Source organism: Balaenoptera borealis (assembly GCF_965194805.1).
Source record: "Balaenoptera borealis genome assembly, chromosome: 1".
Taxonomy (NCBI): Eukaryota; Metazoa; Chordata; class Mammalia; order Artiodactyla; family Balaenopteridae; genus Balaenoptera; species Balaenoptera borealis.
In genome coordinates, this window is record NC_138860.1 from 52059260 (window position 1) to 52126322 (window position 67063).

Genomic DNA, 67063 nt, shown 5'->3' on the forward strand with positions numbered 1-67063 from the left:
ACAGATCTGCACTTGCCAATTCTGTGACCTCATCAAGTTATTTAACTTCTCTGAATCTGTATGGCAAAACAGTTAAAAGTACAGGCTTTAGGAAGATGTGGTACATATATACAATAGAATATTACTCAGCCATTAAAAAGAATGAAATAATGCCATTTGCAGCAACACTGATGGACATAGAGATTGTCATACTGAGTGAAGTAAGTCAGACAGAGAAAGACAAATATCGTATGATATTGCTTATATGTGGAATCTTAAAAAAATTATAGAAATGAACTTATTTACAATACAGAAACAGACTCACAGACTTAGAGAACGAACTTATGGTTTCCGGGGGAAGGGTTGGGGGAAGGGATAGTTAGGAAGTTTGGGATTGACATGTACACACTGCTATATTTAAAATGGATAACCAACAAGCACCTATCGTATAGCACAGGGAACTCTGCTCAATATTATGTAACTACCTAAATGGGAAGAGAATTTGAAAAAGAATAGATACATGTATATGAATAACTGAATCACTTTGCTGTACACCGGAAACTAACACAACATTGTTAATCAACTATGATCCAATATAAAATAAAAAGTTAAAAAAAATTTTTTTTAAAGGGGGCTTCCCTGGTGACACAGTGGTTAAGAATCCGCCTGCCGGGGCTTCCCTGATGGCGCAGTGGTTGGAAATCTACCTGCCAATGCAGGGGACACGGGTTCGAGCCCTGGTCTGGGAAGATCCCACATGCCGCGGAGCAACTGGGCCCGTGAGCCACAATTGCTGAGCCTGCGCGTCTGGAGCCTGTGCTCCGCAACAAGAGAGGCCGCGATAGTGAGAGGCCCGCGCACCGCGATGAAGAGTGGCCCCCACTTGCCGCAACTAGAGAAAACCCTCACACAGAAACGAAGACCCAACACAGTCATAAAATAAAAATAAATAAATAAATAAATAAAGTAATATTTAAAAAAAAAAATCCCCTGCCAATTCAGGGGACACGGGTTCGAGCCCTGGTCCAGGAAGATCCCACGTGCCTCGTGGGATTGAGCCCACATGCCACAATTACTGAAGCCCGTGTGCCTAGAGCCCATGCTCTGCAACAGGAGGAGCCACTGCAGTGGGAAGTCTGTGCACCGCAGGGAAGAGTAGCCCCTGCTCGCCTCAACTAGGGAAAGCCCGCGGGCAGCAATGAGGACCCAACACAGCCAAAAATAAACAAATTAATTTATTAAAAAAAAAAAAAATTTTAAAAACCAAAAAAAAAAAAATGTATGATATGCACCAAGGGGAGAGAAATTTTGTGAACTTTGTATATTTCACCCAGAAAAGAACAGCAATGCATTGTTATTATATCAATGGGATTCAATTATATAAAATAAAATGTGCTCTATAAACATAAAAAAGAAGTACAGGCTTTAGGATCAGACCACCTGATTTGAATCCTAGCACCACTACATACTGCCTGGGTGTCCTTGAATAAATTGCTGAACTTCTTTAAACCTTAGTTTCTTTACCTGTCAAATACACGTCACAGCTAGTTTCTCTCCTTCCTTGGTAATAAACTCTTGGTTTTTAGCTGCACACATGGCCTTCTAAATAGAGACCATATTTTTCAACCTCCCATGTAGCTAGGTGTGGCTATGTGACTACCTTCTAAAATATCATGTGCAATTTCTGGGAAGCATACTTAAAGGAAGGGTGTGTGCTCTTCTTCACCTCTTCCTTCTTCTTATCTCCTGGAATGCAGATATGATTGCTGGAGCTAAGCAGTTTTCTTAGACCATGAAAATGAGGGCCAATGGAGGGTTGTCCGGAACCAGGGGCCAGAGGTCCATGGGGCCCAATCCTGGGCTATGAAAAGGGCTCAGCACTGCCAGCTCTGACCTGGAGCACCATGCCAAGCTTCCCCCCTAGTCAGCTGGAGGACCCGGAGCCCACCAAGGCAGAACACAAATGTGGAGAAAGTCCTCGCCATAATAACGGCATGGAAAGAAGAAAGAAGAGTATCAGATGGCAGAGGAAAGACTCCAGTTGACCCGATTCTCTGCACAGACAATGTGAAGGCAACCCCCCAGAACAGAACAAACCCGACCCGACCAGAACAAAACAAAACAAAACAAAACAAAACTCAGGAAACTCAGTTCAATTGCAGGGTACAAACTTCATCGATGCTACAGAAATCGGTTGCCATTCTGTACACTCACAACAAACTATCCGAATGAGAAAGGAAGAAGACAACCCCGTGGACAATGATGGTAACAACACAAAGAAAATACCTAGGAGTCCATCTAACCCACGACCTATAAGACCCAAAACTCAGAAAATGGGATGAGAGACATATCGATGAAAGAAAATGAAGACGACACACACCCAACATGGAAAGATAGGCGGTGCTCATGTGTCAGAAGAGTCCGTCTTGTGCAAATGATTCCATGCCCCTGAGGCAATCCACAGAGTGGATGCCATTCCTCTCAAAATACCCACAGACTTTCTCAGACAAGTATAACCAAGAATTCCGAAATGTGTCTGGAAACACAAAAGAACCTAGAGAGTGTCCATATGCTCTTCAGAAAGAAATGCAGACTTCAGACGTCCCACGCTGCCTGATTTCCAACTAGACTGCAAACCTACCATCATCAAGACAGCATGGTATTGGCACACAAGACATCCCATAGATCCAAGGAAGAGAACAGAGAGCCCAGAAAGAAAGCCATGCTTGTGTGGTCAATTTGTCTCTGACAAAGGAGGTGAGAAGGTCCCATGGGGACAAGATAGCTTGTGCAATGAATGGTGCTGGGGAAACTGGACCGCTCCATGCACAAGCATCACACTGGATTCCTTTCTCATACCACCTATAACAAGAACCTAACACTAAATCGACTACTGCAATGTAAAACCTAAAGCCAGGCCAGGCCTAGAAGAAACCCACAGGCAGTACGTTCTTGGACCTCAGTCTTAGAAACATGTCTGTGGATCGGTCTCCTTGGGCAAGGGAAACAGAAGCACAATAAAGCCAGCTGGGGCTCCAGGTGACTGAAAAGGTTTTTCGATGGCACAGGCAAAGTATCCGCAAGATGAAAAGGCAGTGGAGCGAATGTGAGAGAACACTGATTTGCAAACGATGTAACTGAGATGGGGGGTCATCTGGAAAACAGGCCGAGAAGTCACACAATGCAAGTCTTCGAGACACAAAAACCCTAACCCAAAGCTTAACCTTAACGATGTATGTGTGTTTACGTATGTGCACCTGTAGGTATTCTATACATAATATACCTAGATTATATATAGAAAAAAAAAAAAAGAAAGAAAAGAAAAGAAAATGAGGGCCATATTCTAGGGCTGGCAGAGTTGAAAGCTGAAAGAAGCTGCTGTCCCTGAACAGTTTGAACTTATTTTTAAATTTTAATGTGAGAGAATACAACCTGTGTATTTAAGCCACTGTTAACTCAGGTTTTTTTTTTTTTTAATAAACTTATTTATTTATTTATTTGGCTGTGTTGGGTCTTCGTTTCTGTGCGAGGGTTTTCTCTAGTTGTGGCAAGTGGGGGCCACTCTTCGTCGCGGTGCGCGGGCCTCTCACCATCGTGGCCTCTCTTGTTGTGGAGCACAGGCTCCAGACACGCAGGCTCAGTAGTTGTGGCTCACGGGCCCAGTTGCTCCGCGGCATGTGGGATCTTCCCAGACCAGGGCTCGAACCCGTGTCCCCTGCACTGGCAGGAGGATTCTTAACCACTGTGCCACCAGGGAAGCCCCAACTCAGGTTTTTTGTCACATGTATATGAACCTAATCCTAACTGCTGTAATAAGGATCAAAATAGCTACCAAGGAACATGAATGAAAAAGGAACTTCAAAAACTCTTTCCTCCATTAAAAACAATGAGAAAACTTGCCAAAATGGTCAGAATCAACTTTTTCCAAAACTCTGAAAATTAACAAAATGCATTTTGGTTAGCCTATTTATTCAATCCATAGGTATTTATTCAAGAAAAACCACTGGATCTCAGTAAGAACAGGAAACTTTGTGACATTTTAACATGACCCCTCTCCAGCTCCATGGTGACCTTGAAAACCAAAAGCTTCCAATCCTGGTGAAAACTAGAAACCTGCCAGCCACTGGAGTGGGCAAAACAGGATGGAATCACCTTTAAAACCTCATTCCCAGAGAATGGTCATTAGTTGAGTTGTCTGGTGATTTTCTGAAAAACCCCAGTGGCAAGGCTATCTCTATGTGACCTACCTTGGAGCTCACTCAGTATGAAAAGTCTTTTACTCTGATATGTTTGTTGACAACAATTAGAGGCAATTATTTAACTTTACGGCTGCCTAAAGCAATGGGTAACAGTTGGGGCAAACAATAAGCTAAGCAAAAAGTTTAAAAGGAAAAACTGTGGAATGAAATGTTTATAGGAGCTTTGAAAAACCCTGACACATTCTCGGGAATCTACAAGGTCATATGCATATGTTGGGCTGTGCACATGTTCAGAAAATACCTGAGAAGGCCCTAAAGTCTCAACTCTGGCTGACCTTGAAGCTCTGAAAAAGGAGGAAGTAAAGGCTAAGACAGAGTTGTCAACTGCCTGGCTTAGTATTGAAGGTGTGCTTCAACATTCACACAGAGTCCTCAGCAAAGACTGGGAGACTTATTAGTTCTAGGCATTTAAAGAAATCTCTGTGCAATCATTAGCTGACCACTAAGCTAATTAAGCAGAGACTTCAGTGGCCAACCTAACAAAGAAAACAGACTTGGTTCAGAAAAGCCACTAAACAAACAAACAACACCAAATAGCAGCAGCAAAACAAACCTGGGAAGGGTGGAAAATCTGATTTCCAGAGTTGTCACATTATATTATTTAAAATATCTAGTGTTCAACAAAATATTACCAGACAAGTAAATAAGCAAGAAAGTACAGTCCACACACAGGAAAAAGCAATCAATAGAAACTGTCCCTGAAGAAGTCCAGACATCGGATTTACTAGATGAAGACCTTAAATCAGTTATTTTAAATATATTCAAAGAACTAAAAGAAGTCATGTCTAAAGAACTAAAGTATAAGAATTATATATCACCAAAAGAACTAAAGTATAAGAATTATATATCACCAGACACAGAATATCAATAAAGAGATAGAAATTTCATATACATACATACATACATACATACATACATACATACATACAAAGAACCAAATAGAAATTCTGATGTTGAAATGGAAAATTCACTAGGGGAGCTCAAAAGACGATGTGAGCAGGCAGAAGAAAGAATTAGCAATCTTGAAGATAGGTCAATTGCAATTATCCAGTCTCAGGAACAGAAAGAAAAAGAATGAAGAAAAATGGATAGAACCTCAAAGATATGTGTGGGACACCATTAAGTGTACCAACATATGCATAATTGGAGTTTCAGAAGGAAAAGAGAAAGGGCAAAAGAACCTTTGAAGAAATAATGGCTGAAAACGTCCCAAATTTGATGAAAAACATCAATCTACCCATTCAAGATGCTCAGCAAACTCCAAGTAATATAAACTCAAAATACCCACACCTGGACACATCAAAATCAAACTGTCAAAAGCCAAGGCAAAAAGAGAATCTTGAAAACAGCAAGAGAGAATCGACTTATCATATACAAAAGATCTTCAATGAAATTAGCACTCCAATTAAAAGGCAGATATTGGCAGAATGGATAAAAATAAACCAACATGATACAAGTATATGCTTTCTATAAGAGACACATTTTAGACACAAATAAGTTGAAAGTAAAACAATGGAAAGTATATACCATGTAAACAGTAATGAAAAGAGAGCTGGAGTAACTATACTGATATCAGATAAAACATTACACAAATTAATTACACTATGTTATACTAATATGTGACAAAATTGTTGCTAGAGAAAAAGAAGAAAATTTTATAATAATAAAAGCGTTACTCTATCAAAAAGATAAAACAATTACAAACATATATGTACTTATCAACAGAGTCCCAAAGTACATGAAGCAAAAATGACAGAATTGAAAGGAGAAATAGATAATTCAACAATAATAGTTGGAAACTTCAAAACCTCACTTTCAATAATAAATATAAAAATGAGACAGAAGATCAACGAAATAGCAGAAAACTTGAACAGCAGTATAAACCAACTAGACTTAACAGATATCTATAGAATGCTCCACACAACAACAGCAAAATACACATTCTTCTAAAGTGCACATGGATCTTTTTCTAGGATAGCCCATATGTTTGGCTATAAATAACTCTCAATAATATTAAAAGGATTAAAATCATACAGAGTATATTCTTCAACCACAACGGAATGAAATTATAAACCAGTAACAGAAGGGAATTTGGGAAATTCACAAATATGTAGAAATTACACAACATATTCCTAAATAACCAATGGATCAAAAGAAAAAATAAAAAGAGAGAGAGAGAGAGAAGGAAAGAAAGAAAGAAAAGAAAAAACAAGGGAACTTAGAATAAAGATTCTGATATGAATGTAAATGAAAACACAACATACTATATCTTATGGGCTACAACAAAGAACATGCATAGAAGGACATTTGTAACTAAATATTTTAAAAGAAGAAAGATCCCAAATCAATACATAATCTTCCACCTTAAGAAACTTGAAAAACAGCAAATGAAACCCAAAACAAGCAGAAGGAAGAAAGCAATAAAGATGAAAGTGAAAATAAATAAAATATAGAGAAGAAAAAAATAGAAAAAAATTAACAAAACAAAAAGTTGGTTTTTTGAAAAGATTAAAAAATCGACAAACCTTTAGCTACACTGATCAGGAAATAAGAGAGAAAGCTCAAATTATTAAAATCAAGGATGACAGGTATTACATTGACCTTACAGAAATTAAATAAAAATAAGGGAATACTATGAACACTTGTATTCTAACAAATTAGATAACCTAGATGAATGGACAAATTCCTAGAAAGATACTATCAAAACTGACTCAAGAAGAAACAGAAGAAAAAAAAAAAAAAGAAGAAACAGAAAATCTGACCAGACCTATGACAGGAGATTGAATTGGTAATTAAATATCCCCCCCCCCCAACACACACACACACACACAAAAGCCCTGAACCACATGGCTTCACTGGTGAATTTTACCAAAAGTTTATAGAAAAGTCAACACCAATCCTTCACAAACTCTTCCAAAATATAGAAGAGAAAGGAACACTTCCTAACTCTTTCTATGAGGACAGTAGTACCTTGATACCAAAACCAGACAAAGACATCACAAGAAAAAAAAAAAAAAAACCAGGAAACTGAATCCAGCAATATATTAAAAGATTATATTAAATTATGTTTTATAATATATATTAAATGACATAGTAAATGTAAAAGGCAAGCACATAGTAACTACTCCAGCAATGTTCATTTCTTTCCTGTTTTCCCATGAATGAGTGTAAAAGAATCACCACTGTTCATCAACCTGGTTTCCCTCTTCTATGTATAATAATCCTCATTATTTGTGAGTTCCATATTTGCAAACTCACCTACTTACTAAAATTTATTTGTAATCCCCAAATCAATACTCATGTTGCTTTCATGCTCATTCATGGACATGAGCAGAGTGGTAAAACATTTGAGTTGTCTGACACACATGTTCCCAGCTGAGGTAAAACAAGCTTTCTTGTTTCAGCTCTTATACTATAAACATGTATCCTTTGCCGGGGGGGGGGTGTTATTTAGTGATTTTTTTCCCCACATTTTTGTGCTTTTTGTTGGTGATTTCACTGTTTAAACGATTCCCAAGTATAATGCTGAAGTGCTGTCTAGTGTTCTAAGGACATGAAGGCTGTGATATGCCTTATGGAGAAAACATTGTATTAGATAAGCTTCATTCAGGAATGAGTTATAGCGCTGCTGGACATGAGTTAATGTTAATGAATCAACAATATATATTAAGTAAGGTGTCTTTAAATAGGTACTCTCATAAAACAATGTTATTATTGACCAGTTGATTAAAATGTTGTATCCAGAGGCTCATAGGAACTTAACCTTGTATTTCCCCTAGGAGCAATGGTTCAATACTTTCTATTTGCAATGACTTTATAGAACATTACTACCATAAATAACAAGAATCAAATGTTCATGTATCCTGCTGTAATAGATTCAAACACATGGCTACAATATTTGCAACTCCTTCCACCAAGTGACTATTTCCCCATACCTTGAATCTGGGCTGGCCTTGTTACTGGCCTTGCTTGACCAATAGAATGTGGCAGAAGTGTTGTGCAAGTTCTGGAGCCTGGGTTTAAGAGACCTGGCAGCTTTTGCCTTTGTCCTCATGGACCACTGTCCTGAGACTATCATGTAAGGAAGTCAGCTGAGTCTACTGGAGGATGAGAAGCCACATGAAGACCTGAGGCACCCCAGCCAACAGCCAGAACGAAATGCCAGACACGTGAATGAGGACATCTAGGACTTTTCAGCCCAGCCAATCCAACCAAGTACAGCTGTACAAGTAAGCTCAGGCAAAACCAGCAAATAAGTTGCCCATTCAACTCACAGAATCCCAAGAAATTATAAACAGTGTTATTGAAAGCATAAGTTTGCAGTGGGGTTTTTTTGTTTGTTTGTTTTGTTTTGTTTTTTACATGAGCCAATATCTGATACATCTGCCTGCTCAGAGTTCAGTGTGGCTATGGGACTTGCTTTTGCAAATTAAATATGACACGTCACCTCCATTTATTTGCTCTTCCTTGCTTTTTCTCTGCTGTGGCAATCAGGGAAACATGCATTGATAAGGAAGAGCCTTAAGATCGAATGGAACACTGAGTCAACATGTGAGGATAGTTGCTCTGGATAACTGTTCAGACCTCAGATATGGTGTGAGCCATAAATAAACTTTTGTTGCACAAATCCTAAGATGTGAGGGCTGTTTGTTACTATAGCATATCTAGCCTATCCTGATCAACACAGTTGACATAGCCAGACTGGAGATTTAAACAGACATTTTCTATACAAGGTATTTTTCCCACCCGCCCAAGAATTTCTAGACCCATTTAGAAAAAGGAATTTAGGCTGATAGTTCAATGCAAAGTTGGCTCTCCAGGATTAATTACAAATATTAATCAGTCTCTTTGAATCCATTCATTCCACATACATCTGTTGGCATCCTTACTGGTTAATTGTACAAAAGACATTCCTGAGCCACTCTGGTGCTAATGTAATAGCTCTTTGGAGAACAAAAAGGTGATCCTGAACCAGGTCAGTAGATACAGCATGCAGAGGAGAACAGAACACCGGTCAGCTGACCTTGCTGTCTTTGCTGAGCTGTGTCCCATTATCATAGTCAAGTTCACCTTACAGCTCAACTAGCTTGCAACAATTTTCTCATGTGTCAAATGAAATGAGAAGTAAAATGTGCCCTGAAATCTAAATGGCTGATAAAAATGATGGTCCTTAAAAATAGATACAGTCATTTAAGACCTGGTTACCTTCCCTGTCTTTGATATGTTAATATACTACATAGGCATATATGTGAATATGGATAAATATTTGCATCTTTATTTAAAAAAAAATACACAGCAAAATCTCTAGTTATCTCTGTAGGTGGGGCCCTGCGTAGGGGCAGACACCAGTTAGGTTTGCAAGTTGTAGCACTGCCATGGTCTGAATGTTTGTACCCCCCGAAATTCATATATTAAATCCTAAAGCCCAGTGTGATGGTATTAGAAGGTGCGGCCTTTGGGAGGTGATTAGGTTGGAAGGTCAAAGCCATCATAATGGGATTAGTGCCCTTTTAATAAAAGAGGCCCCAGAGAGATAACTTAGCCCCTTCTGCCATGTGAGGATACAAAGAGAAATCTGACCTGGAGGAGGGTCCTCACCCGACCATGCTGGCACCCTGATGTCAGGCTTCCAGCCTGCAGAACTGTGAGAAATAAATTTCTATTGTTTATATGCCACCCAGTCTGTGGTATTTTGTCATAGCAGCTGAGTGGACTGAGACAAGCAGTTGGTGGGTTTCTACACCAAACACCCTTAGCTTAACCAGGTGGGGCTGTGCTAACAAGAAAGGAAGAGCCTCACTGCTGAGAAAGTTAGACATGGGCTTATCTCTGGCCATCACACGTAAAGACAGAAGATGGATTTACATGTGAGATAGGAGAGGGTTGAGGACATTAAATAGTGCCTGACAAATTTTGGATACACATGGACTAACAGTGAATGCCAGTATTGCACACGGTGATTAATGTCTTAAGCTGCTTCAGATTGGTGCCCATTAACACTGGAATTTATACCCCTGGAAGGGCCAGGTGTTTCTGAATTTCCTTATAATTTGTTTCACCAAGTGGAAATTATTCACTATCTTTTCTGCAGAACAATAGCAGCCCCTTCCCATGGCTACAGTCCTGTAGCCTCTGTACTAGTGCAATTCATTTTCCCAAACTGCTTGGCCCACGGTTTCCAGTGATGCTGGCCAGAGCCTTCTTCCTTTGCCAGCTACCGCTTTCCCTACAGTTCTGGATGTTGTCAGCCAAAGTTTAGGACACTGGCAAGGATTCAGCTTGAGCCAAACCAGAAGAAATGGATTTGAATTTGAGCTAAAAGAGGAATGATTGGGAGTAGGCATAAAGGAAGAATTCTTGATAAACACTTATCTTCAGATTTGGAAACCGATGCCCTGATGAGTTAGGCCAGCCACAGACCCCCTCTTCTGTGATGAAATCCTCCATGTGTGACCTGCTTGTGACTAAGTACAGTTGGGCTGCCCCTGCTTCCCTTCATGCCCAACCAGTCCCATCCCACTTCTGCCACCCCTCCCCCCATTAACTCCAAAAGCACCAGCTAGTAACAAAAATCTGACTGAAGCTTTCATGGAGAAACAAAGAAGGGTACATGCACACCACTCAGCCACAGTCCATCCCCTTTAGCATCTCTGCCCCCTCTCTGAAGTTCCTCTCCCAACCTCTTTTTCTACCTCTCCAGCCCATGCTCACTCCACTTCCATCCCCCAGATTCCCTCTCAGAATGCCATCACCTTGCACAGTCCCCCGAGAAAAACAGAAACCAGCGGGACAACATTCAGCATAATAAAAGATGTGGAGGTCCCCCATCTGGCCATCAAGCCTCTGGGGATGGAGGTGGAGGGTAAGGCTCAGACTCCCACGAGGGGAGCCCCAAAACATGAGGTTCAGTTCGGGGTGACCCTGGGCCTTTCTTCAGCTCTGAACTCTGGGGCAGGTCATGGCACCCCAAGGCTCCCTCAACCAGCTAGGAAACACTGGTTCAGGCCTCCCCTGAGCTCAAGGGAAGAAGTTGGCCGTGTGGTCTTGGGCTGGTCTCTAGTGGCCACATGGTTCTGCAACTGACTTTCTTGGTGAATCAAAGAAATCGTGTTACCAAGAACACAAGCACCTGCTAGAAGCCAGGACGCTTTCCCTGGAGACAGAAGTTCTTGTGAAAATCAAGAATAAAGGGAATAGGGACACGTGAAAATGATGGTAGCAATGTTCAACAGAAAATACTAGGAACTAAAAGACACAGTTTCTCATTTGATCTGACCTCAGACTGGCTGTTTGGGACCTTGGGAAAAATCACTCGGGTTTTTATTTTATCCTCCACTTCCTCCACTGTAAAAATGGAGGTGCCCTTCCTACCTCATAGGGGTCATTGGGAGGCTAAAATGAGACAATGCGAAGGAAAGGGTGTTGAGCGAAAAAAGGCTTAGCAGTGAAACAAACAAGCTAACCTGCATTTCTTTTGAGCCTGAATATAAAGACGCCGGGATACAGTCAGACCAGCTTTTCCCATGCAAGTTGTTATGGTTCCCGACTTGTTAGTACTTGTGCAGAGCTTACTCATTGTTTGAAAAGAAAGCTCCTTTTATTGTGAAATTGTGAAATCGTTGCCCTAGCAAACCATTATAGCTAAAAGAGTAGGATCCCTCATATGAATGTCAGAATTCTCCCTCATAAAGGGCCAAGGCGAGGTTGTTTCAAGGGATAGATGAGCTTGAAGGAGCAAATGGGGTTGGGGCCAGAACTGAAGAGATTCTTGCTAGAAACGCAGCTGGAACCAAGCCCAGGAAGGCCCGAGAAAGAAGCCAGAGTGTCTCAAGAGGGATGGTAGGTGGGGCTGCAGGAAGAGAGGGGAGCGCTACCAAGAGCCCATTGCCTTCGAGAGCACACCAGAGTTTTCAAAGTGCTTATGCATCTGTTATTTCACAGACTTCTCTAAAGGACCTTGTGTTGTATGCATTATGCTGACCCTCATGAAATTGCCATACCAGCTCAGAGAGGTTAAGTGGCTTCCACAAGGTCACACAGTAAGTAGTAGAGCATGGCAAAGAAATGAGGTGGGGTAGTCTGGGACATGAGGACATTTGAATCTTTTCCCCCCACAACTTCTCCAGGACTCTCCTTTCCACTGTCATATGTTGCTAAAGGCAGATGCCAGTCTCAAGAGAGGAGTAAGTTGTAAATGGCACTTGGAGGTCTAGTAGGGCCAAAGTTTCAGTGGAAAGACAAACAAACAAACAAGAAGCCAACCTTTTTTTTTTTTTAATCCCTAACTCCTTGTTTATCACCAAAGCAAACTCGGTTTATGTGTCTCGCAAGTCTGCTCGCCCACCTGTCCTCTGGCTTCAGCAGCTACTGCTAATAACCCTGGGTGAACACTGGGCTTCTGCATGTTTTTTACTTGTCTGACACCAGGCCCAATCCGAATGAATGAAGCGTGGGGTCCGGGGTCCAGCTTCCCCAGTGACTGCTTACGGGAGACAGGTAACACAGTCAGAACTGCGGAGGAATTAACAAACCATGGAGAGAACTTTGACCAGAGAAAGACAGGAGACAGGAAGGAGCCCACAGGTGATAAAGTCCTTTTTCTTCCTCTTCCTACTCTGATCTATGGACGGATCCCCTTGGCCTGTCTGGAAGACATCCTCCATGACCAAGCTCAAGGCTGCCTCATTTTGTGCAGCCTTACATTTCCTTCCCTTCCCCTCACTCTGGATGCCTTGATATTGCGTCTCCCAATTAAGCCTCAACACAAGCTTTGCCACGATACTTTTCTCTAGGGAGTTAAGATAATCCCTCTGACCCTAACCCCCATTTCCTACCTCGTCTGTGGAAGGATCCCATTATCTCCATGAAGTCTTTGGGCTAAAGGCACAGAGCCCCTTCCCTTGGTGAAGGCTAGATCCAGGGTGAGGGTCAGCAGCATTTACGAGGTTGCCATTCTGGGCGGAAGCCTGAACCAGGTGCTCTGGATGAACACAAAGCCAGCTGGAGGCAACTTCTCAGGTGAGGCTCCCTGGGTAAAATGGTTCTCTAAGGCCCACGGGGACCACCCACAAAGAACGGCCCTCCTTAACACAAATGAGACAGCTCTGTGAGAAAAGAGGGGCTTCGCGCTGTGGAGCAACTAAGCCCGTGCACCACAACTACTGAGCCCACGTGCCGCAACTACTGAGCCCACGAGCCACAACTACTGAGCCCGTGTGCCACAACTACTGAAGCCCGCACGCCTAGAGCCCGTGCTCTGCAACAAGAGAAGCCACCGCAATGAGAAGCCCATGCACCGCCATGAAGGGTAGCCCCTGCTCGCCGCAACTAGAGAAAGCCCGCACGCAGCAGCAAAAACCTGATGCAGCCAAAAAATAAATAAATAATTTTTAAAAAAGAAAAAAAGGAAAGAAAAGAGGAGCTTCAAGTTAGAGTCTCTAAAACTAGGGAGCCGTTTATATCCAGAAATGATCCATGTCTATAAAATGAGATTAATGCTCCCCCCACTTAAATAGCGAATAGATGAAGAAGAAAAATAACCTTGACACTTGTATGTGACAATCCATTATGTACATTAAAAAAAAGAAGTCCCAGGATCACGATCCCCATGGAGTCAAGCCATTTTGAAAGCCCCCAGAAGAGGGTTCTGGAAATATCAGGTGCCGTTGTTATCCCCAAGTGGGTTTGGGACATAAAAGACAACACTTTGGGATCAGCCATGGTTTCCACGCTCTGTCCTCCTCCAGGAATCTGTCACACTTCGCATTTGGTAACTTTACCGGGCAGGGCCATGTAGAGGCCGAGTTTGAGGCCAGGGCACAGCTGTAACCTGAGCCTTCCCAGGGAGTGGCCCTGGCTTGTCCCCAGGGAGAGAGCTGCTGTCAGGGGAGCAGAGCCAGCTGGAGCCAGAAGGAGGAGACACAGCCCAGGCCCCCTCCCTACACGTGTGAGAGCCGCAACCTGCTGGAAAAGTGGGCTCTGGCCTGGACGCAGACCAGGGAGCGGCGGACCCCGCTCCCTCCCAGCTTCCTTTCCTCTGCCTCCGCACTGTGTCCCTGGTGTCCGTCTCCTTCCCTTCCTCTCTCTGCTGAGGGTCTCAGGCATCTCTCCCGTACAATGTAAGCTCCACACTGACCTCCTGACCTCCAGCTTTGCTTCCCTCTCAGCCAGGTCTGACAGTCAATGCATCAGAATCATGGGGGTGGAGGTGACGGTGGGACACATGCAGGAGTTAAAAATGCAGATTCTCAGGCCCTGCCCCGACCTAGTGAATGACACTATCCAGGTAGGGTCCGGGAGTCTGTATTTTTTTTTTAATTTATTTATTTATTTATGGCTGTGTTGGGTCTTCGTTTCTGTGCGAGGGCTTTCTCTAGTTGTGGCAAGCGGGGGGCCACTCTTCATCACGGTGCGTGGGCCTCTCACTGTCGCGGCCTCTCTTGTTGCGGAGCACAGGCTCCAGACGCGCAGGCTCAGTAGTTGTGGCTCACGGGCCCAGTTGCTCCACGGCATGTGGGATCTTCCCAGACCAGGGCTCGAACCCGTTTTCCCCTGCATTGGCAGGCAGACTCTCAACCACTGCGCCATCAGGGAAGCCCCCTGGGAGTCTGTATTTTTAACAAGTGTTCCAGAAGATTCTGCTGCAGGCTAAATCATCCTGTCCTTGGCTGCCAGTCTAATCTCATTTAAACACAGATTTGCTCCTCGAACCCACTTGGTATAGGCACTTGAAGTGGGGGATGGGAAGAGGGTGGGTGTGTCTAGAAATGCCGGGTGAACTGGTGCGATTGGCCCACTTACAGTCTCCTTATGTGAGGGACCGAGGTGCTGCCTGGCCTGGGAAAGAACTCATTTTAAGAGAGGCGGCAAGACAACCTTGACTGTGTGAGGAGTGCAAGCCTCGGTGAAGGCTGAGGAAAAGTTGGTGTTTGACATCAAATCGATGCCTGGCCCTGATCTAGGGAGAGCGCGAGCTGTAAGTAGAAGCTGGAAAGACCATTGCACTAAACTTTAACACACACACACACACACACAGCAGCAGCAGCACTTTTTAGAGGCCCCTTTGGGAGGGCATTTCTCCCACTTCGCCAAAGGGTGACCCTAGCCCCATAGGATATCATGTGGCCGATGATGGAGAACGTGAGGACAGCTTGAATGGGAGCAATGCCTGCGAAGGGACACCAGATGTCCTGCTTTAGAACGAAGGTTTCCTCCCCTCCCACATATAACCTCTACCTCCCATTCAGATTCATCAACCTCTTCCCGGAGCAGGTTAAGTCATTCCAGACTTAACGTCTACCTGCTGCACAGGGTTAGGCTGCAACTTCTGTGGCTGGTCAGACAACTGGTGATTGAGGAACTTAAACCCTTACCAGAAAAACGGAGAGCAGAAGGTCGAGGCAAGAGAGAAGCTACTAAATCCTTTGTAAATACTTCGCATTCACTACAATAAAATAACAGGATGTCACACAGAATAATGACAATATTTGTGATATTTTTGCTCATCTTTATTAATTTCCATTAGAATTTGTAGAAAAACGTCAGGACCTTCTTTCCCTATATTTTAAAGGAAATCTTTGTGAATTAATTTTGCTTTACCCCCTGTGCAATACACACTAAGGCACTGCCCTTGTTTGTTTTCTTGTTTCTTGGTTTAAATACCATCTTCGTTTTTTTAAACCCAGAATTGTGAGCTATTAGCTGTGGGACTGTTCACAGGTCTCCCAGCTGCAGCGTCACCTGGGGAAATGAGTAACTTGGATGTTTGGACAGAAAACACACACTTGTCTTCTTGCCAGGATCACAGAGTCCTCACTGCCTGAGATCTCTGGGCCAAAGCTCGCGCATCTCTGCTTCACTCCTCCTGGATCCCACCCACGTTCAAGGCCAAGGTCGATCTCCCCCTCTTTTTTTCCTCCACTCCTTCCTGGCCATCTGCTTTCCATCTCTAACCTCCATGTGTTTGTTAGAACTCCTTCAGCTAAAAGCTCTGGAATCAAAGGAAGAGCTGGAGGAACCCGGACAGCCCTGGGACCTCAGGGAAGGCAGATGTGGCCTTGACGCTGCCCATACCTCTCTCAGCCCCTTATCACTTTCTCTGGCTCCTTCAAGTGGCAGAAGTTGTGGCTCAACACCAAAGAGAGGAAAGAGAGTCTGACCTTCTAACTTCCACAGAAACATCCTACGGATGGGCTTCAGGCCCCCAGCAGGGGTACAGACCCACTCCTGCACTCACCTCTGGGGAAGAAGAGGGATGCTATGACTGGCCACTCTCTTCACTCGCCTCCTTGCTCTCAACTGCCTATAACCCAGGCTCCACGGAATAATATTTGGAAAATGGAAATCGATCTTATCACCTCCCTACTTAAGATCCTCCAATCACTTCCCATTCCACTTAGAAGAGAATCCAGGAGTTTGGTCCTGGCCTAGACGACAACAGGATCTGTGACTTCTCCACCCTCATCTCCTACTTTCTCCCCTCCTACAGTTCAGCTACATTGGCACCTTCTTGCTCATCCTCAGATACAACAAACTCCTACCTGCCCCAGGGCCCTGGTACTTGCTCTGTCTGGAGTGCTCTCCCCCTGGAGCCTCCCATGGCTGGCTCCTTCCCTGCTAACATGTCACGACCTCAGAGAGGCCTTCTCTAATCACCTGTGTTCCTCCATCACACTCAATCCCCTTACCTTGCTTTATTTTCATCACAGCACAGATTGCCATCTGCATCTCTCGCAATTATTTATCTACTTGTTTACAGCTGTCTCCTCTGACCAGAACATCTGCTTTAGAGGCCAGGGACCTGTCCTCCTTGTTCATGGGTGTGACCCAGCCCAGCACCTGGCACATAACTAGTGCTCAACAAACGCTTACTGTAAACAATGAATCCAGACCTGGAGGTGAGGCGGCTTAGGAAGGCTGGGCCATGGAAGTGGCACACCCACTGGCAGGCACCTGGATGCAGGAGATAAGCAGGCCTAAGGCTTCGACAGGTGAGCAGTGTTTCCTGGCGAAGGTGGGGTGTCAGCCACCAAGAGTGGGTGCTCTCCTCTGCCACCTTTTCCAAACTCTTTGTCCCCTTCCAGTTTCCATCTGATTCCCATTCTCTGCTTTTCTCAGATTCCGTCTCATTCAAACCTGCTTTCTTACTTTTTTGATTTTATAATGCCTATTAACTAGATTAGAATATGCCAATGCTTTATTTACAATTGAGAAAGCAGCTAGATGTTAACCTGCCTTCCAATACACAGAGATAGTTTCCTTAGCTGTTGTCAAACGTTGGAAGCACTTTTCTTTCTGGCTCTTTAGGAGCCTAGTACAGTTACCAGTTAGATGAATTTGCCATAAAAAAAATCTTATAAAATGATACAACATAATGATATTCCTTTGTTAAGCAGCTCTCAAACCATGTAAAATGAGAGGGTCAAAGGAAAAGAAGCTGACCCTTAGATACGTAACCAATTTTCTTTTGCGTTTGAATTCATGTTTGTCTGCGATATTAGAAACTTCACAAAATTTCCCTTCCACAGTACCAGATTCTTAATTAAATGAATACCACTGCTGCAATTTTCTGATAAATAAAATGATCATCTCCACATGAATTAGAAATGCCGACTTGTTAATAGCTTCCCTGAGGTTTTGTTACAAAATCAGCACTGTTTTTGTCATCATTCAGGCATAATACCATGTTCCAATCTGGAAATGAGAATGTTCTTCAGGCAGTCGATTCCCAAGTGTGGACTGGATATTCCATCAGACAGTTTTCCCCTCATTCGTATTATAATCCATGACAATAGTTAATTGGTTAGAAAAATATCTCATGTTGTTTTACTATAGTGAAACTTACCCATTTCAGATCAGTTGGAAGATGAAGCTGATCTGAGCTTATTAAAATTAGAAAATTTACAACGTTAAAAAAATTCTAGGTAGCAAACTTCCTAAAGGCAGAGAGCTGATTGTACCTGTCTTTGTATACCTAGTATTTAGCTGGCTAACTTGGGCACGGCCCTTGGCCTCCCAGTGCCTCAGTCTCCTCATCTGTAAAATGGCCATAATACTAGTACACATTATTTCATAGGCTTGTTGTGAGGGCTAAATGCTAGGAAAGCACTCATCCAAGGGCCTAGTATGTAGTAAACGCCTAGAAGATATTACCTATTGTTGTTAGGCTTAAAAGGACTCAATCATTACTGCTTGATGGGGATGAAATGCAACTTGCTACCTTTCAACAACTTGAAAGGCTCCCCAAGTCCTTCCAAGAAGAGATCCCTTTCAGTCTCTTTCAAAGAATGGATGACCCATTTATAGTTCACAGCACCATGTGCATACCAACAATTACTGTGCTAAAGTCCTTTAACGAGCTGATTTCTTAATTAAACCTGACATTCCCTTTGCACTCCTGTTTGTCCACTCAATTTTCTTAGTAAATCTTTTAAGTGGGGTAGAAGAAAGTGTCAGTCTAGCCTGACCATGTACATTTATCCATATTTTAGGTTAGTGGATCTAAAAAGAGTGAAGTTATGCTATATTTTAAATCAAAAGAGCAACACACAGAACTGTTGCTACAAATGATACACATTTGTTTTTGAGATGGAGCCTTGGTATATTCTCAGTTCCATGTCAGTCACCTTTCTCTTCTAACCACCTCCTTTGCCTTAAACTCCCTTATTTAACATTATTTCCATCTTGGAACAGAGTCTTTGAATTCATTATGGGGAACTGCAGTTTCCACTTTGTTTTTTATAACTTATTATTTAGAAAGTCCCCTAGTTTTGTTTTTAAGCTTAACTAGGCATTTCATTATTTTGATGACTCGTTTCTTAGCTCCAGTTAGGTGACAGCAATAGCAAGAGGAGAATTAAACAGAACCTTCAGGGACTGAGCTAGCCAGGACATGCCCAGGCTGCCTCAGATATGTGTGGAGCCTAGAAGAAGAGATCCAACGGAAGCCCACAGCCCTGTTGCCGGGAGACCTCTCCGTGCCCCTCCCACTGCAAGCCAGGCAACCTCTGCCTATAAAGTGCCTCTACCTCATTGCCTTTTTTTAAGTTCCTCAGAGCAACACGAGGCTGGAAAGTCCAGTCCAGACATAGAATTTTTGGCCTCCTTGGAACTCTGTACTAGAATGCAGTGGCACAGGGAGAGAGTCTTGGTGCCCGGCCTGCTGTCCAACCCCCTTTTATTCCCACCAGGCTCTGGTGGCATGAAAGCTCTCACATGAGGTAGGCGGATACCCAGCTCTGTGTCCAAGCAGACCCCCTGCAAAACAGCTCCCCCTTGGCCATTCCAGGAACTGGCAACATGGTCTATCCAGGAAAGACAGACCTGAAAAGGGGCTTATGTGGCCCCAAGTACTTGGGAAATATTCCAGAAGGGAGGATGTGGGCTTATCCCATGAAAGTGCTGCATCAGGACAAGGATTCCTCTTGCCTGGATCTAAAGGCAGTGCTTACTAGGCATTATCATTCTTCTCATTGAGGAGGTAGTTCCTGACCCCAAAGTGGGTACTGGAGAAAGGAGTCCAGTCAAATATAAGTGGATTTTTTTTTTTTTTTGAATACTGTGGTGTATTCTGCACGTTATAAAACTTTAGATGAGGTTAAAGAAGGGAATGAGTTTTGGGACTTCCCGGGTGGCACATTGGTTAAGAATCTGCCTGCTAATGCAGGGGATATGGGTTCGAGCCCTGGTCTGGGAAGATCCCACATGCCGCGGAGCGTCTAGGCCCGTGAGCCACAACTACTGAGCCTGCGCGTCTGGAGCCTGTGCTCCGCAACAAGAGAGGCCGCGACAGTGAGAGGCCCGCGCACCGCGATGAAGAGTGAGTGGCCCCCACTTGCCGCAACTGGAGAAAGCCCCCGCACAGAAACGAAGACCCAACACAGCCATAAATAAATAAAGTACGTTTCTTCCACAAAAAAAATTTAAAAAAAAAAAAAAAAAAAAAGGGAATGAGTTTAGATGCTAGTGTTGCTACAAGTGCCTCCCTGGAGGAGACCTGAACCAGGTCTCAAATGAACATCTAGGGAACATCTGTCCACTATATTTATTAGCATTTATGATGGCCTTTTCACTTCATGACATCATCAGTCATATCATGTATTTTCTTGGACATTTTTCCTCTTTAAGTTTTTGTCTGGAAAACCACCCTGGCAGTTTTCTGCCCATCTCATTTTTGCGTGGCCCTCAAAATGGAGACAACTCCTTAAAGACCACCACTCCCACTCCTTGCCTCCACTGCATGTGGTTAAATGGTTTCTAAAATGTTTAGATTGGACTTCCCTGGTGGCACAGTGGTTAAGAATCCGCCTGCCAATGCAGGGGACACGGGTTGGAGCCCTGGTCCGGGAAGATCCCACTTGCCGCGAAGCAACTAAGCCCGTGCGCCACAACTACTGAGCCTGCACTCTAGAGCCCGTGAGCCACAACTACTGAGCCCGCGTGCCACAACTACTGAAGCCCGCACACCTAGAGCCCACGCTCCTCAACAAGAGGAGCCACCGCAATGAGAAGCACGCACACTGCAACAAAAGGTAGCCCCTGCTCACTGCAACTAGAGAAAGCCCACGTGCAGCAACAAAGACCCAATGCAGCCAAAAATAAATAAATAAATAAATGTATTTTTTTTAAAAAGCAAGGAGTGAAAAAATAAAATAAAATAAAATAAAATAAAGTAAAATAAAATGTTCAGACGAATTACCACATTCAAGGGCCAAGAAGGTTTCAGGAGTTCCAGAAGCGAAATGTTTGTCTGACACAAGCTGCTTTGGATTATGTTTACATGACACAGGCGTGTTCCTCCTGGCCTTCCAAGTTTGGCCCAGAATCGTCCCCTCAGTCCTTTGCTTGGTGTCATTACAAGTAACAAATCAGAGTGGGAACATTTTCATTTTCTCTGTCTATCTCCAAAATGCCATTCTGGGATGGCCTGGTGGTGACTTAGGAAATAAACCTCAAGGCTCCGTGTAGCTGTCCTGTAGGTACTTGTCTTCCCCATGGGCCAGAGAGCATCCTTTGTGATGTTCATGTTTATAACTGTAGAGTTTCTTCTTTGGTTTAGGGCATGAAATGATGATCGGCTTACGCAGCTCCAGAGTTAAAGCAGAGAAGGTGGGGACACAGATTTCTTAGGTCTTCAATGAAACAGCTGAAGATCATTGTCCTGGCTTTTTGATGAAGTGGAAAGAATTTGGAATGTGAATCAGAGCAACTGGGCTTGATCCCAGATCCCTTCTGTCCTTTGTTGCACATGCACTGGCTGAAGCCCTTGGTGGTCGAGGCATCCGGGATGCCCAGGTGGGCGGCACCACATTCGGGGGGATTGTGACTTGGGGCCAGGTGTTAGCCTCCCTCAGCCTCCCTTTCCCCTTCTGTAAACAGGCAATGACACAGACCCCTCTCAGGGAGAATGGGGAAATGTAAGAAGTGGAAACAGCACACGTGGCACTTACGTGGTCAAAATAAATCTTGCAGAGTCAGTGTCCTGGAGTCCAGCGGCTGCCTGGAGGAGCCGGGTGTGGTCCTGTTCTCGTCCTGGGCTGGGGGCCCCGCACTGGCTGTAGCTGCTGCAGAGCAAGTTCTCCGTGGCTAGCAAAGAAGCAGAACTGCCATTTCTGTAGTACAAGAAGAAGATTCTTGCAAGTTTAGCACCCTTCTACCCAACAAAGAAATGCATTATCTCTTTCTTTTTTTAATATATATTTATTTATTTATTTATTTTGCTGCGCCAGGCCTTAGGTGTGGCATGCGGGCTCTTAGTTGTGGCACGCATGCGGGATCTAGTTCCCTGACCAGGGATTGAACCTGGGCCCCCTGCATTGGGAGCGTGGAGTCTTAATCACTGGACCACCAAGGAAGTCCTGCATTATCTCTTCCTTGAGGCCCTGTTAAATATTGGAAAACACATTACCGAATCTAACTTGAAAATATAATTTTTAGAAAGTGACAAACATTTTAGAAAAATGAAAATGTAAAGGGTTCTAGATGCATCGGGGGCTCAGTTATGACCTTCCCCAAGATCTCCCATCTCACCCAGAACCCATCTGCCCTCACGGAGCTGAGGGAACATTCATTTTCCTGAACTCTCACGAACAGTTTCTCTCTGGATCCAGCTCCATGTAATTGGGCAGCCAGTGTCTTGGGGACACAAAGTCAGAGGAAATTCTGAGCCAGGCCCTGTATTTGCTGGGAAGGTAGAGGGACCATTTTCCATTTTTCACTTCTTGCTCAAAGCGCGAAAATGACAGGCCTGTCTGGCCTAGTTACTGCTTTCTGTCTCTCCAGGCGCCAGCACTCAGCTTCCTCCTTATTAATGTTCTGTGATGGTGTGCATCCATCACATAGGCTTCTTAGAGGGCAGACCCCAGCAGGGAAGGTGTTGTGGGCTCACTCTCACAAATATCATCCCTTGTATTATCAGAGCAATTACAAAATACTGCTCTTAAAAATGCAATAATAAAATACCCAACTTTGAGGACTCTCTGTATAATTTATTTGTCTGCCAACTTTCTATTTTTACGATAGAAGGTTGAGCCATGAGGGAAAATAAACCCCAGAGAAGTTTAGTTACCTTAAGTTCTTCCAGGAGATCAAGAAATTTTATCTTTTGTTTAAAAAAAAATTTTTTTTTTTGCCTCTCTAATTCCATGAAAAATAAAAAGAATGAAAGAAATTGTGATTGACAGCACAAAGATCTGGAGTTCGGGAGGCTCAGAGGAATGGGGGTGGGAGTGGGGGGGGTGTGTGTTTTAGGCTCAAATCAGAACCATTTAAGAAAAGAAAATGACGTGGTTGCAGAATGCAGGTTCTATAAGAACGGCTGGAAAATTTAAAAATTTCATTTCTTACAGAATTAATCCAATGCTGCACAACTGTTTGAGGATTCCTAAGAGTCCAGGCTGATGCTAATAAAGAGCTTACCTTCTGAAAGAATGGGGTTCAATGTTCCAGTGAGGTCAGGAAAAAGAAAAATAAGAAAAACCAGGCCTGGGAAAGCTGAAGAGGCTGAGGGCAGGGGACAAAACGCTCAAGGAGTTGCTGAGCCTGAAGCCACACCAAGCCAGAGGCAATGCTCACAAAGGAAGGAGGAACTGCTGACTCCAAGTGTCTCCTCTTGGAACAGTAGTGCCCAAAAGCTTTGGCTGGTATCTCTCCAAATGTGGCCTACCCACCATGCCTTGGGATGGTGTTTGTTAAAATGCAGATTCCTGGACCCCGTCCTTGTCTTCCTGAATTAGAACCTTTCAGAATGAGAAGGTGGAATGTGCATTTGATAACATAGCCCAGGGGCACGTTATTCTCACGTCCCTCTCCAGCGCCCTCTTACACAGTCGGACAATAAACACTAGGTCCCTGCTGTGTGTGGAGAAACATCCCGGGAGTGGTGTGCATGTGCCGCTCCAGTGCCTCACACCTCACCTGTTTCTCTTCTCACAAGCAAAAATCAGATTCAAATTAGACAGATGGTGCGTTGCCCAGACGCGGAAGAAGGGTCAAGTCAGAAGCAGGGCGAGAGGGCAGGTTCCCACAAGAATCAGAGAACCTCGGGAGAAAATGCCTAACAGCTGTACCCAGGAGGGAGAGGAAGTAGTGGGGCAGGGGAGGGCCCCACTTCATCCCAGCGGGCCTGGGCCCTACCTGCCAAGGTGCCTAGTTCTCCTCCTCTCCGCTACTCTGCCCCCATCTCCTCCTCTTGGCTCCCCTCTCCCGGGAGAGCCTCCCATTCCCGCCCCAGCACCTGCACGAGAACCCCAAGATCAGGACGCAGCAGGCTGGCTAACTAGCAAACCAAGAAGGCTGACCGCAGGCCTGGCCTTGACCACTGACCGCCTTGTGCCTCCTCAGTTCTCTCTGCAAGAGCCCCCCTCCTCCCTCTCCCCGCTCCGCCCCCCCCCCTCCTTTTACCCCCGTTCCAGTACATCTGTGGCCAAGCCCGTGAGTGGCCTTGGAGCCTGCTCTGCGGGATGCGAATCCCCGAGGAGAAAAGTTTCTGGAAAGCAAACAGAAGGCTTTTGTCGGAATCCAAGCCGGGGTGAGGCCGCAGCGGGCCTCCCAGCTCGGGGCTGCGACGTCGGGGTCCTCTGTCACAGATGAGGGGCCCTCCTCCTCCCAGGACCCCCTCCCTAGAAGTCAGCCCGCCTCTGGCTCCCGGCTCCAGACAGAGTGCGACGCCTGCGCCACCCAGTGGGCGCCGCGGGAACTGCACCCCACGACCCCAGCTCCCTCCCGCCGCTCGCGCTGGACACCGAGACAATTAAGAACAGTGCCTGGCGCCGAGTAGTGCGCGGTGTTAGGTTGCTGTCATTCCTGTGCCAGGAACGAATCCACTCTTAGCAAAAGAAGAGACCGGAATGGCAGTAATATCAACAGCGCGGACGAAGACAGTAACAATACTATTTCAGCGGCGCTTGAAATTTTCCCCAGGGTCACGTTCTGGGCCAGCGGACTCTATCACAGCCCGTGGCAGAAGTGAGAGGTCTGCAGGACTATTACCAGTCTATGGCTTGGGGACCTTGAGGTCCATGCCTTAGAAGCATTCATTTATTCACTGAGCTGCCCTTGTCCTTTATTTATTTATTTTTTTTTAAATAAATTTATTTATTTATTTTTGGGTGTGTTGGGTCTTCGTTTCTGTGTGAGGACTTTCTCCAGTTCCGGCGAGCGGGGGCCACTCTTCATCGCGATGCGCGGGCCTCTCACTATCGCGGCCTCTCTTGTTGCGGAGCACAGGCTCTAGACGCGCAGGCTCAGTAGTCGTGGCTCACGGGCCTAGCCGCTCCGCGGCATATGGGATCTTCCCAGACCAGGGCTCGAACCCGTGTCCCCTGCATTGGCAGGCAGATTCTCAACCACTGCGCCACCAGGGAAGCCCTGCCCTTGTCCTTTAAACTTAAGTCCCTGAAATCCGAAGGAAGCTGCCCAGGAAACTGCACCCACTTCTGCGGCCCGGGTGGCTCTCCTGTGGGTCTCGGTGCTTTTTCTCTTTTCGCCTCGGAAAAGCAAAGGGATGTTTTCCGCTGGCAACTTCCCCTACCTGTGGGGGCAGAGAAAGGCTCAGAGAGGGGAAGGGAGGCTTCGGGGAAGGGAGGCTTCAGAGAAGGGAGGCTTCAGAGAAGGGGAGGGTGTTGTGGATTTCACCTCCTTCCCCTGAGGATGGTGCTTCCAGCCGAGAGGTGATAGAACACCTGAATCCATCGGGCTTGTCCTCCGCCCACCAGCCCTTGACATGGCCCTCTGGCTGATGTGGGAATAGGAAAGTGGTACCTGGCGGCCAGAGCAGGACTCCTCCAGCCGACCAGGTCTGCATTCCCACACCTGAGGCTGCCTTGAAACTCTGGATACCTCCCCAGTGGGGTTTGGGGGCCTCACTGAACACCATTTGTAGAAAATCAAGTCATTGTGCAGACATGTGTGTATATATGTATGTATGTATGCTTCCTCACACCAGGTATTTGCATGACTTTCTCCAGTACTTGTTCAAGTGTGCCCACATGTCTCCTCCTCAGAGAAATTTCCCCTCACCACCCTAGGACGACAGCCCCCGATCCACCTCCTCTACTCTGGCATTATTCTAGGCAGAACAGGGTAACGGAGGGACCAACTGACACTCAGAGCCAAGGAAGGGAGGGGAAGTTGTAGAAGATGAGGTGTGAGAGGTGGCCAAGGGCCAAAACAGGTGGGGTCTTGCCAGCCATAGTAAGAGGTGTGACTTATGTTCTGAGTCTGAAAAGGAGGGATGTGATCTGATTTTACTTTTTTTTTTTTTTTTTTTTTTTGGCTGCTCCGCATGGCTTGCAGGATCTTAGTTCCCTGACCAGGAACTAAGAAAGCACCAAGTCCTAACCCCTGGACCACCAGGGAATTCCTTTTTTTTTTTTTCTGATTTACATTTTTTAAAGATCACTCTGGCTGCCATTCGGAGAACTGATGAGGGGAGTATGGCAATAACAGGAGCAGGGAGACTGGTTAGGAGGTCATTGGAAGTGACGATGTAGCTTGGCCTAGGCCAGTAGCAATAGAGATGGTGGGAGGAGGTCAGATTTGGGATATGTATCTGAGGGTGGAATGGACAGGAATCGCTGATGGATTTGGATATGATGTGTGAGGGAAAGAGAGAAATAAAGGATCCTTTTCAGGGTTTTGTTCTGAGCCACTGGAAGGATGACAACTCCTAACATGTACCGTTAGCCAGGCTAACTCTTCTGAACCCTTGGCATATTTTAAAGCCATTACAACTTGACAACAGGGGACTTCCCTGGTGGCGCAGCCGATAAGACTCCGTGCTCCCAATGCAGGGGGCCCAGGTTTAATCCTTGGTCAGGGAACTAGATCCCACATGCATGCCGCAACTAAGGAGTCCAACTGCCGCAACTAAGGAGCCCATCTGCTGCAACTAAGACTCAGCACAACCAAATGAAAATAAATTTAAAAAAACTTGACAACACTCCTATGAACTAGGTGTTTTTATTGTCCCCACTTTACAGAAGAAGAAACTGAGGCACAGAGAGTTTAATCCATTTGCATAGTTTCACATGGCTAGCAAGTGGAAAAGCTCGGATTTGAGTGAACTCAGTGTTTAACTACTGCACAGCTCTCCCTCTTTATAAAAAAAGAAGTATGCCATTAACTGTGACAGGGAAGGCTTGGGGAGGAATGGGGTGTCGGGGGAATGTGAATCCAGAGTTCTGGCTTGGATGTGTTCAGAGGAGATGCCTTTCAAACATCCAAGTTGGGTGTATGACTCTGGTCCTGGAGGGAGGGAGGGAGCATTTGGGGCTGGAGTATTAACTGTGGCAAGGAGAGAAGAGAGTTCTTGAATGGATGGTGATGGAAACTGATCTTTCAGTGCAGTCCATCAGGCCTTTGGGGCATCAGGAAGGTGTTGAGGAAATGGCCCAGGCAACTGGGGGCTCTGACCTGGGATGGGAAAGGTGCAGGGACAGAAGAGAACTCATCTGGGGCCGTGGCAGCTCGGCCAGAAGACCATCTGTGAAGGCAGCGTGCCGTGCCCAGTGGCAGCAGTCCCGGCAGTGGCATCCTAACCGTAGCGTGGCCTCGGCTGGGTCTCCTGCCTTGGGACGTTTCCCCAGCGTGGGTCTCCAGCCTCCCCGCTGATGACATCTGTGTGCATCCCCACACCCACTGAGTAAGTTCCTTCCCTGCTTAAGCCAGTCAGCCAGTTCCGTGCCCCCCGCCACCCGGGCTCTGCTGGAGTGGCTGTGCTGAGCTTTCAGCTGCCGTCTCGCTCTGCCTACAGTAACAGTGTTTGGGGTTCTTCTTCTTCCGGTCCCTGAAGTTAGGATTCCTGGCCTGTCAAAGCCTTGCTATGCGACTCCTGCCAGATCCCCACCCGTGTCCCTGAATGCCCGTGCCTCACAGGAGGAGGGCTTCTCTCCCAGCAAAGCCTCTGCAGGCGAGAGCCCCTGTGCAGCAGCCAGCCCCCAGCATAAAGGTTATAACTACCGCCGTCATGTCCCAGGGACAATCCTTTGACGTTCCTGGCTCTAAATGAGTCATCAAACCTCCCAGCCTCATGTCCCTGATATTTTTTTCTGACTTCACAAGACCAACTGAGGCTGGAGTCCTCCTCCCAAGGAAGGCTGCAAGCCTCCAAGTCGGGGACTAGGCTGGGAGGCTCCTGGCTTCTCCTGGGTGGGGCCTGGGCTATGGCTGGCGATGGCTGAGTCAGGATAGAGATGTCACAGCTTTTCCAAAGGCAGCAGAGGCCGTGCAGCACCCACACAGGCCGAGGACATGTCCAGCCACCTTGCCCGGCGAGGAAGCTGCAGTGAGGGGCCTTTCTCTGCGCCATGGTGGATACCTGGGAATGGAAGTTCGGAAACTCGAATCACATTTTCCCATAATGTGCCACGATTGCTTAGAGACTGCCTTCCTCAGCTGCCAGGGATCAGTGGCTCCTGACACGTTGACTTTATTTTTTCTTTCCATATTTTTTTTATTGGCGTATAATTGCCCTACAATGTTGTGTTAGTTGCTGCTGTAGAACAAAGTGAATCAGCTGTGTGTATACATATATCCCCTCCCTCATGGGCCTCCCTCCCACGTTGACTTGAAATCTCTCTGTTCCCTGTTAGTTAGCTAGTTGAACTTTCTACGGTGGCACCCATGAAGGTCACCATTCAGCGCCAGACCCAGATCCCGCGGGAGGGATTTCGTTGCCGTGGAGATGGAATCTGGGCTTGGCGCTGCTGGCTTGGCCGCTGGGTGTTCCTGGGGTTGACTCACAGCCCAGCACAGAGCAGGAGGACATCCTTGTGGACCCCAAACCTTTCCTTCCCCAACTTGATCCAGACCATGACTTCTGCTGGCCAGCTCTTTACCCTTGGTACTTGCTATGTGCCACCAAAACGTGCAGCCCCGGGAGCCCACAGCCAAGCCCACAGGAGCCAACCTTTGGCCTCCTTGGATCTCAGCCACACCCCAAAGACCCAGAGAAAAGTGACTCAGGTTGGACACAGTGGCTCCAAATGACCTCAAGTGACTCAAAGCAAACAGAATCAAGTTGACACCCAGTGTTTCACTTACCAACTCGCTTTGTCATTTATCCGGCACTGAGTGCCATCATTTCCCAGCAGGTTTATCCAGCTATTTAAATGTGGGCAGGCTGGCTAAAATCCTCTCGCTCTGGCTGCGTGTCAGGATCAGTCACCTGGGAGAGCTTTGGCAATCACTGAAGCCTCGGGCCTCCTGCAGAGATTTAATGGGGCCAGGGTGGAATCCTGTGCATCTGTGTGTTTCCAGAGCTTTCCAGGTGATTCGAATGTGCAGCCAGGGTTCAAACCCATGACTCTAACATTTGATTCTGTTGGGGAGAAGGATGCTAAACTGACATACTATTTCCACCCCCAACGCGGCCGTGAGCACATCTGCAGGCTGACTCATGCCTTTGGCTGGTGGGCCTCTGGTATGAACTGAGCTATGCTCATTTCTGACCCATAATTCTTTTTTTTTTTTTTTTTTGGGTCGCACAGCATAGCGTGTGGGATCCTAGTTCCCCAACCAGGGATTGAACCTGTGCCCCCTGCAGTGGAAGCGCAGAGTCTTAACCACTGGACCGCCAGGGAAGTCCCCCATAATTGTCTCTGTAGCCAATTCTTTCTCCTTCAGTTTTCAAAACGTTGAAGTTTCTGCTTCATTCTCTGGACTGTGAGTTGAGAGTCTCATTCTGTAGAACACTTCTGAAGGCAAATTATTACGTTACAAAAAAATCTAGTTATGGGAAAGTAGGTTGAGAAGGAAACAAGAAACGTCATCTTATTGTTCTTAGACAGTTATGGATCCTTTACCTACACTCTGTTTTGTTTTGCTTATATGTTTTTCTTACATCAACATTTTGTTATAAATCTTTTGTTTGTCTGTCTTAGCTTTTTAATTTTAGAGACTTTTGAACATACACCAAAGTAGACAGAATGCTATGATGCGCTATCACCCACCCATCAAGCCCAGCAACGTCCACACTGGCCCCATCCCCCCCTCAACAATTTAGCCCATCTTCTATTATTCTGAAGCAAATCCCAGATATCATACTATTTAATCTGTAAAAGTCTTAGTAAATCACTCAGAAAGAACTCTTTTTGTATCATAACCAGTAATTCCTGGTGTTCGAATTCCCCAATTGTCTCAAAATTGTCATAAATGGATTTTTAGAAAAACAGTTTGAATCAGGGTTTAAATAAGGTTCACCTGTTGAAATTGGCTGCTCTAACTTTTTTTTTAATCTATAGGTTACTCCTGTCTTTTTTTTTCCTCTCAATTTGTTTGTTGAAGACACTGGGCTGTTTATTCTGTAGATTTGTCCACAATCTAGATTTTGCTGATAACCTTCCTATGGTGTAATTTTACAGGATCTCTGTCCCTATTTTTCCTGTAAATTGGTACTTGGATCTAGAGCTTAATCATATTCAGGTGTGGTTTCAGAGGTGGGATATTCTTCCAACAGGAGGCACGTGATGTCTGTTTGTCTCTTTCCCTGATACTGGATGCTACAGGTGGTCAATGCCTGAATCTTTTGAAATATCACTCTTTCAGAATAGTCATATCTGATTCTATCATTTTCTCCTTCATAGAAGTATTCCTACTTATAAATAAAGAAGGAATGATACAATCAGATATTACTGTTTATCTACTGTTTGACACCCAGGATAATTGCTTGATTTCCTCCCTTTATTTACCATTTTCAAAACAATGAATTGCTTTCTTACCATCCTCCAACAGTGAATAATCAGAGTTTAGTTTAGTTTTTAGTATTACTATGAATCCATGGATTTTTAACACATTTGATGTGTTTCAATTCGTTGCAGTTAATATTCTTACTGATGCTCAAGTGGCCCCATTTTGATCAGCGGAAGTCTCTTCCAGTTGGTTCATGAATCTTTTAAACATGACTTGAGAAGACTTGTACATTTTCTGCTTAGACCTAGAATCAGCCATTTCTCCCAAAGCTCTGATGCCTTTCGGTGGGAAATGGTATTTGGAGACCTCACTTTGGACGTGCAGAGTTGACATATTCTTTTATCTGACCAAAGTGTCCACTGATTTCAGTTTCTCTATCCTGGTCTTAGAGTTAGAGTAGGTATTGGCTTTAGTTCTGAGGCCACTAGCCCTGAATCCACAAATGCTGATGAGCGCTAGGTGGGGAGAGACAAAGACAGTCATAAGGTGTAGGCACCAGGTGGAGGGGGAGGCAGGTGGGGGAAGCCTTCTAGACCAGTGGTCCCCAAACTTTTTGGCACCAGGGACCAGTTTCATGGAAGACAATTCTTCCACAGCCGGGGAGGGGTGTTGGGGACCCCTGCTCTAGAGCAGTGTTTCTCAAACCTTAATTTGTGTGCGAATTACCTGGTGATCTTGTTGAAAGGCAGAGTCTGATTTGCAGGCCCGCAGGGCATGAAATGTTGCACATCTAAAAAGCCTCCGAGGGATACAGGGATGCTTGTCTACGGCTGCACTCTGAGTGGCCAGGCTCTACAAGCAATAAGCAGTAAGCGGGGTATCAGCACTAAATGCTAAAGGAGCTCAGTGCAGGGGTGAGGGAGCCATCATAGAGGAGGCAGCATTTTTGCTGTGAATTTTTTTTTAAATCAGGAGCCACAGCAACAAAGAAGTGGCATCTTCACGTTTAAATTAAAAAAAATTATTATTAAGGTATAACATTCATAGATCAAAGGGAACAAATCATAAGTGTACCGCTTGATCCAGTTTTTGAGATAAAATTCACACACCATAAAATTCACCCCTTTAAAGTATACACTTCAGTCGTCTTTCATACAGTCACAGAGTTGTATAACCATTGCCACTAACTAATTCCAGAACATTCCCATCATACCCCAAAAGAAATTCCATATCCATTAGCACTCATTCTCCACTTCCCCCTCCCCCAGACCCCAGCAATCACTAATCTACAATATTTTCTATCTCGGTGGATTTGCCTGCTCTGGACTTTTCATATAAATAAAATCATACTATTATATATGTAGTCTTTTGTGACTGGCTTCTTTCACTAAGCATAATGTTTTCAAGGACCATTCATGCTGTAGCATGTATCAGTACAACATTCCTTTTTATGGTTGAGCAATATACCATGGTATGGATGGATCACATTTTGTTTGTCATTCATCACCAGCTGCTAGACATTTGGGTTATTTCTCCCTTTTAGCTGTTATGAATAATGCTGCTATAAACACTCACGCACACATTTTTTGTGTGGCATATATTTTCAATTCTTTGGGGTGTATACCTAGGAGTGGAAATGCTGGGTCATAATGGTAACTCCATTAAATTTTTGAGGAACTGCCAAACTGTCTTCCAAAGTAGCTGCACCATCTATCATCTGCAGTTTGATGAATAAATTTTTATACATAGCACACACCCATATCGCCACCACCCAGATTAAGAAATAGGATGTTATCAGCACTCTAGAACCCTCCCCTGAACCTCTAGTTTGACCTCTTGTCACCATTGATGGCTGGGACTTTGAGAGGTAGAACTGGGGGAACATTTCCACAATGAACCAGGCAGGGCTTTAAATCCAGCTTTAAATCCTTCCATGTGGACAGGTATGCAGCTTTTCCTGTTGTACCAAGGCCTGGTGAGCAAAGAGGTTTCCTCCCTCCTCACCTCACTTCCTGCACAGCCAGTGGACCCTTTCAGAGGAACAGCAAGCGGCAGGTTTGGGATCCTCTGGGAGCCTCGGGGGCAGCTGAAGTGAGGAAGCGACATGCCTGATGCCCAGGATTCATTCTGGAGGACAACTTCAGCCCGAAGCACCCTGGTTAAGCCTGTTGTGTGGCCCATGGCTGTGATGGAGGCGTCTGCCTTTGCAGTGGTCCTGTCACCATCCTCCCTGCCCCTTTAGTGTCCCCTTACCTCCCACCAGCAGGCCCTTTGGGAAAGACCCAGCCCTTCAGACCCCAGCCCGCCCATAGGCGCCGAGGCAGGACTTTCTGAGCAGGTCTCCGGCCATCAGGGAACCGTGCAGGGCAGCGGGCAGCACAGGCTTCTGTTCTGCGGCCAGAATCTGCAGAGTGTGCTCGGCCAAGCGGTGCTCCTGGGAGGTGGTCCCTGCGGAGGCAGGCCTGCTGCTGCCACAGTGAGGCCCCGGCCCTGGGAGGCCCTTTCTCCTACCTCAGCGGTTCTCCTGCGTCCAGCCCTGCACTCCAACCTTTTCCCCTAAACTGACCTTCTCCCTCTGGCCTTATCCCAGCACACACAGGGAATCACACCCACACACCCACACACACGCACTCAAAACTGCTCAGAGAGGTTAATCTCTGACCTGCAAATCTTTTATTGCCAATGACCTTTCCATACTAGCACCCACTCCCCGCCCTGGAAGTCACTCCTGCCAGCTCCTCTAAGAGACTGCGTGAGACACCCCTTGGCAGGTGCTCTGGCCTTTCTCTCAAAATACCACCCCCGACACAAACAGCCTGAAATTGTCACGTCCCTCCAGCCCACTGTCTGGGAATCTACCACTCAGAGGTGAATTTGGGTAATCTTGAAAAGATACACATGTCCCTGGGAGGATCAATCTGCCATATATCAGGGTGCGTTAGCTTAATGGATTACTCAGCTGCCAACACGGAGCTGAGAAGGGCAGCTGCAGGCCTGGGCGTGTGGACGGGGAGTGGAGGGGTAGAAAACTCTGGAGCATGGCGTCCACGACGGGCAGGGTGGGCTGGGGCGTGCTGCAGGAGCTCTGGGAGTGCCCCATGCAGTCCGAGGCTCTGGCGAGATTAAGTCCCAAGTCAGGGTCTAGAAAGGGAAATGGGAGGAAGCCAAAGACAAACTTTTTAAGGTTCTATATTTTATATGCACCAGGCAGGGGTTGGAAGCCAAACTGCCTTCCTCTTCCCCGGGGTCCCCTTGCTCCTCCTCGTCTCTCCTCTTTCTTCTCATCCCACACTTTCTTTCCTCTCCTCCACACTGCCCTTCCCCTATTCCTTTCCTCTGACCCTAGAACAGAAAATAATCTCATTAGTTCTATTTTCTCTATATTAAAGATTTGAAAGTCTTTAGGGGGCTAGCCTTAGAATCTAACTATTGTTATGGCACCACTTTTTGGGAAAATTGCATGGTCTAGCCCTGTGCCTGGCTCAGCAGGTGCTCGACCAATGCTGGTTAAGTAAATAAGGGAGTAAAGGAAAGTCACTTCATTGTGAATCCCAAATGCTAGACTGGGCGGTGGCCTTTTGGAACCGATCCCTATGGCTTTCCGGTGGGCACAGATCAGAGGTGTCAGGTGTCCTGGGCTCCCACAAGATTCCAAAGATGAAGCCAGGGTGGAACCAGGACCCAGACCCCTAATCTTGTGTGACTTCCTTCCTTGTGTCTTTGCAGCTTTTCTTTCTGGAGAGGTCAGTGGGGCAGGGACTGATGGGGTCACAGCGCCCTCTGCTGGTGCGTTTTCATAGTCGGTTTTTACATACTTGGGTTTACATTTATGTTTACTCTTGTTTTGAATGGGCTTGGGAGAGGCTGGAAGGGTGGGTTTCTGGTTTTATTCCAGGCCCACTCTTCATGAATGTCAAGACTGAAGGTGGCGCTCGGTGATAAAAATAGATGTCAGGGTGGGCTCCCAGGCATTAATAATTTAATTGACAGTAGGTTTTGTTTTTGTTTTAACAACCTCCCTGGCCCGAGTGCCTAAGTATCAGGTGGAACTAGCTTCTGCTCCAGTCTCAGTGCTGCATCTCTGATGCCACTGGGTTCTCTCACATGCTTTTAAGAGGCACAGGTCTGGTTTTCCCTGAGTGAGCTGAGAGACCTTCCTCCAAGAAAGAGAAGCAACAGTGCCCACAGCAGGACTGGCTCCTGGACAGAGGTTGGCATTGCGTTTTCCCTCCTCATCACAAACCTTGGTTCCCCCCAAAGCCCGGCAGATACTAAAGAGCTCCTGGGTCGAGGGGTAGTGGGCAGGAGAACCAGCCACAGGGGTACAGAACCCAAGGCCACTAACCCAAACTGCAGCAGCCCCTAGCTGAATGAAGCCCCCTATTTTCCATACACCTGCTGGCCCAGCATAGAGCACTGCTTCTCAGACTACAGTGGGCACTGGAGTCACCTGAGAAGTCTTGTTAAAATGCAGGTCCTGATTCAGTAGGCCTGGCATATAGCCTGAGACTCTGCATTTCTAACAGGCTCCCAGGTAATGCTGATACTGCTGGCCCAGGGACACACGGGGAGATTCTGACATCAGAATGCTCGGGTTCAAACTCCAGCTCTGCCACTTATTCTGTGACCTCAGACAGATTACTTTCATTACCTTCTCTCTCTTAGCCTGTTTCTTCCTATACAAAATAGGGAGGTTGACCATTTAAATGACTTCATAGAAAGACAGACAGAATGATTTCATGGGGTTACCGTAAGAATAAAATGAAACAATGCAGGTGAAGCTCTTAGCGCAGAGCCTGCAGTGCCCAGTACATGGCAAATATCTTTATACTCATGTGTCCGTTCAGCAAGTCCCTGTCAACTCCCTGCTGTGCACTTGGCACTGCCCTGGGCCCTGCCGTAGAGCAGTGACAGAAACACAATCTCTGCTCTCAAGGAACTCACATTCGAGCAGAAGAAGACAGACCACAACAAGTGAAATGGATAGTATGTAAAAGTCGGTGCTAAGTGAGCTGGAGAGGAAAATAAAGCAGAGTAAAGAGGATAAGGAACGCTGGAGGTGGGGATATTGTTGTTTGTACAGATGGGGAAAGTGCCACTGAGAAGGTAACTTTGAGGTGACGGCCACACGGATAGCTGAGGAAATGGGCAGGAATGTCTGTGAGTGCAAAGGCCCTGAAGCAAGAGTGTACACGGTATGTGTGAAGAAGAACAAAGAAGCCGGTGTGGCTAGAGCCCAGAAAGTGAGGGGGAGAATAGTATGTGTGGGCTGAGTGTGAAGGTAGCAGGGTGGATGCCACAGGGCATTTTGCAAGCACCAACTTTGGATTTTGTTCTGAGAGAAATGGGCAAACACTGGCAGTTCTGACCATAAGAGCAACGAGATCTAAGTGACATTCTAAAAGGACAAGTTTGGCTCGTTGGGGATAGACTGCAGGGGCTCCTTCTCTACTCCAGACCACTGTACTTCCTCAGAGGAGAGAGGAGTGTGCAGAGACCCCTGGTAGCAGTGGTGGGAGAACACGTATCGAGTAAGTGTCGCTCATGGGTAAAAACATAAAGCCATTCCCATTTTGTTTTCTATTGTCCTTTTAAATTGTCCTTTTAGTGGTGTTAATTCGCCCCCTTCCTCTGGATGAGCACATGGACAGGGCATGACTTCACTGGCCACTCCCAGGAAAGAGAAAGGTCCAAGGTGCTTCCCATCAGAAAGGATTTGGGGAGATCTCACCTGACTTTGTCTCTGTTCTTAAGGGTCCTTCCTGGGTCACCTTTCTCTTCCTTAAAAAAAGAAAAATGTTATTAGTTTTATTATACAAACAATGCATGTTCCTTGTAGAAACTTTAGAGATTTATAGATAGGCACAAAGTATGACATAAGAAATTGTCATAATCCTACTACTCAGAGAAAACCACTGCTGTTATTCTATTCTTGTATATATCCTTCTAGGTCTTTTCAGTTCATGCAGGCCTCCCTATGTGCACACACACACACACACACACACACCAAATTTTTACCAAAAATGGGATTATACTTTATTTCATAACTTGCTTTTTTTTCATTTAACATTATATCATTAACGTCTCTTGATGGCATTAAATATATTTCAACAACATATTATTCTTAATATCAGTGGAGCATTCCATTTTATGGATGTGCCACAATTTATTTAACCAACTGGTGTCCACTTATGTTGTTTCTGATTTTTAAATATATATATCATAAATGACTCCATGATGAGTATCCTTATAACTAAATCCTAGTGGCCACCTGTAATCTTTTCCTATCTTTTAAAGCATCTGATATGTATCACTAAATTGCCCTCAGAAATATTGTATGGATTAGACTCATATTGGAGTCGCTCATCTCCCCACAAACTCATCACCCATAAAAAAAACAACGAACCCTTCTTGGTCACGTTTAAAAGCTGATATTGATAATAAAGTGTCAGGTGGGCAGAACCTTGCACCATTCTGCTCCATCACCTGCTGAAGGCATATTCTTCACCTTCTGAGTCCTCTAGAGTTGGAATTGGGGTTGGGCTTTCAGACTCACTGTTCATTCTCCAGAAGTGAGATTTGATTTCTGTTTGGTTGTATTTTGATCTAATATAGAGGGAAGTACCAAAGAGTCACATTGATCACACGTGTAGGAGGGTAAATGACCTTTCAAATACTGAAGGGGGTTCAGGGAGGCTCTAGGGGTCCCTGGAATCAGACAGGGCAACCCCCCTTAGGAAGATGGGTGGGTAACCCATTGTCATGGAAATGGATATACTCAGACCTGTTGCATCTGAGAGAGATGGGGCTCCCGTCTGTGGTGGTGGACACCTGAGCCCATCCTCATCCACCTTTTGGGGCTGGCTGTGGCCTGTGACCGGGAGAAGGGAAGCTGTGAGTGGGGGTCATGCCAGGGCCCAGGGCAGTGATGGGAAGTGATGGCACAGCCTGGCCTCCTCCTGGGCCCAGCCCTGCCTGCCTACTGGCTGCCAAATGACGCACCCTCCTGTTTCTCTGGTGACTGCTTGAGTCAGGGCCTGGGGCTGCAGCACCTGTTACCTGTGCGTGAGCTAGGGTGAGCCACTTACCCCTCACTCTGTTGGAATCAGACACCAAGGTTACAGGGTGGGATGCTGTGTTACAAGGGACCGCTCTGTACTCTAGAACAGGCAGTCCCAATCCCCATACCATGTTTATAATTTCCTGTTGATTGATTTCCTAATATACGCATCCTTCCTCCTCTCAGAACATTCATTTTTTTAAATCGAAGTAGATCAAAATTCATTTTATTGCAGACCTGGCTCTGACTGGAGGCGGGATGGAGAACTGAAGCCTTTTAATCTGAGAAAGGCAGTTCTGACCTCATCATCATTGTTCTCAGAGCAATTTTTTTTAAAGAATTGAATTCCTCTGCATGTGCTCTCATTCAACCCCCTTTGAATTAGGTGTGGTTATGCCCACGTTCCAGATGGAAAAGCAATCTGAGAGGTGAAGTGACTTACCTGCGGCCACGCCACTGATTCATGTCCAGATCCAGCTGACTGCCTTCTATCTCATCTTACTGCCCTTGGAAATATAGCCAGCCCCAGAGAGCCACAGAGCACTGGCCCAGGAGTCAGAAGACCTGGGTTCTGGTCTTGGTTTTGCTACAAATGGGCTGTGTGCCTGAGGGCACCTCACTGCACCTCTCTGGGTCTCAGAATCCTCACTGTAAATTGAAGAGATTTGACCAATCTCTGACATTCCTTCTAACCGTGGGGCCTTAGCTCAGGCTTGTTAGGTGGTAACAGAAAGCCACTCTGCTTAAACAGAAATGTGCACCTCGGTCCAAGGGTCCAGAGGCTCTCATGAAGCCAAGGCAGGGGCCAGCACCAGCCCAGCCAGGCCAGGGCCTGGGCCAGACAGTGGCTCTCACAGCCCCCTCTGCAGAACTGCACGAGTCTCCACTTCTCTCAGTCCCTCTGTTTCATTCTTCTCTCTCTGCAAAATGATTTTCTTTTTTTTTTTCTGTAGATCTGCATCTTTGGCCAATGGTGGCAGAGGCCTCTTCAGCTCCCAATTATAAGTCCAGTTCTGGGGGCCAGCTGAGTCTCACCAAATTCCAATTTCAAATTCCCAGGGAAAGAAATCGATTGGGAAAGTTGAACTGGCTGTCCACCTTGCTCGGATCAATTGGATCCTGTAGCACAAAGCAGAAATGGTGGCCCAGGTCAGGCCAGTGCCCCCCAAGAGGCTCTGTACGCGGGACAGGAATAGCATCTTTGGGAGAAGAGACAAGGTTAAGTATAATTCCCTTCCAGATGACATGACATTGAGACCTACAGAAAAAGCACAAGCTCACCAGCAAAGCTGGCCCAAGAGCAGCATTGGCGGGAATGGCAGGCTGTGGCTCCCCGAACATCCATTCCCAAGGGCAGACATGACAGCTGTGTGAGAGCCAGGCAGAACTGTTCCCCCCAACACACAGTGTTGTCCTTCTGCTGCCTCCAAGTTGGAGGACGTGGAAGTAGGGCACGGGGGAGCTCGGAAAGGGTCAAGGGACAGGGACTGCAGAGACCACTGTCACCAGTCCTTGGGGGCTTGATTAGCAGTGTACGGTCATTTGCACGAAAAAAGACTCAGCACTTCAGTTGATCCTGACAGCCCTGTTTCCCTGATGACCTTGTCTTAGTTCTTAAAACTGGCACGTGTGGGAATTCCCCGACAGTCCAGTGGTCAAGACTCTGTGCTTTCATTGCCAAGGTTGTGGGTTCGATCCCTGGTTTGAATCCACAAGCTGCAGGCTGCGGCCAAAAACAAAAACACACAAAAAAACAAACAAAAAAACTGGCACGTGTATTCTCTCTTGCTGCATATCAAATTGCCTCAAAATCTAGCAACTTAAAACCACAAGCATTTATTATAATATTTCACAGTTTCTGCAGGTCAGGTAGTTAGGTAGTAGGGTTCTGGCTCAGGGTCTTCCCATGAGGTTGCAGTCAAGTCGTTGGCCAGGGCTGCAGTCATTGCAAAGCCCTACAGGGCTGGAAGATGATGCCTCACATGGCTGTTGGCAGGAGGCCTTGGTTCCTTGCCACGTGGCCCTTGCCATAGGACCGCTTGGATGTCCTCACCACACGGCAGCAAGCTTCACCCAGAATGCGTGTCCAAGAGAGAGCAAGGCCAAAGCCACATGTCTTTTGTGACTTAGTCTCAGAAGTAACACCTCATCACTTCTGCCATAATCTGTTCATTAGATGCAAGTCACTAGGTGTAGCCCTCACTTAAGGGGAGAGGAATTAGATTCCTCTTGAAAGAGTATCAAAGAATTTGTGGGCCTATTTTTTAAATAAATTTTTATTGGCATATAGTTGCTTTACAATGTTGTGTTAATTGCTGCTGTACAACGAAGTGAATCAGCTATACGTATACATATATCCCCTCTTTTTTGGATTTCTTTCCCATTAGGTCACCACAGAGCATTGAGTAGAGTTCCCTGTGCTATACAGTAGGTTCTCATTAGTTATCTATTTTATACAGAGTAGTGTATATATGTCGATCTGTGGGCCTATTTTAAAACCACCGCTGCACAGAACTGAATGATGCAGTGTTCCTAAGTGTTTGGAGGTTTGGTAGTCAAGGGATGGGGTTTGGGGAGTCCCCTGTGGTAGGGAGAATATTAACCCCCAAATATGTCCATGTGCTAATCCCCAGAACCTGAGAATATGTCATGTTACATGGCAAAGGGGAAGTAAGGTTGATCATCAGGTGACCTTAAACTAAGGAGGAGAGTATCCTGGATTACCCAGGTGGGCCCAATGTAATCACAAGGATCCTTAAAAGTGGAAGCAGGAGGCAGAAGAAGAATCAGAGTGGTGCACAGTGAGAGACTTGACTGGCCATTGTTGGCTTTGAAGATGGAAGAAGGCCGTGAGCCAGGAAATGCAGGCAGCCTCTAGAATCTGAAAAAGGCAAGGCAACGGATCCCCCCGAGTCTCCAGAAGGAATGCAGGCTTGACTTTAGCCCAGTGAGAACAATTTTGGGCCAATTTTGTGTTGACTTAACCCATTAAATATGTGGTAATCTGTCATAGCAGCAATAGGAAACTAATAGAGGACTATACCCACCCTTCTTTTCCCCATTCCGAATCCATTTCTGCTTTCATCACAGGCGTGTGATGATTGTACTTATTTATATATGGTCCATGTTTTCAATACATGTGTTTACCATCTCTCCTTTAAAACTATAAGCTCCTTGAGGGCAAAGCCTATGTTTTGTTTTGGTTTTTGTTTGTTTTTTAAATGTTTATCTGAAGCACCCAAGGCACCGCTCATGACTATGTAGCCATTAAGAACTTGAACATTTACTAGACCATCTAAAAGTTGAAGCAGCCAACTTAGCAAAGAGATGAAACAAGAAAGAGTTGATGTGAAATAAAATATGGAATCCCATTAATTCATCGTTCGTTGAACTGAAGCCAAAGAATCGCACCCATGGCAAGATAGTTTGTTGAAATACTGTTTTCTCTGTATCTTTCTTTGCTCTGGTTTCAAGCCAGCAACCAGGCTTCACCTTCCCTCGGTGGAGGGATTTGGGGCAGGACACAGCTTGAAGTGGGAGGTCAATGGCTCGTCCCCACCTTTAAAGGCCTCTGAAAGGCTAGGTCTCCTTTGGGTGGGGTTGAGGAAACTTTCCAGAGGATAGGGAGGGTGGATCCTTAGAGCCCAAGAAGGGGACCAAGTTCCTATAAGCAGTGGAGCCTCAAGTCCTGCTTAGTGACGAGACCTCAGAGGGAAGCAGTGCAGGCTAGACCCTGGGCCCGGGGGTTCCTCCCATTGCCCAAATTACACATGCGTGCACGCGCACACACACACTCACACACACTTCTGGGATCACGCAGAATGGCATCTGATATCTTCAGGGCCTCCCTTCCTCTCTTTTGACCTGGGACGTTTTCAGAACCAGGTGAAGAGGAGGGAAGCAGGGATGAGGGGGGAAGGATCATCCTTAGGAAGACCCTAAGGATGACCTTAAGAATTTTCCACTAAACCATCAGGAAGCAAGAAGAGAGGCTGGAGTCTGAAATACACTGATTTCAATCCAAAAAAGTGACACTCCTTGCACACTCAAGTTTGAGGCTGATATTCAACACTTTGACTCCCGCTTTGGCTTTAAATGAAGATTTTACTCTCCGGGTAGAGGGAGCCAGGGGCAGGGTGGTATGCAAGAGGGCAGCAAGCATTTGCTGTGCAGCTCAAGGAGTGGGGAGAGGCTGAACCAGAGCTGCTGATAGGTCCTGCGGTGGCACTAAGTTGGAACTACATCCTCAGTCACACAGGAGTTGAAGCACAGATAAATCAGAAAGCAGGTCCAGATGCCAAGGGTGAAAAGGTTGCCCAGGCCTGGTATGGAAGTTGCCTGTTATATGGGGAGAAAGTCAGGAGCCTGAGGCAAGGTCAGCTCAGCAGCTGGCAAGGCACCCTCCCCTCCACGGGGGCTTCTAGGCAGCAGCCTCCAGGCTGGGCTAAGCAAGTCCTCCTTCCTGTGCCACGTCCTCTAAGACTGAGTGGATGTGAGGGGGGGGCAGAGCCTGCATAACCATAACCATGGGTGAGATTTGATGGGAATGCACCCCTGAGCACACTGCCTTTGGGAGGACGGGGCACCCGATTGAGATAAGGGGCTTCCATGGATCTACCTACCCCTGATTATAGTTGTTCTTTGGGGCACACAACAAACATTTCTCCTGTGGAGGACAGAAACGGCACCAGAAAGATCATTTTTCCCTGGTCCAAGATGGCCAGCCTGCTGGGCACCTCATCAGGTCTTGCTATACGAAAGGACAGAACAGTACAGTTGCACTTGGGAACAGGTGCATCCAGGGTTGAGTCCTACTTGGTCATGGTTTCAGAATCACCCCAGGCCTATAGGGCAAGACCCCAGAGCGGACTCAAAACTAGGGAGGCATCCTGGGGCCAGGAGAGGAGTGGAACCAGTCCTTTACAGCAAGAGGTAAGGGAGTGAGAGAGCCCAGGGGAGGTCGGAGGGAACAGGAACCCAGGGGTGTAACACCGGGGCAGGGTCAGGGAGGGCTTCATTACACAGCAGGTATCACATTGGTGAAGGGACTCCATTGGATCCTTTTTTGGTTGTTGTAGTGCCATCATCTTTTTGTGAAGGGCGAGTGGCGCTCCATCAGCTCCATCCATTTTCTTGAGCCGGATCTGTGGGTCTGTGTCCATCTTTCCTATCAGCCTGAGTTCTTGCTGCTCCTTTGGTCCTCTCCTGAGAGGACTGGGAGTTCAGGGAGGGGCAGAATTGGGGAGATAATTTTCAACATGAAAGGAGATAACCAGTAGCATGGTTGGCCATGGAAGGCCTTGACTACAAGCCACTGGGGAAGAGAAACCAAGCTCCTTGAAGGGTCTGGGAGTCCACTGAACCCCGAGGACACTTAGCAAAGCGAAGGGAGGAGATTCTTTAGGGTTGAAGAGTGACGGGTGCAGGTTACACTCCCAGCTTGCTGTTCTTCTGTATATTTATTAAAACATCCAACTTCTCATCCATATCCTTTTGCAATTCCTTCAAGAGAGAATTCAAAGCTAAAATCATCATCATGAAGGACTTTTGAAGTCCCTTTTCCTGCCTCGTTCTGCAAACCACTCAGAGACCACCGCAACATCTTACTTCCTCAAGAATCCTTACCAGCCCTGGGTGAGGTGGCTCACTAGGATGTACCTGACATGTGCCACCTCTCCCTGTCTCCTCCCCCATTCCATAACGAAGCTGAAGCACAGGCAGAGTCATTAGGGGCTTGTCCAAAGTCTCCATGTGAGTCAGAGGCCAGGATCTATTTTACCTGATCTCACACTTGAATAAAACCCTTATCTGCCTTGGTTCAATGCCTATACAATCATGGAACCAAGAAAACAAACCCCGTGGGCTTCCCTGGTGGTGCAGTGGTTGAGAGTCCACCTGACATTGCAGGGGACACAGGTTCGAGCCCTGGTCCGGGAGGATCCCACATGCCGTGGAGCAACTAAGCCCGTGTGCCACAGCTACTGAGCCTGTGCTCTGGAGCCCACGAGCCACAACTACTGAGCTCGCATGCCACAACTACTGAGCCCGTGAGCCACGGCTACTGAGGCCCGCACGCCTGGAGCCCGTCCTCCGCAACAAGCGAAGCCACCGCAGTGAGAGGCCCGCGCACCACAACAAGGAGTGGCCCCCGCTCGCCGCAACTAGAGAAAGCCCGTGCACAGCAGCGAGGACCCAACACAGCCATAAATAAATAGATAAAATAAATAAATTTATAAAAAAAAAAGAAAACAAACCCCGTGACCCCCCACAAAGACGTTTCTGACTCCAGTGTTTTGACCCCTGCCATGTACATAGATCCTGTGTATCTGTGTTTGTTCCATCTTTTACCCAACTCCTGGCAGAAATGGTCAACACAAAATAAAGTAGACAGTAGCTCAAATGGCACCTCACATTTATTATTAAGAACTGAAATAATAATAAAATCTTCTTGGCAAATTTTAGATCTATAAAATTTGACCCGGAAAAATTGGATAGAAATAGTGGTCACAAAGAATTTCTAAGATGGTGACAGTATTATTGACAATATCTGTGAAGGACAAAAACAGGGTTGGATTGAATATCACAAAATATAAATGAAAAATAATTTGCTTCAAGGAAAACCATTTTAATAAAAAATGAAAGATCTGGGAAGAGTTTACTGATCTGGGGGAGAAAATTGATCAAGGAATTACACTGTCAGGATGGAAATGATTTCCAAAAAATATCTTCTTGAAAAGCATTTTAAAATGTTTGTATAAATTTTGAATAAGACATTTGTATTTGTAAATAAAGTCAAATATCCTTGAAGTCAATATTCCCCCGGGTCCAAAACATCAGAGTCAAAACGTCCCATATTCTTAAAAGTCTCACCATCACTTCAAACTCATCATGTTCCAAACTGACCTCTTCACTTTCTCTTCTAAATTAGCTGCTTCCCAACTAGCCTGTCACTGTCACCACTTTTTTCTAATCGTCCAGATTAAAACTTTGGTGTCATCATGCATGCTTGCCTCGCCTTCATTCTTTATACTGAATCAATCACCAAGAATGTTATTTTTCCTTCGCTGCATCTTTCAGATTTACCCTTTTCCTTCTGTTTCTACACTTGGTCCAGCTTTCTTCACCTCGAGCGGGGATGCGGCTTCCAGTTTGATATTCTTGCTCCAGACGGCCCCCACCGGCTCCCCCGGCGCCCCCAGGCCACCTTGCAAGCAGCTGCCAGCTCAGCTTTCTGAAGTGCTGCTCCTAGCATGTTCTTTGATTAAGAATCTCCAGAGGCCTCTTACTGCTTACACAACCAAGTCCCAACCTGTCTGCCTGTCTTTCAGAAGCCTTCATTATCCACCACCTTTGTGCCCACTCCATTTTATTTCTCACAGTTTCCCCCAATGATCCCTCTTTTATGACTGATCTCCCCACTGACTGTGAGAAGCTTCGCGTTCATCCTGCTTCCATGCTGTGTGCAAGCTGTTCCCGTGCCCGAAATAGCCTCCTTTGTGCCTTGTGATACCCACTAACAAAACACTTACTGTGTTTGCATTTTGATATAGAAATAAGACATGCCCTTTGCAGACAATGTGGACAATACAGAGGAATATAAAAGAAAAAATTAATCTCATCACCTTTCAATAACAGCAATTAACCCTTTTGGTATATTTCTTTCCAGTCTTTTTTCTATATATTTACTTACCAATTTTTTTTCACCTGTTGAGATCAGCCTGTATATATTACTTGCATCTTGCTTTTTCACTTCTCATTAAAAGTATTCTTTCTAAATTCTGTCTCCTATAGTGAATTTTCATTATATAGATGTATCATAATTTTTTTGGCTATTTCTCTACTTTTGAAAATTGTGGCTGTTTATAATTTTTTGCTATTATAAATAATCCTGTGATGAACATCTTTTTATATATACCCATGCTGGCATTTCTGATTATTCTCATAGGTTAAATTCTGAGAAGTCAAGGAGTTGATAAGTCATGGAGTTTTGATATTTTTGATACCTATTGTCTAATTCCTTTTTAGTTTTGTACAAACTTGTACTCCAATCAGCAGTACAAGAGCATTCCTATCTTGCTTTATAATTGCCATAAATTACAACTTGGCTTATTTGAATGTGGCAATTATCTAAGTATTGTTTTCATTTGCAGTTATTTGGTTACTCATGAGGTAAAACTTGTTAATATATTTATTGCTTTTTAGTAATATTCCCCTCTGTGGATTGTTCACATATACCCTTTGCCCATTTTCCTAGTTGGTTCTTATTGATTTGTGTGAGCTTTGTATGTTACACATAAAAAGCTTTTGTCTATGTCTATCATATTTGTGGAAAATTATTTCCCCAAAACTGTTGCTTACTTTTTAACTCTGTGTATGGTGCTTTTCTGTTATAATTTTTTAAATTTTTGTATTGTTAAATATTATCAATATTTCCTTTGTGATTTCTTCCATTGTAGTTATATTTAGACCATCCAGTTAAATACATACTTCTTATTTTTATTTTTAAAATTCACTTTATATACTATTTCAGTTTATACTGTTAACTGAGTTAAGCTTTTCCCTTATATAGTCAGGCAATATTCTTTTTTATTGGAGTATAGTTGATTTAAAATGTTGTGTTAGTTTCTGCCGTACAGCAAAGTGCATCAGTTATACCTATACATATATCCACTCCTTTTAAAATTATTTTCCCATGTAGGTCATTACAGAGTATTGAGAAGAGTTCCCTGTGCTATACAGCAGGTTCTTATTAGTCATCAGTTTTATGCACATCAGTGTATACAAGTCAATCCCAATCTCCCAATTCATCCCACCACTACCCCTCCCCACCATGGCCACGCCCCACCGCTTTCCCCCCTTGGTGTCCATACGTTTCTTCTCTACATCTTTCTCTCTATTTCTGCCCTGCAAACCGGTTCATCTGTAGCATTTTTCTAGGTTCCACATGTATGCATTAATATACGATCTTTGTTTTTCTCTTTCTGACTTCACTCTGTATGACAGTCTCTAGATTCATCCACGTCTCTACAAATGACCCAGCTTTGTTCCTTTTTATGGCTGAGTAATATTCCATTGTATATATGTACTACATCTTCTTTATCCATCCGTCTGTCGATGGGCATTTAGGTTGCTTCCATGACCTGGCTATTGTAAATAGTGCTGCAATGAACATTGGGGTGCATGTGTCTATTTGAATTATGGTTTTCTCTGGGTATATGCCCAGTAGTGGGATTGCTGGGTCATATGGTAATTCTACTTTTAGTTTTTTAAGGAACCTCCGTACTGTTCTCCATAGTGTCTGTATCAATTTACATTCCCACCAACAGTGCAAGAGGGTTCCCTTTTCTCCACACCCTCTCTAGCATTTGTTGTTTGTAGATTTTCTGATGATGCCCATTCTAACTGGTGTGAGGTGATACCTCATTGTAGTTTTGATTTGCATTTCTCTAATAATTAGTGATGCTGAGCATCTTTTCATCTGTCTCCTTTGGAGAAATGTCTATTTAGGTCTTCTGCCCATTTTAGGATTGCATTGTTTGTTTTTTTAATAATGAGCTGCATGAGCTGTTAATATATTTTGGAGATTCATCCTTTGTCCGTTGATTCGTTTGCAAATATTTTCTTCCATTCTGAGGGTTGTCTTTTCATCTTGTTTGTAATTTCCTTTGCTTTGCAAAAGCTTTGACGTTTCATTAGGTCCCATTTGTTTATTTCTGTTTTTATTTCCATTACTCTAGGAGGTGGGTCAAAAAAGTTGTTGCTGATATTTATGTCAAAGAGTATTCTTCCTATGTTTTCCTCTAAGAGTTTTATAGTGTCCAGTCTTACATTTAGGTCTCTAATCCATTTTGAGTTTATTTTTGTGTATGGTGTTAGGGAGTGTTCTAATTTCATTCTTTTACATGTAGCTGTCCAGTTTTCCCAGCACCACTTATTGAAGAGACTGTCTTTTCTCCATTGTATATCCTTGCCTCCTTTGTCATAGATTAGTTGACCATAGGTGCGTGGGTTTATCTCTGGGCTTTCTATCCTGTTCCATTGATCTATATTTCTGTTTCTGTGCCAGTACCATATTGTCTTGATTACTGTAGCTTTGTAGTATAGTCCGAAGTCAGGGAGTCTGACTCCTCCAGCTCCGTTTTTTTCCCTCAAGACAGCTTTGGCTACTCGGGGTCTTTTGTGTCTCCATACAAATTTTAAGAATTTTTTGTTCTAGTTCTGTAAAAAATGCCGTTGGTAATTTGATAGCGATTGCAGTGAATCTGTAGATTGCTTTGGGTAGTATAGTCATTTTCACAATATTGATTCTTCCAATCCAAGAACATGGTATATCTCTCCATCTGTTTGTATCATATTTAATTTCTTTCATCAGTGTCTTATAGTTTTCTGCATACAGGTCTTTTTTCTCCCTAGGTAGGTTTATTCCTAGGTATTTTATTCTTTTTGTTGCAAGGGTAAATGGGAGTGTTTCCTTAATTTCTCTTTCAGATTTTTCATCATTAGTATATAGGAATGCAAGAGATTCCTGTGCATTAATTGTGTATCTTGCAACTTTACCAAATTCATTGATTAGCTCTAGTAGTTTTCTGGTGGCATCTTTAGGATTCTCTATGTATAGTATCATGTCATCTGCAAACAGTGACAGTTTTACTTCTTCTTTTCCAATTTGTATTCCGTTTATTTCTTTTTCTTCTCTGATTGCCTTGGGTAGGACTTCCAAAACTATGTTAAATAATAGTGGAGAGAGGGGACATCCTTGTCTTGTTCCTGATCTTAGAGGAAATGCTTTCATTTTCTCACCATTGAGAATGATGTTTGCTGTGGGTTTGTCATACATGGCCTTTATTATGTTGAGTTATGTTCCCTCTATGCCCACCTTCTGGAGCGTTTTTATCATAAATGGGTGTTGAATTTTGTGCATCTATTTTCTTCATCTATTGAGATGATCATATGGTTTTTATTCTTCAATTTGTTAATATGGTGTATCACATTGATTGATTTGCGTATATTAAAGAATCCTTGCATCCCTGGGATAAATCTCACTTGATCATGGTGTATGATCCTTCTAATGTGTTGTTGAATTCTGTTTGCTAGTATTTTGTTGAGGATTTTTGTATCTATATTCATCAGTGATATTGGTCTGTAATTTTCTCTTTTTGTAGTATCTTTCTCTCGTTTTGGTATCAGGGTGATGGTGGCCTCGTAGAATGAGTTTGGGAGTGTTCCTTCCTCTGCAATTTTTTGGAAGAGTTTGAGAAGGATGGGTGTTAGCTCTTCTCTAAATGTTTGATAGAATTCACCTGTGAAGTCATCTGGTCCTGAACTTCTGTTTGTTGGAATATTTTTAATCCCAGTTTCAATTTCATTACTTGTGAGTGGTCTGTTCATAGTTTCTGTTTCTTCCTGGCTCAGTCTTTGAAGGTTATACCTTTCTAAGAATCTGTCCATTTCTTCCAGGTTGTCCATTTTATTGGCATAGAGTTGCTTGTAGTAGTCTCTTAGGATGCTTTGTATTTCTGTGGTGTCTGTTGTCACTTCTCCTGTTTCATTTCTAATTTTATTGATTTGAGTCCTCTCCCTCTTTTTCTTCATGAGTCTAGCTAATGGTTTATCAATTTTGTTTATCTTCTCAAAGAACCAGCTTTTAGTTTTATTGATCTTTGCTCTTGTTTTCTTTGTTTCTATTTCATTTATTTCTGCTCTGATCTTTATGACTTCTTTCCTTCTACTAACTTCGGGCTTTGTTTGTTCTTCTTTCTCTAGTTCCTTTAGGTGTAAGGTTAGATTGTTTATTTGAGATTTTTCTTGTTTCTTGAGGTAGGGTTGTATTGCTATAAACTTCCCTCTTAGAACTGCTTTTGCTGCATCTCATACGTTTTGGATTGTTGTGTTTTTGTTGTCATTTGTCTAGGTATTTTTTGAGTTCCTCTTTGATTTCTTCAGTGATCTCTTTGTTACTTAGTAACATATTGTTTAGCCTCCGTGTGTTTGTGTTTTTTACGTTTTTTTCCCCTGTAATTGATTTCTAATCTCATAGCGTTGTGGTCAGAAAAGATGCTTGATATGATTTCAATTTTCTTAAATTTACTGAGCCTTGATTTGTGACCTAAAATGTGCTCTATCCTGGAGAATGTTCTGTGCACACTTGAGAAGAAAGTGTAATCTGCTGTTTTTGGATGGAATGTCTTATAAATATCAATTAAATCTATCTGGTCTATTGTGTCATTTAAAGCTTGTGTTTCCTTATTAATTTTCTGTTTGGATGATCTGTCCATTGGTGTAAGTGAGGTGTTAAAGTCCCCCACTATTATTGTGTTACTGTTGATTTCCTCTTTTATAGCTGTTAGCAGTTGCCTTATGTATTGAGGTGCTCCTATGTTGGGTGCATATATATTTATAACTGTTATATCTTCTTCTCGGATTGATCCCTTGATCAGTATGTAGTGTCCTTCCTTGTCTCTTATAACATTCTTTATTTTAAAGTCTATTTTATCTGATATGAGTATCACTACTTCAGCTTTCTTTTGATTTCCATTTGCATGGAATATCTTTTTCCATCCCCTCACTTTCAGTCTGTATGTGTCCCTAGGTCTGAAGTGGGTCTCTTGTAGACAGCATATATATGGGTCTTGTTTTTGTATCCATTCAGTGAGCCTGTGTCTTTTGCTTGGGGCATTTAATCCATTCACATTTAAGGTAATTATCAAGATGTATGTTCCTATGACCATTTTCTTAATTGTTATGGGTTTGTTTTTGTAGGTCCTTTTCTTCTCTTGTGTTTCCCACTTAGAGAAGTTCCTTTAGCATTTGTTGTAGAGCTGGTTTGGTGGTGCTGAATTCTCTTAGCTTTTGCTTGTCTGTAAAGCTTTTGATTTTTCCATCAAATCTGAATGAGATCCTTGCCAGGTAGAATAATCTTGGTTGTAGGTTCTTCCTTTCCATCACTTTAAATATATCATGCCACTCCCTTCTGGCTTGTAGAGTTTCTGCTGAGAAATCAGCTGTTAACCTTATGGGAGTTCCCTTGTATGTTATTTGTCGTTTTTCCCTTGCTGCTTTCAATAATTTTTCTTTGTCTTTAATTTTGCCAATTTGATTACTATATGTCTTGGCATGTTTCTCCTTGGGTTTATCTTGTATGGGACTCTCTGCACTTCCTGGACTTGGGTGGCTATTTCCTTTCCCATGTTAGGGAAGTTTTTGACTATAATCTCTTCAAATGTTTTCTCGGGTCCTTTCTCTCTCTCTTCCCCTTCTGCGACCCCTATAATGCGAATGTTGTTGCATTTACTATTGTCCCAGAGGTCTCTTAGGCTGTCTTCATTTCTTTTCATTCTTTTTTCTTTATTCTGTTCCGTGGCAGTGAATTCCACTGTTCTGTCTTCCAGGTCACTTATCCGTTCTTCTGCCTCAGTTATTCTACTATTGATTCCTTGTAGTGTAGTTTTCATTTCAGTTATTGTATTGTTCATCTCTGTTTGTTTGCTCTTTAATTCTTCTAGGTCTTTGTTAAACATTTCTTGCATCTTCTCGATTTTTGCCTCCATTCTTTTTTTTTTTAATTTATTTTTGGCTGTGTTGGGTTTTTGTTACTGCGCGTGGGCTTTCTCTAGTGGCGGCGAGCAAGGGCTGCTCTTCATTGAGGTGTGCGAGCTTCTCATTGTGGTGGCTTCTCTTGTTGCAGAGCATGGGCTCTAGGCGCACGGGCTTCAGTAGCTGCAGTGCGTGGGCTCAGTAGTTGTGGTTCGAGGGCTCTAGAGTGCAGGCTCAGTAGTTGTGGCACATGGGCTTAGTTACTCCGCAGCATGTGGAATCATCCTGGACCAGGGATCAAACCCGTGTTCCCTGCACTGGCAGGCAGATTCTTAACCACTGTGCCACCAGGGAAGTCCGCAGACCCCATATTAAGAGGTTCTGATATAATTGCTATGGAGTGCAGCCAGGTGCAAAGAGGAGCTGTTCAAAACCACAGTACAGGTGATTCCAACACATAGCCAATGTTAATAACTACTGCTAATGTGCTAAGGACCTGGTTCTCATCAGGAGCAAGTATCTGAATCACTTAACAGAGTCTTGAGCAACTGTGCCCAACCTTGGAGGTTTTTATTCAGTTTATCTGGGCCAGGGCCTAGGTAAATGGATTTTAGAAATCCTCAGAAGTGATTCTCAGTGCATTCCTGGCAGAGAGGCTGTTACAGGATTATCTATGTTGGTTTCATCATTTGTCTGGTTATCCTTGGGTTGTACCACCTTAATTTGATTATTAAGTTGGCTTCATTATGATTTTAATATCTGGTAGAAGGAATGCCCCCTTACAACTCTTGAAAAATTTATAAATAAATGCTTTTGCCTATTTATGCTTCTGCATTTGTTGTTCTCAATCTTCTACCTGGGGACCATGAACAAAACCCCAGGGTGCCAGCCCCATCCACACAGGACCTGAGCTCTGTTTCCTATATTTGTGCTCCTGGTGATTCTGAAACCCACCAAAGTCTGTAAACTGCTATTCTAGAATCTAGATGATCCTTTTAGTAATTACTGAGTTCAAAAATAATCTTACTGGGCTCTTGGTTAGATTCATATTAAATTTCCAATGCTGCCTTAAGACTCACCTTAAGGTTCTCTTCCTCTGAAAGGACTTTTCTGGTTACCCCAACCTGCATTCATTACTCACTTCTCTAAACCCCTGGTTAGTTGACAACCAGTCATCATTTAGCTTGGTACTTACTTGTTATTTAGTTCTTTTTTGCAATAGAGTTTGGGTCTCTTATCAAGTTGTAAGCACTTGCAGGGCAGGCTTGGCATCTCCTTGCATGATTCCTAGTATGGTACTGGCCCATGGAGGGCACTCAGTAAATGCTTACCTTCATAATCTCCACAAATTCATGGAGTTTTTCAAAATCCTTGTCCATTACATCTTTTATCTAGTGAGGAAGAAAGGCAAAGAGCACATTATTGAATGTGGAGTTGTCCTTCAGGCATTTTAAGCTAAGGGCTGCAGCTGCTCCCCTGGAATGAGCTGGATGAAGATTAAGGAATGTTCTAATAATGGCCTACTAAAGCCACTTTCTTCCCAAGAGTCTGTGAAGGGACTAGGGTGAGTGTATCATCAAGTCACCACCAGCAGCAGCCTTAGCACAGCTTGGATCTGGTCATTGCAAGGCTGCCATGTGGAGCTCAGACCACAGCTCAATTACACGTACTTGCTTGAGCATTTCCTTTGTTCATAAATATGCTATAGGTGATTCCATCAGAGAAACAAGAAGAAGATTCTTTCTCTGCAGCTTGCTCAGGAGAAGAGTATTAGGACAATGGAATTGGTCCCTGACTGCCCCCAAATTCCAGGTCAGCCCCTCTCACTCTGTCACTAAGGTTGTATCTCCCCACCCTTATTAATGAGATATCTTAGAGAGCCCTTATCATTCAAAATTTGGGTTTAAGCATCAAACAAGTAAGAAACAGATAACCTAAGCTGCTGACACTTAAACACTCTAGGGGATTTGGGCTCAGTTGGTTTGATTGCTTTTTCCATGCAATTTCTGATTTTCTTTACTATTCAAAGTTAGGCATTGCATTTTCCTTGAAGCTACATTTTTTCTCCGTGAGCTGAAAAGTCTCATCCTGTTACCTGTTTTATCTCCTCCATTTTTTCCTTGAGCTCTTCCCTCACCTTCCTGAGTTCATTCTGAGGAAATAAAATAGAGAAGGAGTAAAGAAATGTCTTGGATGGAAGGGAAACGGTCAAAAGGAGGAAAGGAAAGATCCTGGGGCCTTGCCAAAAGAGGAGCAGAGAGATAGATGCCAGCAGGGAGGAAAGAAAGGATGCTATTAAGAAAATAGGATAGTGGGACACACAGACATCCTGTACCTCCAGATGTGATGCACTTTGAAAAGGTCATACTTTCGCTCCTGTGGTGTGACCACCGAAAAATGCATGGCCTAAGTCTAATGGTGAGGAAGCATCAGACAACCCAGATTCAGGGTCATTCCACAAAATAAATGATTTGTAATCAAAAATGACAGTGTCCCAAAAGACAAGGTCGAAGAACTGTTCCAGATGAAAAAAGACTGAAGAGACATGGAAACTAGATGCAAGGTGTGATTCGGATTGGATCCCAGACCAAAAAAGTTATCTTCTCTTTTGTTATGAAAGACATTAGTGGGATAACTGGTGAAATTAGAATAAGGGCTGTAGGTGAGAACTGTATCAACACTAATTTCCTGCTTTTGATGTTTGGATAATTGTACTGTGGCTGTGTAAGAGAGTGTTCTTGTTTTGAGGAAATATATACCGAAATTTGAGAGAACCTCATGCTCGCAGATGGTTCAGGAAATATATATGTTTTATATAGGTGTGTGAAAATGAAAGAGAGAAAAAAAAACCAAGATAAAATGCCAACATTTGGGAATCTGGAGGAAGGGTATAACTCATTGTTCCATTTTTTGGAAAATTTTCTGTAAGTCTGAAACTATTTTAAAATAGAGAGAACCAGACGAAATGAAGTCACAGGGGCTGGAGCAGAACTGCAGATGCCAGCAGTTTACCTGCTGCAGAAGTTGTTCTGTCGGCCCCACCTGTTCACTGTGCTGATCCAACTTCCTGTCTCCTGGGTCCACACACCTACCTTTAGCTCCTTTGTCCCTCCTGGTTTGGTAAATGGCCCTTCTTGTTTAGCTCCTTTGTAGTCATATGTCCGTTGGTTGAAAACAGAAACGCAGAATATTGGAAACTGCAGGCGTGGGAGGGTGAGGCAGGAGGGATGACTCCGAGTTTCTGCTCCTCCCTTTGGGCCAGCGCAGAGGTAACCTGGCCTCACCTGTGCAGGAGTTTCCTCCATCCTTCTCCCCTCTCTGAGCTCATCTCATTCCACTCCCTTCCTGGCCCACTGGGCCTCAGCTTTCTGTCCCCTCCACAGCCATACTCATTCCCACCTCAGGGCCTCTGTGCGCGCTGCTTTTTCTGCCCACAGCACTCGTCTTTAGCCCTCCAGGGGCCGCAGCCTTGTCCTACAGCTCTCAGCTCAGAGGAAGGCCTTCCTGACACCCTCAACCCACAGCAGCCCCCCGGTCACATCTCCCTATTTTTAATTCTCTGCATCATAGGTAAAACTACTGAATTTTTCCTTATTTATTTAGGTATCTGCTTTGTTCTGTGAGAGCAGAGAGCTTGTCTCTCTCTCAATGTATCCGCCAGCATCTGGGACAAGTCTTGGCCACCAGGAACAGCGAATGACCCCTGACTTCAAGTCGCCTCCCCATGCGTCTCAGGCCTGGCTGCCGGTATGACCTCAAACAAGCTTCTTACTCTGATCAGCTCTGGCTTCAATTCCAGGCAAACTGCCTTGTAGTTCTTGTTCTGCAGAGACAGGAGGCTGGGATTCAGGCTGCCAGGCATCAGGATTGGGGAGGACCCTCCACCCACCCAACCCTGCCTGTCCAACTGCGCTTAAGCACAGGCCCACATACCCCCGGCACCTGAGCCAAGGTAACTCACATTTTCTCATGTTCTACTCCTCTCATGAATGACACCTGCCGGTTCAGCAGGCAGCCCTCTCCCTGGGGAGCTGGCGGGGGTGAGGGCTGGCGGGAGCACTTTAAGATAACTGAAGGAAGCTGTCTAAGTATTTTTTCAGGAGCATTGACTTTGGAGGTAGACAGACAGACTTGAATTCTAGTCTCAGCCGCCCTCCTTACCAGCTGTGTTGACTTAGGCAAGTTATTTAGCCTCTCTGAGCCTTCACTTCCTCGTCTGTAAATCGTGGATGATAATTACCTTTATCTGATGAGATTCTTGTGTGCCTTAAACACGCGGGTAAAATGCAGGCCTGGCTGGGCTCATGGCTCCCGGAATGGCCGGGGTTGGGGTGGGGCATCTCAGTGCTCCTTGTCCTGGCAGGGGTCCTTCCCACCCCAAGGCCAGGGGTCCATTCCCCACCCTCCTTCCAGCCTGAGAGGCCACGTCATGCTCAGAGGGAGAAAGAAAAGCCAAGGGTTCGCTGGGGACTCTCTGTACCCCCCAACTCCAACCAGTGAGAGTTCAAAGAGGCCCCACATTGGCCAGCAACGTTTCTCCTTTACCAGGTTTGTTTTCTTCAGTTCTGCCCTCTTGGCCGACATGATGGAGGAGGCCAGAGTGTTCTTCAACTTCCCAACCTCCCCACAATGGGCCCCGGGACCAGGCCACTGTCCTATGCAGGTTACAGGCTGAGGTGAGGGCAGGACACCCACCTCTCTGTGTGTGGAACAGCTGAGGTCACAATGCCCAGGACCCGCATGCCGGCCAGAGTGTCACCGCAACTTTGAGCCTGGGGTGCCTCAGCCGCTGAGAAGAGGACCTCAGGCCGGGTTCCAAAGACACGAAGTCTCCCTCCTGCAAGGGGAGAGGGGCTGTCCTGGAAAGCCCACCCTGAAGGACCACAGCCTGCATGGCCCGAGCACAAGGCACGCCCCAGGAGAAGCAAAAATTGCTGGCACTCCTTTCCCAGCGGGACCCACCCAAAGACCAGGAGAAGGTGTCTGCCCTCAACAACGAGCTTCTCCTGGGAGCCCACACACCTGCTCTCCTGACCCTTCCTCGAGTCTGAAGCTCTTTTGGGTTGAGATGCCCTGAAGTCTCTCCGGTTCAAGGTGCACGTACTGTGCTAATCCGGGGCTGTCTGTGCTGGGGGAGGGGTGCCAGTCTCGGCAGGGCGATCTCTGATGCCCAGGCCTGACTGCACAGCTGGCTCTGTCCCCTCTCCCCTCCTACACCCAACTCCATTCTTTTCTCCTGGTTTTTCTACTATCCCGGAAGAGCGTTAGGGCAAGAAGCAGTATGTGGACAGTGCGGTCGGGGAAAAGCCCAGATGACGGGCAATGAAGAATACTGAGGCCATCCTGCGGGTAACTGTGATTTGTGTTTCAAGAGCAAAGGAACGTGGCCTCCCCTGGGACCTAAAATTATTCAGCATCCAGGTTAGCAAGCCTAACTGGATGCTGAATAATTCTCTTTCCTCTTATCCTTGGGCATGCCTTCTTCCCTCTACTACTTGCTACAGAAAGGGCCAATTTGGAAATTCCTAGAACAGACAGTACAGGAAATGATGCAAATTGCATGTGAAGTGTGTGTCCGCACCCCGGACATGACTTATCACCCTCACCTTCCCATTTCCTGCGCCTATGCCTGTTCTTCCCAGAGGTCCTGAGCACTGGAGCTTCTTCGGAGTCACTTGCAGCATTTCTGACGCATTTCCTAGGGGGTTATTTTGCAGCTCCCAACCTGGTGAGAGCCTTCAGTCTCAGCCCATCACAACCAAAGGAGAACGTCTGTCACTGTTCAGTGGGGGAGGAAAAGAGATGGGAGTGGAGGCAAGGAAGTGGCGGGGAGCTTCCCAAGCTCCTCTCCCCCTTGTAAATGAGGGGTTGGAACGCTAAGGTCCTTTGACCACTGTGCTCGGTCCTCCCAGATCCGCTGGCCACATGGCAGGAGGGCCCTTTCTCCACAGGTTTCCAAAGATCCCATAGGCTTGAGCAGGAAACTACAATGAAAATGATGGTCTCCTTCTCAACATTTACCAGCTCTGTGAAAATGGGCATCTTCTCATCTTTGTTTGGGGTTGAACTCCTCCTGGGCCTGCAGCAAAGTGTCCTTTGCTTGGCTGAGCAGTTTTTAAATGAGTCTCCTCTTGGCCAAGCATGTCACATGAGCCCACTGGCCCATATATCAGGAAATTGGGTGTAAAAGGAATCAAGGTCTCATTGTGAAAACCTCTTTGTAAAGTAGAAAATTATACACACATCATCATCATCGTCGTCATCATTTGGACAGAAATTTAACTACAGACCCACAGCTCCAGGCTTGTGCCTTCGTATAGTACTTGCTATTCATGCCCTCAAATACATCATTGTTGTCATCAGTATGTTCTGGAAGGGCTGGGAATATGTTTAATGAACCTGAATAAATGAGTCTGTTACTCTCTTCTCTAAGATTTTGCAACTATGCGAGGCCCTAGGTGGAAGCAGCCCTGTGATGTGGAAGTATGACTTTGTTATATGTAGGCCGTAGGCCATTCTTACCTGGAGAATGTCAGGTAGGCTTTTCCTAACCCCACTTCAGGGCAAAATCCACTGGTCCACAGCAAGGACCGTAGAGCCCTCTGATGTTCCAATGGAGTTTGGTGAAAGGGGAGATTCCCAACAGAGAGAAAGAAGCAGTCATGTGTCTCTCTTCCCCAAGCTGATGGCATTTGGATTTCCTTTTCTTTATAGGGGTCCTGATCTTTCAGTTTCATGAAGACAATGTTGTGTGCAGGGTGGAGGCCGGGGGAAGGAGGATTAAAAATGGCCTTAGGCCTCTGTGTTTGGCCTCTTGTGATTCCAGAGGTACAAAGTTCCAGGGTCCAGCCTACAATGAAGCCCAGGCTCAGCCAAGACTCACATCTAGGCCCAGAGAAGGTGAAGAGAACGTCATCTGTGCTGAGGGGCCCATTTGACTACAGGGGACCCAGTGTTCTAGAGCCCTTTGATTCACAAAGGTGCCCAGAGTCCTGACGGCCGTGGTCTCCAGTCAACCTTGCACGACACAGCTTGCCGCACGTGACCTCGATGATTGGCTCCTGAACACCCTGCCTCACACTGCAGTGTCTAGTGCTGGCTGGTTCTTAGCCCCAGGGGACCTCTCACGGGACTTTTATATGATTGGTTACCGCATTGTCCCACGTAACTGACTTATAGACACCTTACTTCTACACTGTGCAGGGTTCAGACACCTTTTCTCATTGACACATTGGTTCCTATGTAATTTCTGATCATTCCTATAAATAGTGTATCAGATCTTGGCTAGAATCAAGTCCTACTATATTGTTTCTATGGAATTTCTATCATGTGAACTTCTAGTGCCTCTATTTCAGGAACAAAACGTAATATTCTGAACCATTAATGGTAAATCTCCAGCTACCGCAATACAGCTAATGATAAGTGAAAAGTCAGAGCAAAGGCTTTGTTTGAGGATCGCAGGCTTTTTTCTCCTGTGTGTTCTCTGTGACAGGGATGCATTTGCCAGGGCCTCCCAGGACCCAGGGGAACCTGTTACGGTTCCCACAGCCAACTGGTACAGTGCAGCCTGCTGTGTGAAATAAAGAGCCACCAACCCTCAGAGGCTCCCCTGCTCCTGCCACACATAGCTCCTGGGGCCTCCTTACTTGGCTGGTGTCCATTTACCGTCTTTGGATGCAGCCCAAGTAGAGGAGGATGGCAGTTATACTCCTGCCTCTCTTGGCTTCCCTGATCCAAGGCTCTCTACACTTGCTATCCCCGTCTGTAGCCTCCTCTCCACCTCTGACACCTCCAGATTCCCATTTATCACTGAAGCAATCAAACTGGTGCAACAGCCTCTTTGGATTGCCCTTGTTGGGGGACTGTGATCGGCGTGGTGTCCAGGGAGGCTCACAAATGGGAGGATTCCATGGGTTAGTCCTGGGGGCAGCCTGCATCCCTCCCACTCACATTTCTTCGGCTACAAACTAACAAGGCCACACCTAACCAGAAAGGAGGCTGGCATGTGTGGCCACGTGTCTCCCAAGAATAAGAGGAAATAGGTTTAAGGAGCGGGCAACCAATCTCTGCCACCCCTTCCTAAAGCATCTCATCTCTCCTATTTCACTTTAACAAGCCCTCTCGTAAGAAAGCTTGGTTTGGGGTTCTGGTTTTGGTGCAAAAGGGAGGTAGCCAACAAGGTCTGGAAGGGAAGATTACACCAGGTTCTCGAGCTGAGATGAAATCTCCTAACAAACGTGAACTGGCTGAGTTCAGGTTAGGGATCTACCTCTCTGTCACCTGAATGGCCAGCGGGTGGGACATTGAGACAGAGATTGGGATAATGATCCTGTTGGTCCAGGGCTTTGCGATACAACAGTTCCAGTCTATTCCAGTCCCATTCTGCAGAAGGCCCTGCACACCTCGCTCCCCTCCTGCAGGCATCAGAATGTGGGTCTGGTCTGGAGCTTCTCTTGCTGTTCTGAGCCCTCCGAGAAGCACTAGGGCCTGACTGAGAGGTCTGACCTTTGTCAGCCCCTTCACTGGGAGATGGCCCCTGCCGCTGTCCTCTTGGCTGAAAGTCTATAACCTCCTTAGAGGAACCTTTGTGTCTAGTCCCACGAAGCCCCTGAACGTGACCCCTGCCTGGGGATGCCTACAGCTGGCCCCCACCACCAGACATGGACACCAACCCAGACTGGACCACAGTTTTCCAGAACCTGGGGATACTGGTCACTAGGGGGCTTCCTGTGGGGTCAGCCTGGCTGGTGCCTTTTTCACATCTGATTAACTTCCTTCTCTTGGCCATTCTGCCCCTGGGATCATTAGCCTCTCAGAGCTGAGTCTAGGTGAAGAATGGCCCAGACTGTGTGAATCTTCTTCCCTCAGCAGGAGTTCCAGGGCCTGGGCTGGGGAAAGCATCTTTGCCCTGGAGCTGTGAGTGGTGATAAAAGCAAGGAAGCTTGTAGAGCCCGATCAGGAGAGGTCAGTGAGCTGGAGAAGGCTGTTTAAACCAGTCTCCAGACAGAGGAGCCAGACACAGATTCTGAGAGCCACTGTGGAGACAGCGTGAGAATAGCTCCTGGCAAAGGCAAACAGATTGGACGAGCCTGGAAGGCTCTCGCAGGAGGCTGAGCTGTCAGTGGGGGAAACCTTGGTGCATTTAAAGACTAAGAATTAGGCCGTTTCTAGAGGTTTGCTTCTTCGTTCTTGTTACATTTCTGAGCTCTAAACAGGGCTGTGGATTTTTTCCTTTGTTGGCAAAAAAGTATTGTATAGAATGTGTATAAATGGGTTGCTTGTCTTTCTGGATCTTGAATTCAATGGATTCCACATACCTCTTGCATTTCATGCCAAAATATTTGGCTGTTCTGATTTAGTTTAGATTTAACAAAACTAAAAAACACCCCATATACCCAGATCCACTTGGATAGTCTGCATGTAACATTGGTTTTTGTTTAGCTCCCGGCCTCACGGTGGGGAAGTTCTGCTGAGGCATCCCATTTGCTGGTGCAGGTAGAGCGAATCACCGGCTCTGAATCAGCCAGTTCTCTGATGAGGGGCTGAATGCTGTCCTAGAAGCTGGGAGTTCAGCCTCTTTCTCCAGCTCTCCCAACAATTAAACCAGCTGATGTGGATTCCTTTTGCAACTAAGAACGTGACTGGTGAATGGAGATGGCCCCATGTTCCCACTAATTGTAGGTCTTTGGAAAGTCACACACGTGCAGCAGTAACTCCTGCCTGGTGACCCACAAGCACATGGCCTATGGAAATGTCGGGGACTTCTATTTGGTGACATCTCGTGGATTCTCAGAGTTGGTCATTTTAATTAGTGGCCATGATAAAAGCAGATCTGATGTCTTACTATCAAGCCCCTCATCATTTTTTACAATGAGTGATTTCACTTGGTTGGTTCTTTGTAGCCAAACATCGCGCAGAGACTTTTTTTTTTTTTTTTTTGCACAGATTCATCACCTCGGATGACGGCCTTTACCTCACAAGAGCTTGCCGGCTCGTCGCCCTGTATGTTGGTTCTGCAGGGAGCGCTTTCTCCAGCAGGCCTGTTCCCCTGCTCAGGAGACTGAATCCACAAGTCCACCCCGGCTCCACCCCAGCCTTGTTCCTCGGGGCCACTGGCAGCCCCCGCTCCTGTCCACACGGCTCTGGGGTGTCCCTGGGCCACGTGACAGACAAACACTTTGAGAAGAACCCTCTGGGCCCTGGGCTCCACTTGAAGTTGAGGAAGGAGGCGTAAGTGACACCGCTCCTCTGGGTGGCAAAGCTTGTGTGAAAAATCGCTCTCTGGGAAAGACAACTTGGGTGGAATCGAACACGGAAGCAGACCACAGTCACTTGCCGAGCCTTCTAAACATAAGCGTTGATTTGTTTCTAATTCTTGATCAAAACAAAGCAACCCCGTTCTTGTGACAGAATAAAACCTGTGACAATAACAACCCACGCAGAGAGTCGTGAATCCCAGGGCCGGCCTCGTTCTCCACGCCACCACTCACTGGCAGGTCACCCTTATCCAGGCTCAGGGCCAGGCTGGGTCTTCGCAAGGAGCTCTGGGTCACTATGCAGGGGACTCCACAGCAAATCCCCTGCTGGTTCAACACACGTTTACTGAGCCTGACTGTGTGCCAAGCACTCTGCCAGGCACGAGGAGCACAGAGACACCTGGCATGGCCCTGGCCCTAGGAACTCATCATTGATGGGCTGACAGGGCATCATTAGAATCGCACTTACAATATGGTAAGTAGGCTCAGGGTGCTGAGAGCCCAGAGGAGGTGCACGGCCCAGTTCTCAGAGCTGCCTTTCTGCCATGTTCTTCTGGATCCCATTCCTGGCCTTGTGAGCTTCCCAGTACCCTTCACTTTAGAGAATTTCTTCTCTAAACCCAGCGCAGGAGGCTGGGGGGTGAGGAGGAATCCTACCTACCACATGCCAAACTTTCCCATCGCCAGTGCCTGCCTGGGTCTCTGAAGATGACACGCTCCCCCCATATCAGTGGGACCATCCCCTCCAAGCTGAGGCCTGGACGGTGTTTACCTGTCTCCCGTGTATCAAATGGGTCTTCCTTCCAGCAGAGAGAGTTGCTAGCCTGTCCCAGCAGGTGTATTACATACCAAATCAGCCTTCTCTGTCTGCTCCATCTGGCCCAAGTTCACCTTTACCTGGCCTTGTCACTCTACACAGCAGCTGGAACGGGACGTAGATCTACACATCCTCTAACAACGTAGAGCAAGAAGGTGTCCTCTGAGCTGTGAGTGTGTCAGGCTGATACTGCATCACATCGCACTGTCTGCAGGTAACACATGCCCGTTCTCAGAGGTCCTGTGGGTTCCTGCCTCGGGAAATAATGGGATATCCATAAATGTAACAACCCTTGGGTTTTGTACGTGGATCTCCCTCAGCTCTCAGTACTCAGAGAATTGGAAAAATGGAAGCCCCAAAGTCCACACAAAGGAGACTTTGCAGTACCGACCTGGTGTCAGTGAGATTCCTCTTGCTGACGCCACTCAGTAAACTTACCTGGCCTCTGTCCTGCTGCTCCTTGCCAGGCCCCGCAGACATTCAACGGGCCTTCTATTCTGCCTTCCACTTGGTTACTTGTATCAGGGTTCTCCAGAGAAACAAAATCGATAGAATATCTGCCTATCTATCTATCTATCTATCAATCAATCAAGAGATTTATTTTAAGGAATTGGCTCACATGATTATGGAGGCCAAAAAGCCCCGAAATCTCCCACCTGTAGCTGGAGACCCAGGAGAGCCCATGGTGGAAGTTCCTGTCTGAGTACAGAAGACTGAGGTCCCAGCTGTAAAACAGAGAAAGAATTATTTCTTACTCAGCCTTTTATTCTACCCAGGCCTTCAACAGATTGGATGGGGCTCACCCACATTAGGGAGGACAATCTGCTTTACTCAGTCTGCCAATTCAAATGTTAATCTCATCCAAAACACCCTCATAAATATACCCAGAATAATATTTAACCAAATTCAGCTGACCCTTGTACACAGGTTTGGATTGCACAGGTCCACTTATATGAGGATTTTTTTCAGAAGAAATACTGCAGTCCTACGCTATCCGCAGTTGGTTGAATCTCCAGATGCGGAACCGTGGATACCAAGGCTGACTGTAAAGTAATATGCAAAGTGTTGACTGTCCGGGGGTCGGCACCCCTAACACCCACGTTGTTCAAGGGTCAGCTGTACCCTGTGACCTAGTCAAGTTGACATGTAAAATTAACCATCATATTACCTGTCTCTGCTGCCTTCTTGACCCATGTCCTCATCTTCTGGAGCACAGCTTGTTTCCTTCCTTGAGTCGTGGCACGTGAGGCCTGATCTCATGGTAACTGACCTCCGGCTTGGCCTCAGACCCTCGCCCCTGGATCTTCTGATACCAGATCCTTCCTTCTTCCCTTTGTCCTTGTTGGAGAGCTTTCTCCCACCCCACTGCTGTGGCTGGTGGTTTCAGGGCAAAATCTTCCAGGAAGATGGCTCTCTCTCTCTCTCTGCTCAGCTTTATGAATCGGCCCCCGCCAAGGGGTCACCCCTCCTCCTCTGCTCACTCGTGGTGTTTGTCTCCTGACACCCATCTAGTGGGAGGGTATTTGTCCGTACCCTCCTGATGCCCTGCTCTGCCAGGAGGGAACACCCTATTTTTCAGATTCCCTTGCGCAGCCCTTGGCCATGGCTGCACCCCGTCTCAGCCCCTTCTAAGCTCGTTCTCAGCTCGGAGCACGCCCCCAGCCTCTCCAGTCTCCTGCCTCCCTAGCCTGTCACACTGCTTGGTTAATGCCACACAGGTGCATGGACGTGTGGGGCTACGGCATGTTTTCCCTGCGGAAGGGCAGGGTAGCGCAGGTGTGAAGACATTGGCCGTCCCATTGCTAAGGAGAGACTTTTGGTTTCCCTGAAGGGGGGCTTTGGACCTGTGGGCCTGGATTCTCTGCTTCAGTGATTCCTGGTGACCCTGCCGGTCTTCTGTCCTTGCAGGTTGAACTAGAGTCAAGGGTTCACCTACAGGGATACGGGGAATCACGGGAATAAAATAGCTAGTGTCTTAACCAAGCATTTTGAATGTGTTTATTTTATTTAACCCATACAATGACCCTAAGAGGTAGGCACTGTTGTTCTTCCCATTTTACAGATGAGGAAGCCGTTTAACTCAAAGACTAAATAATTTCTCTGAAGTCGCAGAGCTGGGTGGAGGAGCCGTGAAATGAAGCCCGGTAGTCTGGCTACACAGCCAGCACATTTAACCTCCTCCCCAGGCCACCTCAGCGGAGGGGCAAGGACCCACCACCGTCCTTACTTGGGGGGAGGAGGCGTGGACCACCCCGACCAATGCAGCCCACGTTAGCATTTCCCACCTGACATTTGTAAAATTGGGGTTCAAAGAGGTAAGTAGCCTGAACACCTGCCTGCCCATAAGAAGATATTGTGCACAAGGCAGATGTGGGACTCCATCCCTTCCTGCTTCTGATTCAGTAGCTCTGACATAAGGCCTTCACTAGCAGCCTCGGGGAACACAGCACTATTGGTTGGGAGCCTGGGCTGTAACATCATACAGACCAGGCTTCAAGTCCCAGGTCCTCTCCTACTAGTTACCTGACCTTGGGCACGTGTTTTAGCCTCTCTGAACTTGTTTCTTCATCCAGAAAATGGGATAATAATGAAGTACCTACCTCATAGGGTTTTTGAATTTTGTCTCTTAGAATTAAATAAGGTAAAGTATGTAAGGGGTGTGGCATATGCTTCCTGTGAACTTTAGCTGCTCCAAAGCCCTCTCATTCCCAGGGACAATGCCTTCCTCCACCTACTCCAGGCCAGGATCTCTTAGGGCTGGAAGCAGCACTTAGCAGAAGTACTAGTGATTCCTCTTTTTCATTTGTAGCCCCGCCCCCCTCCCCAGGGCTCTGGACCAACACCCTCTGTGTTGGAGTGAGGATGGGGGTGGGGATTATTTAGGAGACATAGACAGACCCAGGCACATGTGGTGTGCACCCAGCTAACTCCCTCCTCCTGGAACCCCTCCCCTGCACTGTATATTAAAAATGAAATAAATAAAAAATATTAAAAGAAATTAATAATGAATCTATTAAGTTATTGAAACTACTAAAAGGATGAAATAATTGCTGAAGAAAATTATGTAAAACAGAACAAACCAAGAAGTTCACATGTATACACATACAGTTATATGAAACAAAAAGAATTCAGTAACTTCAGAGCTAAATTATCAAATTGGAGACAATGCACATAAGTTAATGAAAAGAAAAATAGTCAAATTAGGTAAATAATATTAACTCAGGAAACATTTACTTTTTCCCAAAATTTTGTTGTAGTAAAATACACACAGAATTTACCATTTCAAACATTTTTAAAAATTTAATTTAATTTTATTTTTTGGATGCACTGCACAGCATGTGTGATCTTATTTCCCCAACCAGGGATCGAATCTGCACCCCCTGCATTGGAAGCAGAGTCTTAACCACTGGACCGCCAGGGAAATCCCCACAACTATTTTTTTTTTTAATAAATAAATAAATAAATAAATTTATTTATTTATTTTTGGCTTTGTTGGGTTTTCGTTGCTGCACGCTCTTTAGTTGCAGCAAGTGGGGGCTACTCTTCATTTGCAGTGCGCGGGCTTCTCATTGTGGTGGCTTCTCTTGTTGCGGAGCACGGGTTCTAGGTGCATGGGCTTCAGTAGTTGTGGCACACGGGCTCAGCAGTTGTGGCACGTGGGCTCAGTAGTTGTGGCGCACGGGCTTAGTTGCTCCGCGGCATGTGGGATCTTCCCGGACCAGGGCTCGAACCTGTGTCCCCTGCATTGGCAGGCAGATTCTTAACCACTGCGCCACCAGGGAACCCCCCACAACCATTTTTAAACGTGTAGTTCAGTGGTGTTAAATACCTCATAATGTTGCACAGCCATCATCACTATCCATCCCCATAACTCTTTTCATCTTGTAAAATGAAAACTCTGCACCCCTTTGTCACCGAATCAAACTGGGGTCTGCTCACCCCACATGCAGCAAAGCCAATCAACTGACACCAAATTGTGGTGAAGGAAAGTACAGCAGTATTGCAGGGCACCAAGCAAGGAGGACAGGCAGCTCCTGTTCAAAAGACCCGAACTCCCCGATGACTTTTAAAGAAGGGTTTTCAAAGGCCGCATTAGGGGTGACGGTGGCAGGGTGTATGATCAGCTTATGGACTTTCTTCTAATTGGTTGGTGGTGAGATAACAGGGTGATGTTTCAGGAATCCTAATCATCAACCTGCTGGGTCCAACCAGTCTGGGGTCCATGGCTTGCAATCAGCATGTAGTCACCATTCCCCACCTGGCAGGGGTGAGGGGGTCTTAGTTAATGCAGAACAACTCAAAGATACATGTCAGGTTGTTATCTATATCCCTTCGGTAGGAACTAGGGTCCTGTGACTCTGTTTTATGGTTGAACTATTATTTAAGCTAATATTATTTTTCTTGCTTGACTGCTTTTCCTTCGTTTCTGCATTCCCTCGCTTCCCTAATTAGTCACTGAACGAGTCTGCTCTTGGAACTCAGGGAAGGCCTAGGAGCCTAAAGCCTGTTTTTTTTTTTACAAACAAGAAATGGGGGATGTGGAGGGGCTTTTGTCCCTGGGAGGGCCCTGCAGGGTCCTGCTCAGTTTCACAGTAAACAACTGTTCATTCCCTCCTTCCCCAGTCCCTGGTAACCACCATTCTACTTTCTCTTTCTATGAATTTGACTAAGTACCTCATATAAGTGAAATCATACAATATTTAACCTTTCGCAACTGGTTTATTTCCCTTAGCATAATGTCCTCAAGTTTCATCCATGTTGCAGCAGGTGTCAGAATTTCCTTCTTTTTAAAGCTGAACACTATTCCATTGTATGTTTATACCACATTTTGTTTATCCTTTCATCCTCAATGGACACTTGGGATGCTTCCATGTTTTAGCTACTGTGAATAATGCTGTTATGAACATGGGTGTACAAATATCACTTTGAGTCCCTGTTTTCAATTCTTTTGGGCATATACCCAGAAGTGGAATTTCTGGATCATATGGTAATTCTATTTTTAATTTTTTTAGGAACCTCCATACTGTTTTCC

General features: G+C 45.6%; 1 protein-coding gene across 1 annotated transcript; it reads right to left on the reverse strand.

Annotated features, from left to right (window-relative positions):
• Positions 1–39698: 39698 nt before the first annotated feature.
• On the reverse strand, positions 39699–59947 carry TEX35 (testis expressed 35). Its single transcript, XM_082406777.1, is given in 7 exon segments — positions 39699–42639; positions 42857–42927; positions 52290–52349; positions 53054–53110; positions 54051–54126; positions 54630–54667; positions 54671–59947. Coding segments are annotated over 7 exon segments (822 nt in total). The 5' UTR covers positions 54821–59947; the 3' UTR covers positions 39699–42269.
• Positions 59948–67063: the final 7116 nt, after the last annotated feature.